Raw genomic sequence first — 72,089 nt, forward strand, 5'->3', positions numbered from 1 at the left:
TTCCAACCTTTGACCTGAAGAACAAAGGGATTTGAAAACACCTCGTGGCTCTCAGAGGGGAGTTTAAATAATGGCGGGGTGTAATCTTGTCAAGAAAATTGAACACAAAACAACACTGCAGTTTAAAATAACATTTCTATCTAGTTTACTATGAAAAAAATGGGCTTTATCTTATTGATATCATCACTTAAAGTTAGGAACCCTTACGCATAAGCTATAAACCTATCTACGTATTATTTGACTTTATAGTCCACTATTGGTCAACTGCTGCCATTTCGACACGCTAGGTGGGAGTATTATGGTAACTTATCAGCGACTATTAAATGACCGTCGTCAATTTAACGTAATGCTGTTGTAACTCCACATCTCGTATTCCACCCGCAATATCTTGGTTGAAACTAGAACAGTTATGACCACTGATAAAGCTTACACCTTAATCAAGCCTTTCCTCAAAAGGACTTTTTTAAAACAGTTCTCAACTGTTTTCGACTAGCACTGTCTTCAGTTACTCAACCCTAAGTTGATTCGCTATGCCTTGTTTGTTTTCAATTACTTGATCCTTAATCAATTCGCTATGTCCCATAGATCTTAACAATAATCGTTAAATGGACTTATATATCCTTACGTCATAGGCTAATTTAACTACTGACGTAACAAGAGACACCTACATGAAAACACAACAAGACACCTACCCAAAGTACAATGGCCACACACATTTATATTTTAAAATACTACACACACAAATTAATAGCATGCAGGGTTAGATATAAGAAAAAAAGAAATTGGAACTCACCCTGATTGTGAAAATGCAACGCCATGTGTTATGGAATTCTTATTGTTATAAATTTGGTTGTTTTAACATTAAATACACAGCTATTTTCAGGATCCGCTGGCCTCCGTCCAACACAAACCTATTTTGTACTGCATAAACTATGAAGAATTTGATTTAACAGGTTTCCTCTTACCAAGTATTCGAGCTCGTTGTGTCGAACGGAAGCCGCGTCTCCGGAAAACAGCTGGTTGTGTAGTCTCTTCTGTCCAACGAGAATCACGTCGCGGAGCACCAATTGTTAACTGTGATGGTTATTCTCGCGTCCAGGAAAGAGAAGCTTAAAAAGGAGACTAAATGGAGTCTCTGAGATGTTTTCAAATTGGTACTTTAATTCATAAAAGGCGCGGTACAGTCACAAACAGGATATTGTCCGACAGAAAAGCAGCTGTCTCTGGCCCTCGCTAGCAGAGAAAAGGGGCCGAACCGCTCAGGTGCTGCTCTTATATAGCTTCTGTAGGCTCCTCCCTGCGGGCCGGCCCTCCACATCTTAATGTCCGTTGTTACGTTTAAACAGAGGATTCAGGCATTGTACATTCAATACATACTTAAACACGCCTCTTCTCCTCATATTGTCTTTCATCACTTTCTCCTTTAACACATTCTAAACGTTGTAGTTAATATTCTAAAAAATACAGAAAATACTTCACGGCTGGTTTGGTTTCTGGTCATTCCGGATGTTGTCACATCTTACCCACGTCTGTAAACAATAACTTTATTCAAATAAACTATACCTTCATTTAATATTCAGCAATAATAATACGTCTATAGTTGCAGTGTTAAAATCAGTAGGTTTCGGTGTGCATCACTCCATGTCATTTCGCTACTAAATTAACCTCTATAAGAAATGGTAAACTAGCCACATGCTAACCGGAGATGAAGGATTTTCAGAATAAAAGCTTAACTGGTTGTGCACAATAATTTTCTGGTTTTTCAGTATAAAACAGCATTTAAACTGAAGGTACATTTAAGGTACATTATGCCATCAAAACATTGATTTTAATTTCTAACAGTTGAGATACTTACTGTAGTCCGCTGTCAGATGAAATGAATGAAAGTGCGGTGATTGTGGGTAAGAAGCGTGCGTGACGTAACATTGCCCTGGTAATGACGGAATCTTCTTCTGGTTTATTGTTGTTATAATAAAAATGATTATTATTACTATTAAACAAAAAGCATTTGAAATACAATCAGTAGCCATCGTCATTCCGATGTGGGGGGAGTGGTTTTCACCATCATTATATATTTTTTAAATGACTAGTATTAGCCTACAATAAGGGGGGACATGATCAAATAGAAATATAATTATCTTTTAAATAACGTAAACTAAAGGGAACAATCTATTTGACACAGCTGAAGCTCTGGCCTTCCTTAAAAACTAAATTTAATAAAAATCACAGTTGTATTACACAAAATGCACTGTTTTTAGAGAACAACAATTCGTAACTAATGCACCATAATACATTCTGACGAAAAATAAAAAGTATTATGAATACAAATAAAAGAAGCCTCCCGTGAGTTAGTATAAAGTAGATTTTTAAAACATTTCATAGAATAAAAGCTCACTGCGGGACGTTGTAGAAATGTGTGGGTCCACCACGACAAAGGAGCCTCATTCACTTTACATTGGGGTTGTTTCCGTGGTGCAGACACGTAAATGCAGGGCCGTCCCTGGCCAACTTGAGGCCCCACGCAAAGTTAGATGATGAGGCCCTCTGTTTCGCAAGCGTCGACGGGGGGGTGCTAGTGGAGCCTCGTAGCGGCAACACCGTGCCGCGCCACACTAATTGCGCCGCATAAACGCATAGGTGCGCCGCATTTGCGGCTCAGTTGAGGCACCCTCCGCAAGATGAGGCCCCCTTTGCGAGGTGAGGCCCCACGCAGTCTGCATGATCTTCCTGTAGGGAGGGACGGCCCTGCGTAAATGTAGCAGATTCCGTGACTCCACCACGTACTGCTGTGTGGAGTCATGGTCATTGAACTTATTCTGGTGAGACCAGGTTGCATAAAGCATGACCAGACACAGGAAAAGAGCGCCACCTTCAGGAAGTCAAACTATAACGATATATTATCACAGCATTACAGAACTGATTATGGAGGTGAAATAAAACTGAACCAAAGGAATTACAGCTATAAGAGAACTGTTGACATGGACAAACATATGATGGATTGCCACTTAATTCAGCCATATCATTGCACATCGATCTGCTTTACAAATCAGAGTGATATCTTTCCAGAGAAACTGCTGGCAGGACAGAGCTGTGCGGATAGTTGGCGACAGCACATTAAAGGTCTCTGGGGTTCAATGGTCAGCATTAATGGGTTGTCCAGATCTTTCCTTCCATCAGTTGCTCCACACCAGGCTCTATCGTAATGATGTATCATTACGATAGAGCTACCGAGGGCCGGGGTCACACTTTTAAAGGAAATGGAATTGGTTCCAGACAAAGATATTACGGTTACTCACAACATCAAAGATGGACTGTTGTCCATGTCGTTCCATGTTGTACTTACAGGCCTCTGATTTCTCCAAAGGGAAGATATCGTGTGTATATATCCTTCATTTAGAATAATGAATATCTGCTTTGTCAATTTCAGCTGTTTGATGAATAAACAAAAAAAACTCACAAAATGCCATGGAAATATTCATAAACAGACAATTCAAATTCCTCTCTGAAAGAAGAAAAGCCACCTCCTTCCTTACTTCCTTCAAACATGACCAAAACAAAAATAAAACTCACCTGTCTGTTAACTATTCCAACAAATAGCAACTCTGATTATGTTAAAAATAAAAGCCTTTAACTTAGTTAGATGGAAACATATATAAGCTCACACTATAGGCCTAGCTAGATATAGATACATTTTCTTACTTCTTTTTCCACCAATGACTAGAAACCATAACATAACCTCATTCAGGACGACCCCACACAAGAGTTCAGGAAAGCATTTTTTTTTTCATAATCTGACCGATTGCTTCAAGATTCAGAATGAATTGTAACTATACAGATATCTTGCATTTACTCATATGTTGAACTGAAAACAAAGCTTCTAATGAATCTAATAAATAAGCAATGGACAATAATAACCATCATTGTTAGTACTACGTGTAGCACTTGTAACCTGACTGCTGACATTTCACTGTCTTCTAAAGAAACATTAGAACCTAAACAGGGTCACTGAGTCAGGGATTTCATTGTCTCCTGGAAGTGTATTCCCTTTATTATGAGACATCCTGCCCTTGAAAGTATGTGTGGAGTACACATACTTTCACAGTGTATAATCATATTGTGGCAGCTGTATATTGTCACATCTTGTGGAGTAGAGCAGGGGTAGGGCTGTGCAATTAATCGTATTTTAATCTCGATTTTGGCTTGCAACGATAACGAAAACAACGTAATCGAAATAAAACGATTATTTTGCTGCGTGCGCTTTCGCCCCTCCCTAAAAGCCCTCTCGGCAAGGTTGTGAGTGACAATAGTTGTGAGTTCATTGCGAGCGAAGATGGCAGAACAAGAGCAACTCATGACCAAGAAAGGTAAAACCAATTCTGCTGTTTGGAAATACTTTGGGTTTAAAAGTACCGTGCAGCAGGGGCGGACTGGCCATCTGTGTGTTCTGGAGAATCACAGACGCCCGGCCCGCTTTTTTTAAACGTCATCATTTCAGTTGTGCTGCCAGGCGACAGAGAGAGGTGTGTGTGTGTGTGTGTGTGTGTGTGTGTGTGTGTGTGTGTGTGTGTGTGTGTGTGTGTGTGTGTGTGTGTGTGTGTGTGTGTGTGTGTGTGTGTGTGTGTGTGTGTGTGTGTGTGTGTGTGTGTGTGTGTGTGTGTGTGTGTGTGTGTGTGTGTGTGTGTGTGTGTGTGTGTGTGTGTGTGTGTGTGTGTGTGTGTGTGTGTTGACTCAGGAGCAACAGTATAAATGGGAAAAGTATTTTTTGGCCCAAAAACAACACAGAAGTGGAAGTATCACTGTTTAAACCAGGGGTGGGGAACCTCCGGCCCACGGGCCATATACGGCCCGCAAGACCATTTGGTACGGCCCTTGAGGTAATTTTTATAAATTACTCACGCAAAAAAGAAAAAAATGTAAGAAATCTAGACCACAAAAAAATTAAACAAGCGAGTGCCTGTTTTTCCTGGCCAAGGTCAGGGTTCCTGAACACAACACGAGCCTAATGTGTCATCACGTGGTATATGTCTCGTCTCACATGGGTGCAGTTCTGACGGAGAGCACCAGAACGCGGCTCCGGCACTTCCAAAAATTGCAGTACCCATAAGGAGCCGTACACATGCCGCAGTTTGTGCGTGGCTGTGTCTTTAGTTGAAAGCCCAGTGGCGATCTGTTCATCTGTCATACAGTCAATAACGTTGTTGTTATTAGCATCTGGTTAGCTTTTTCTCCAACCAGTAAGGTAAAGGCACATCTTTATATGATCATTATAGTTAAAAATAAGATAAAGTAAACAGCTATAAAATACTATGACAGTAAAAAAAAGTTGTTATTAATAAACAAGAATACAGTTTGAAAGGGGAGTGATTTGTAAAATATCCATAAAGAAAAATAAATCTGTTTACAGTTCTGTTTCATCTGGGTGTTGTTAGAAATTAAAATCAATGTTGGTATGGCGTAATTTGAATTAAATACACTATTTAATTTAAATCAGTTTTATTCTGAAAAACCGGAAGTTCACTAACTATTAACTTAATACTTTTATTCTGAAAATTATTCACTTCCGGTTAGCATTAGCATGTGGCGAAATGCTGCATTTTCAAACCGTGAATTAAAGGTGAAATTACATGTGATGTTGCACACTGGGTTTAGCACTCATTTATTACCGCTGAATAACGTTTATTAGGGAATGTTCAAATAACCACAGACACCAGAATGATATAATTTAACAACAGAAAAAGGCAGGAATTACATTGGACCCGCCGCCGGCCAATAGGAGAAGACCTCAGATGACAACAAGAAGAGCAAGCCAAGAATTGACCTCTTCCACCTGCTGACCTGGACTGACCGGTCGGATGAGGAGAGCGCCTCCACTCGCACATTTCATTTGTACACCACCGCATCTTTTGTGTAATTAAATGCTGTTAACTTTTATAAGCTTCCCTTGACTCTTTTCAGTCTCTCCTGCCTTCGGGGTTCTAGAATACACTAACAGTGTTGATAGATGTATCCATAGATCTCTTAATGTTGCTCTCAAAGTGCACCAGATTGATGCTTTTAACTTCAACATTTCCCCCCCCCCCCCACTTAAATAATGTCCACATGAATAGGAAACTAAATATATTTACACACATCTTGTGTCCATATCTTTCTGTTTTGGTGGTCATGCCACACCGTGCACGTGCATGCATGCGCGAGTCATGGTAAGATATCTGGATTAAGAGGTTGCTTTTTCTTTGCACAGCATGAAAGAAAGGCGAAATGAATGGGCTGTGATTTTAGTATTTCTAAGCAGAGGTCAATCATTTGTACGGCCCTCGGAGGATATTGAAAAAATTGAAATGGCCCTTGAGAGGAAAAAGGTTCCCCACCCATGGTAAGCTAACTGGTAACAGTGTATGAGACGTCTGTGTGAGTCAATGGGAAATGATCCTTTCCGTGGCATCAGGGGCTAACACTTATAATACACAATAGGTGTATTACCACCGTTTGGCCACTACAAACATTTGCTTCAACCCCTGCTGCACATCCTGGGGGCTTGGAAGCCACCATATCTGTTTCGTTTCAGAAGGCCATTGGATCAGGTTTATTTTCATTGTTTATCCTTTCATCATCCCGCCTTAAAACACCATACACCAACACCATACACTTATGTTACTAAACATTTAAATTAGTGCTGTCAAAATTATCGCGTTAACGGCGGTAATTAATTTTTTGAATTAATTAAATATTTAACGCATTTAATGCATGTGCAGAATGGCCCGCCCCATACGTGCCACCAGTGTCAGCGCCAGGGTATGGCTGGGGTAGGCTACACCCATACCAAGAAATGGCTTAGCCCCACCATGAAAAATGATGTTAAAGGAAGCAAAATAAAGTCTGCCAACTCGCGCAGAGTAAATTGCACAGACAGCAGTTAGTAAGATTGATTTCAGTAGCCACGGTTTTGAAAACTTTTGTCACGTAGTGATCGTCTTCTCAATAGAACATCTTTGATAATGTCTTCTGGCCAATCAGAATCAAGATAACGGCGTGGTGTTGTTGCAGGAAGTCCCGACGGAGAATACTTTTGCTGTAGTACAGGGGTGCACATAACTGGTATGCAGGTTATGTGCGTAATCTGAAATGCGTACCGTCACTTGTGTCACAAAGCGCATTTGCGTACCAACGTACTTGTGAAGCTTTTCCAGAAGGCGGTTAGATCACCGGACGACAGAGTCGGTCTCCGTGTGCACAGACAGGGCTGCTGTTAACGTCGGTCTGTTCAACGGCATTGTGCCAAAACTACGCCAACCGGCTGCGGAGGGAGACTCCCCCCCCCCCCTTCACTGGAGAACTGCGCTAAAACAGCTGATCACAACGTTCACACTCTGTGGTCACGAAGTACTCCACTAGCCCCCCCCCCCCCCCCGTCGTCGACTTTCCTGAAGTAATCCCCCGTTGATAGAAATCAATACGTAATGAATTAAGACCCTATGGTTTGATGATTGATAGCCAGGTGTGTGGGCTGTCTTTCATTTTGACACACAGAAAAATGTTATAATAAACATAGATACTGTATGTTAAATGGATATATCCGCCTTCTTTCATTTATCTTTCCATTCCCACAACAATATACATAAATAAATGGCATATTTTGGACATAGTTCGAATGGTGATTAATCATGATTAATTAATTTTTAAGCTGTGATTAATCTGATTAAAAATTGTAATCGTTTGACAGCCCTAATATATATATATATATAACCTTCTCACTTACACTCAATGACCCAGATACCCTGCTACACACACATACACCTCCTTCCACCAGCACACACACATATTCTTGCCCGCTACTGTATGCTGAATCCCAGTGATGATATTTCATTATCTGAAATACTTAAACGTGTATTAACATGTGTGCACTAATGACAGATGCCACCTGCACAGGTCTTGGTTATTGTTGTGTAATGCCTATGATCATATTGTATCATAGAGCAGAGCACTCATCACTAACAGGGAGCCTTCCATTGGCTGCTCTGCGTCTGACGGAGCAGTCTGGCTAATTAAACACCTGACACTCCAAATCTCATCTGAACACAGCACCCTCTTATTGATGGCCCTCGAACCGCATTGATCATCTGTGTGAAGTGTTTCCATACTGTTGACAGAGCTGTGTGTGTGTGTGTGTGTGTGTGTGTGTGTGTGTGTGTGTGTGTGTGTGTGTGTGTGTGTGTGTGTGTGTGTGTGTGTGTGTGTGTGTGTGTGTGTGTGTGTGGTGTGTGTGTGTGTGTGTGTGTGTGTGTGTGTGTGTGTGTGTGTGTGTGTGTGTGTATACAGAACATCTGAGTTACACTGACAAGAGGCCTTTTGTAGTCGACATCTTTATAAATGCCTCCCAGGGCGTCTTCTTCTCAGGGTGCATTCCCCTGCTCCTCTCAGCCCCCCCCCCCCGCCGCCTCCTAAAGATCATCAAAATGTCACCTTTCCAAATCCACAAACACTGATATATGGACTCAACAGAGGTAGCTGATATGGCTGTAAAGCCCAATGAACATGTTCAACGGAGCATTGGAGAGCGGGCGTCTCATATTGAGATTGGAATCAGCTGATGTTGATCTATTTTAAAACTTAAATCAGCTGTCTCAGAAAATGCTTATCAGCTTTTTCAATATAGCTTTATAGCTGCTGTAGTTGTATAAGGTTTTATTTCTGATATTCCATGTGCCAGGATTTGTAAATAAATAAAATATCCATCATTTTGGTATTGGCTAGATGTAATGTAGAACTTAAGCAATTCAGAAATGTTTTAACAGTGCTGGGCAACGATTGTTATAACGATTGATCGCATTATTTGCTGCAATTAAATCACATTAAGAGTGAAGGGAAAGCCGCATCTCCCCCTCCCTATCAGCTGCCCTTGTTGGCGTATTCCTCTGAGGGGGGGGGGCTGATGATTCACCACACAAGGAGACTGCTTACTAGCACTCAGATTGCCCCTCTAATGGTTCCTTCACTGCCATGGAAAGTTGTGTTCTGTTCCCAAAGGTTTCAAGTACTTTGGGTCTCAGTTTCTGATAGATTTATACAATGTTGGGAGACGGACACAGTAAAAAAGAATGACAGGGGATATTGTTAGAAATTAAAATCAATGTTTTGATAGCATAATGTACCTTAAACATACCGTCAGTTTAAATGCTGTTTTATACTGAAAAACCAGAAGTTCTTGTGCACAACCAGTTAAGCTTTTATTCTGAAAATCCTTCATGACGACATCCGGGACTACCGCCCATTAGTATCATTAAAGTGGCAATTGACGCCGTTAACATGTATTACATATAAAGTTATGAAAGAGATAAGGAGGAGAAAAGGCATGTGGAAGTAAGCAATGAATGTAAAATGTCGAAATCCTCTGTTTAACGCGATATCGGACACAGACGAACGAGAGGGGGAAGTCCCTTACGTCACTACAGCTCACGGAGAGGAGGAGCGAACAGCGAGCAAGCGGGAAGGACGAATGCTTGTAAGGTCTCTTCTGCACGGCCACCCCCTGGGAGAGAAAGCTGCAGACTTTCTCTCCTGAATGAACAATCCTGTTTGTGACTTTACCGCGCCTTTTTTATTAATTAAAGTACCAATTTTGAACCTCCAGAGACTCCATTTAGTCTCCTTTTTAAGCTTCTCTTTCCTTGACGCTGAGAATAAGAACACAGTTAACAATTGGAATGACCCCTGACGTGATTCTCGTTGCACCGGGAGAGAGTATACACGCGGCTGTTGTCCGGAGCCGCTGGCAAACCCGTTCGACACACAGAGAGCTCAAACTACGGTAAAGAAGAAGCCTGTTACGTCAAAATTCTTCAATAGTTTATGCAGAACAATCTTAGGACTGTGTGTTGGACGGCTGCTTCCGGTTCCTGAAAATAGCTGGGAAATTAATGTTAAAACAACCAAATTTATAACAATAAGAATTCCATAACACGTGGCGTTGCATTTTCACAAGCAGGGTGAATTCAAATTTCTTCTTTTTCTTACATTTAACCCTGCATGCTATTCGTTTGTCTGTTATTACATGTCGGCAGAAGGCTAATTGCTCCAAGAAGTGTTTTTTGTTACGTTTTAAGTTAACGTGAATGGTTTGAGGCAATTTAGCAGTCGGGATTGCTTGAGACAAAGAACACAATCACAGTGGAAGCTGAGAACATTACGGAGTGAGTGTTTGTGTTGAGGACAGTGTGTGGCTGTTTTTCTTTTTAAAAGTCCTTTGTGTGATGGGGAAAATCATTTCAAAGTGTTTCTTGTTATGTTTTAATTTAACGTGAATGGTTTTAGGCCATTAAACAGTGGGGACTGTTTGAGACAAGAACACAGTTAAGTGAGTGTTTTAATTACAGCAAGTGGCTTTCTTATTAAAAAAAGTCCTATTTGAGGAAAAGGCCTGAAAAGTTTAAAGCTTTCAGTGGTTGTTTTTTCTGTTTTCAAACAGACATTGCGTCTGGTTTACGACGAGAAATGCGACATTTGTGCGTTAGATAGACGATATTCTTCTGATTGTGTTTGATTAGCGTCTTGCTTTGTCCCATGATAGCGTGTTTAAACAGAGGAGATAACCATACTGGCTCTTAAAGTCAAAACATTACGTACACAGGTTGAGGGCTGTGACGTAAGGGTATGAGGCCCATTTATAATTGTAAATTACATAGAAATGTTATTTTAAACTGCAGTGTTGTTTTGTGTTGAATTTTCTAGAATTAAAAGATCACCCTCATTATTTCAACTCCGCTCTGAGAGCCACGAGGTGTTTTCAAATCCCTTTGTTCTTCAGGTCAAAGGTTGGAAAATCAGTTGCCATCTTGGCACTCAACATCCGGTTTCACTATGAGTGGTCGCATTTTCGAGAGCTCCCGCTTTGGCGGTTATTCCTCACGATTTTTTACATATTTCATCCTCCTGACAATATGGATTATGGACTCCTACCTCAACTCATCAATGAGGCAACATCACTTAGAGAAGGAGAGTAATGAAAGCGGGGATAAAATGAACCACAATGACTTTTACCTTCTCAACGGCTGGGAAAGGAAACACCTCGCTTTTGGAAGTGCAAGCATTCATGCATTATTAACTGCAAACCCGACGCGAAAGTACTTACCCCCGTCAGGCAAACTAGACCGAAGAAGTATGATCGTCTTGGTCTTATTGTTAGCGGGAGACATCCATCTGAATCCGGGCCAGGTGCAGACAAGAAGCCAGTCCTGCAGGCTCGATGAGCTAGCATCTCAATTAGCATCAGAACTAGCATCTCTTCCGCTGCAACAACAACTACGCGACGACAACAGAGACCGTGGAGACAGCGGAGACCAAGGAATAAACGGAGACTTCGAGATTCCCCCGGGGACGCCTCGGCAGACAGACACGCATGAGGCAGTGACGAGAGGAAGAGAACCGAGATCCGAGGGAACAAATATCCGCCATGTTGTTAGCCATGTTGTTAGCCACCCTGCTAGCATATCAACGGCTAAAGCTACAAAGGAGCCTCCCTCCCCCCCCCCCACCACCACCCACCCCACACCACCCCACCACGACAAGCCGGTTGCTGTAACGGACAAAGACAAATATCTGCAAGCTGACGACATTGTGCATTTAAGCAACAAAAATGGACTACATATTTTTCATCTGAACACTAACAGCCTGAGACACAAACTGGCTGAACTCAGGCAGCTATTCATGAACGGTAAGGCAAGCATATTATGCTTTTCTGAGACCAAATTGGACAATTCCATTACAGATTCAGAGATTGAAATTGAAGATTATCTTGTAGTGAGAAGGGACAGGAACGTGAATGGAGGTGGTGTCTGCATGTACATACATAAAGACACCAATTTCAAAAACCGTACTGACCTGCATCATGAAAATATTGAATCTGTGTGGGTTGAAATTATTTTTGACAATGCTAAATCTGTAATAGTCGGGACAATCTATAGACCACCGGAACAGAGTGACTTTTATGATACATTAGATGGGTGGATGGCTGATGTGGGGGATGTAGAGACAATTATTATTGGAGACTGGAACACGGATATGCAACGTAAAGACACGTCCGTCTTCAAGTCCTTCAGTAGGATTTGTGATCTGCACGGCTTCAGCCAGCTAATCACCCAACCCACCCGGGTATGTGAAACAACACAAACTACCATTGATCTCATTCTGACCTCTGACAAGTCCAGGATCTCCAGTAAAGGGGTTATAGCATGCGGGTTAAGTGATCATTATATGATATTCTGTACCCGCAAAAAGCTAAAACAAAGGGCCGGCTGTCACAAAACAGTCATATCTAGAGACCTCAAAAACTACTCTAGCGAGGCCTTTAACCTAGAACTGGAGAGCCTGGACTGGTCAGATGAGCTCAGTGGTACACAAGTTGAAGAAACATGGCTTGGTTTCAAAAACAAATTCTCTGTAATACTCAATGATTTGGCCCCCCTAAGAACAACCAGGGTAAAAAATCGCGCTGAGCCGTGGATGCACTCCGGCATACTGACCGCCATGAAAACCAGAGACAAAAAATGCTCTGAGTTTCATAAAAGTCAGTCAATGCTTTCCAAAAGCACGAGCAGTGAACTCCAGGCCCACGTGACTGAACTCAATATTGAAAGAAACAGACTAAGAAATGACGTAAGCTCCATGATCAAAACTGCCAAAAAGAATTTCATCAATGTCAAAACTGAGGAAAACAAAAATAAACCCTGTGAACTTTGGAAATTACTCAATAACCAGCTTGGCTGCAGTAAAAAACTCAAAACGAGATTTTCTAACTTAAACATAAAGACCGATAACAGGCTCATCACAGACAAACTGGATGTCGCCAAGTACGGTAATGGTACAAATCTCAACCTGTTGTTCAATGGACAGCTTCCCCCCCCCCTCCCCCCCCCCCCCATCTATGTATATACTCGCATTTTAGACTCTGTTACTAACTGTATATCTGTAGACTTGGTATGTCTTAAATGTCCGGTTAGGATGTATTAGAACGAAATCTAAAATGAAAATTGTAAATAAGCAATCTGTATGTAAAAAATCCACCTGTATGTAAATTGTAAATAAGCCATCTGTATGTCTTATATGTCTTAAATGACATGATGAATTGGAGGACCCTGATGTAAACAAGACGAAAGTCTTTCTCTGGTCTGCATCCCCTTAACAATTGTATGTTTTGAGCTGTACTGTACTGTACCCAATATACAAGCTGTTAATAAACTTTTCAATCAATCAATCAATCAATCTTGTCCCCGTGTTTACAATGAGCAATGGCAGTCGCCATTTCGTGAAATGCTAATTTGAAAGTACTCAGTCCTACTCACATGAGGCTAGGCACTCCATCTTGAGAAGGACAAATCATATTTCTTTGCAGAGTTGGAACTATAAAATAGACAGGTTATTTTACTGTGGGAAGTTTGGTATTTGTAGGGATCTGATTTTAGAAGTTTATTTTCTGCTTGCAAGTGTAAATTGAAGTTTTTTTTTAAATATTCCAGTTTGCAGATGTGTTTTGGCGTTTATGTGCTGTGTTCTTTTACCATAGAGTAGTGTTCTTACCTAGTGTAATTCTCTTTCCATTTTTAAGAAGAAAAATAAGCTTTTCTTGTTAAATAGAGGTTAGTTTTGCAACAGTAATCCCTAGTGGATTAAGCTGGAAATTACAATAGCGCATCTGCTGGAAGTACAGAATTATTACATAGAGGTAACACTCAATAGAAGTTTAATTTGTAATGTTATAAATAAACACATGCTTGATCGCCAGGATATAATTGCAAGTGGTTTCTAATTATAAGATAGGAAACTTTAAACAATACTTTTTCAAATAAGCAAACAAATGTATTGAAGCTAACACAAGTTAGGACATTTACATAATTTCATACACTTTGGTATGCACTGTACACAGTAGATTTAGATTTTCACCAGATTTCTAATTTTCATATTTTAAAGTCAAAACCATACACTGTACAATTTTTATTTGAGCATTTCAGATTTTAAAATGTGCATAATTGTTATCTTTTAATTAACTTTATTATTTAAAAAAAAAAAAATCATTAAAAAAAAAAAAAAAAATCTATAAATTGAAAAAAAAACTTAAAAAAGCCCAGATTTAAAGTTAGGTTCGGATGACATAGGATATTACTTATCAGGAACGACGGTGCTAGTCAGAGTATTGGTGCTTAATCTTTGATAATTTAATAATATTCATTCGAATAGGAAGAGTATGGAAGCCCATTTCCGCCACTTGAAAAAAATAAAATCTCCATGAAAAGTCATAATGAGATAAAAAAAGTCGAAATTATGAGATAAAAAGTCATGAGATAAAAAAAGTCGAAATTATGAGATAAAAAGTCATAATGAGATAAAAAGTCATAATTATGAGATAAAAAAGTCGAAATTATGAGATAAAAAGTCATAATGAGATAAAAAGTCATAATTATGAGATAAGAAAGTCGAAATAATTAGATAAAAAGTCATAATTATGAGATAAATGCGCATGCGCTGCAGTGGCGCTGTCTTCAAAGGTCCCTTCATCACCTTGCTGCTCTCCACCATGCAAACGGCATCTAGTCCTAAATAAGGTGACTTTTGTAAATATTAGATGTTATATAGCCTATATTGCAGCTAAACTACAACAATGCAGTTCATAGCTTTGACATTACCTGTTATGAACTATAATATATAGGCCTATGCCTATAGTTTTGTGGTAACGTTCACGCCACTAATGACAATACTGTAGGCATACTGCTGCTGCTAGCCTAACTAACCCGTAAATGTTATCTCAGCTACGGTACATACACCACTAATTATAGTAGCCTACAGTACATGTAACGCAGTGGTTAAAAAGTCATGCGTTAATTGTACATTGCACTGTCGTTCTTTATCGCTTTTCAGTTTGCTATTCTGGGGGAAATGCTAATGCCATAGCGATTATTCAGTAACATCACCAAACCGAAGTGGTACAGTCAGATAGCATGGATAGCATTCATTATGCATGTGTTGAACTTTCCTGTCGGCTCCCAGACCGTAGTCGAGGAAACAGGGGATTACTCTGTGGTCTCCCAGATATCCATTAAAAAAATGTATCTGTGGAAGCCGTGGCGCTGTAAAAAGCACGACCAATCATTTTAGCCGGCCCGGCTAAAATAACTGGATGGCCGACCTGCCTGTCAGCCTTCCATCTGTGCACAAACTTATCTCGTGTCCTCATTGGTCATGTGCGCGTTCGTGTGTGTTGGAGGAGGGGATCTATAAGGAAGTGGCAGATTTTCTCCGGTTGTGTATTTTCAAATTCTAGCGATCTCGAGCAGGTTTCTCAAACTTACACAACCTACCTTTAATGAGAAGATGCTTGAATACGAAAACGACAAACAAAAACGATTTTGTAAAAATCAACTTTAAAAATCAAATGTATTTAAGGTTACATTTAAGCTTTCATTTCATTCAACAGAGGTGGAGAGGTTTTTTCAACTGTCACAAGATGGACGAGCTATCTGACTATTTAAGGTCACGACATGTACCTGAGGAAGACATACAGCGAATGGAACAGGAGAAGGTAGTTTATATATATTTTGTTTTTATATTTCTGAACATTTCTTGTTATTGTAGTAAAGTGTCTTTATTACATGTACAGTACTTTGGCTCGACCAAAAATCGTTTTTAAATTTGCTCTATAAATGACACTTGATTTGATACAGGAAATGCTTAATTTGGACAATTCACAAATAAACATTAAAAAACCCAAAGTTTGGAAGAGCTTTGAAAATAATACCTGGTGCTGTGTATGCAGGTTTTTCATTGTTGTAATTTAATTCACTTGACCTAAGAATTCTTGATATATTTCTTCATTTTAGATGGATTCCAGTGTCATAACTCTCATGACAGATGACCAGCTGAGAGAGTATCTGCCATCCTATGGTGATCGACTGGCTGTTTTTGGATACTGTAGACGGAAGGAAAAAGAACCCACGAGTCGCAAGTCAAAGCTCTTTGAGCGACTTAGAGGAAAGCTCTCAAGAAACAAAGGTGATCATGTGTCTGAGACAGACCATCAAACCGCTCCAAAGAATGCTCAGAAGAATCAAAGAAAGATTGAAATTGGATGGGTGCATTTCAGAGAAGGGGAATTTGTGCAGGTACGCACCAAAAAGGGTGGGGGGACCAGAAAAGAGAGTGTCATGAAGGACAGTACAAAATAGAACCTAATTGAAAAGGCTGTGCAGTTGTTTTTTCCAGATGGAAAAAATGCAGAGGGGAGCCTTACTGATTTTGACATTGATTTAACGGACTTTCAGCGTCATTCATTAGAGGATAGTATCACAGTCAAGGAACTGTATGAAAAGACAAAATTACCTCTCTTACGTTTCTATTTAACAACCAAGAAGAGAGACATTGCCAGTGACATCAATCTGGTGGAAAACAATAGTGATGCAACTGCTCAAGAAGGTGAAAACACACATGCCAGACCTGATATCTATCACCTCTCTACAGACACATCTGTAAGAGATCCGGTGGAGATAAGGACTTCAGATGTCATTTTTGTTGGAAGCAGCACAGTTTTTGCAAATGAAAACAGTGATAGTGTTTCCCTTCTTTACACCACAGTCAACCCAACTGATGCATCCAGTTTGCAAGAACATGAAACACTGTTTCATGTTGGTGCTTTAGATGATAGTGGCATTGTAACTTTCCGCACAGACAGCATCTCTCTGATGGAGTACTCCAGTCTTGATGATACATTGCCTCTCTCTACGGAACTGTCTATTGAATCATCCATGCCTCCTTCAATGGATATGTTTCAGGAACAAGCCAATCAGAGAGAAAGAGTGAAGAAAATTATTGTTCTTCATCGTGGACAGATTCTCAGAGAACTTATTCTAGTGTTTTCTGAGGAAAATATCATGGAGAATGACTTTCACTTCCAAGTTATTCTTCCCGATGGAAAGCTTGAAAATGCTGTGGATGATGGAGGTGTTATGAGGGATATACTGTCCGAATTTTGGAATGACTTTTATGAGCAGTGCACTATGGGAAATGGCTTCAAAGTGCCATACCTGCGTCATGATTTTGGTAAACAAGAATGGGAAAGTGTAGGCCGAATAATCACATTTGGCTGGCAAAAAGAGAAGTACCTTCCTGTTAAACTTTCACCTGTACTTCTGGAGCAAGCTGTTTTGGGCTTTGTTGTGAGTGATCTTGTGGACAGCTTTCTCAAGTATGTGTCAGAGTCTGAGCGGGTGATCTTTGAATCTTGTCGTTCAGATTTTGAAGGTGTGGACCAAGAAGAATTGTTGGAAATCATGGATATCCACAACTGCCGGCGGCTTCCAACAGCAGATAACTTTGAGCAAATCTTGAAGGAGATTGCTCACCAAAAACTGATTCAAGAGCCTGCTTTTGTGATTGAACAGTGGAACAACACACTTGCACCTCTTAGATCAGAGCTGAAAGGGATTGCAGCAGTCTATGAAGAGCTACAACCAACATCAAGAAAGATCATGAGATCAATGACTTACCCCAGTACACAGAATGCCCAGGAGAAACAAATGGTCAAGTATGTTAGTGCATATCTTAGAGAGTCAGACACCCAGCACCTCTCCCTTTTCCTCAGATTTTGCACAGGATCAGATTTGTTCACAGGAAAGAGCATCACTGTCAGCTTCACACAACTTCAGGGATTTCAAAGAAGACCTGTTGCTCATACATGTGGCTGTTACTTGGAGTTGCCAGTCAGTTACGACCACTACCCAGATTTTCGAAATGAAATGAACAAAGTCTTAGATAGCAACGTGTGGGTAATGGATATTGTCTAAGATACAAAGATTTCAGCTTACAGCAACTAGACTGCAATCAGAGGTTCACGTTTAGGATTTGTAGGTTATCCAGATTATTGTGAAGGAAGTAATCCAGCTTGTTTAACCTTCCTGAGTGTCACCGCATCAACATCTTGTCAATATTTCTTTACTGCTTTTAGCCACTTTTGTTGAACATTGTTTTCAGTTTAAGAACATGTTTACGTTTCAATGCAGATAACTTTCTGTGAATACCTCAGTTAAGGAAGTAGTTTAAGATTGATGGTTTATATTGCTAGACTTCACTAATAACCTGAGTCTAAATCAGTTATTTCAGACAACAATGTATATATTCCTTTGTTAAGCACTATTCTATTCAGATGCTGTTCTTGTTATTTACCAAAAGACAGTTTGGCATTTAAACCACTCATAAACGTATCGATGGATTACGATTAAAGGCTGCTGATACTGTAGCAAGTTAAATTAAAATGCAGTCAAAATGAAAACAGCAATTTTGATTTCAGAGGTTTATTGAAGTCTGCCAGCTGATTGGTTGGATTCAGATAAATGGAGCATGAATGAAAACAGCAATTTTGTATGCTATCTGTTTAAATAATTGAATAAATAATTATTAAATGTGTGTAAAATTGTTTTTACACATAGTCAATCTAAGGGCAACACATGACTTTGTTTGTGTGTACATACAAATATATGTACTGAGAATATTTGGTACATATTTGACGTGTCTCAAACAGCTACAATTATATTTTCATTCATCACAGGTTAAAGTATATCATAATTCTGACAATTGCAATCAGTATATATATTTCAATTTGTTCTGGAATGAAACAGGAAACAAATACACATTTCTGAAATATAAATTGTGACACTGCCCCAGGAAAGTTAATGATCCAGTTCATTGTTCATCAGTTGTCTGAGTGTGATATACAGGTTAACAGTTTCAAACACATCATTTGTTAATTTCAGATTATACTCTGACATTAGATCCACACAGATATGGAACACATCTTCATCACATGGGAAGTCCTTGAACACACACTCATCAAGGCAGACTTGAACTTTCTCCAGGTCCACATGGTGCAAACAATCTGCCTCCATACAGATGAGGGACTGCATGCAATATGGAGGGACGTCCATGGGGTGATCGTGAGTTATGGACTTGACGGACTCTGTGATTGTTCCAAGTCAATACAACCTCATTAAGTTCTTCCTAGGAGGCAAATAATATTCAGTCAAATAGAATGTATAAAAATACTGGGCAGTGGTGATTACTGCCTTAGTCAAGTATACTCCTGACCCATGGTTTGTTATATTTGTGAGATGTGTCTTCTAGTTGTACTATGGTAGGTTGGCACAATCATATTAATAACTGTCAAATGTAAATTGCAGCAGTGCAACTAATGTTATATCTTAACAGCTATAAAAATGTGGTGGATAAACCCGAAAATAAACCCTACTTATTTGACACAGCTACTCTGAATACCCACATATTTTTGTTAGCCAGAAACAATAACTTATTATTCACTCTCTCCACGGAAAACAGGCAATTTCTATTTTACACATGGTCATTTGTGGCTCTTTAAAAATATTCACCACATTCAACATTTATTTATTTCATAATGTGACAAGTACCTGTATTATTTGTAGAAAGCAGAACTGGATCAAGGACTTGTCCAAGAAGTTGTCTGAGAAGTAGCCATCTACACTCAGTTTGTCAAAAAGGTCCATCCAAAACTGGACACACTCACTTCGCAAGGTCAGCCACCATCGTTCAATACGTTGGTTTCCAGTGCTTGGACCAAAGGTTACATTGTCTGTTTCAGCTTGGTTCTCAGAAAAATGCAAAAACTGCTGCATTTCAGCCATATGGCCATTTTCTGTTCCTAAATCAAGTCTGAGTCTGGCAGGGCACCCACCAGCATTGATAACAGCATCAATAAAGTAGCCAGCGATGATCTTCGGGTCTTTGTTTGTTTTGTAAGCTTCAAGCCATATCATCTTTCTGGAAAACCCGTCAATGCATCCACTGATTGCAATTCCAAATGGCTTAAGCTTGTCGTAACCATCAATGTGCCATACATAGTTTGGACCACAGCTGTGGTAGATGCGCCTTCGCAGTCTGTTTCTTGACCTCAGATCAACACCTTCACCATCCAATAACTGTAGCAGTATTCGCACTGTTTCTCTGTCAGTCACAATTCCATGTAACCAACATTTTTGGTGCATCCATCTGTAACCATGACACTGACCAGATGTTTCCAGTTGCTGTTCAATGAAGGTTGCCACCTCAGCCACATCGGTTTTATTCTTTCGACGCCAGAGCTGCTTCTTGCTTAAAATCCTTTCAAGGGTGCGTTTGCTTAGTACAACTCCATGTGAATCAGCAAGCAAATTAAGTATTTCATCTGTTGTAAATCCACGTTTAAAGTAGTCCTCAATGTACTCACAATCCATTTCCGTATCAAGATAAATAGGATAATTCGAGCCAAAGAGCTGCTAGTTTGTCTGTTGTGACAAAGTGTCTCTTTTTATCTCATAATTATGACTTTTTATCTCATAATGACTTTTTATCTCATAATTTCGACCTTTTTATCTCATAATTATGACTTTTCATGGGGATTTTATTTTTTTCAAGTGGCGGAAATGGGCTTCCATAATTGTTCCATAATGTTATAAATAAACACATGCTTGATCGCCAGGATAGAATTGCAAGTGGTTTCTAATTATAAGATAGGAAACTTTAAACAATACTTTTTCAAATAAGCAAACAAATGTATTGAAGCTAACACAAGTTAGGACATTTACATAATTTCATACACTTTGGTATGCACTGTACACAGTAGATTTAGATTTTCACCAGATTTCTAATTTTCATATTTTAAAGTCAAAACCATACACTGTACAATTTTTATTTTAGCATTTCAGATTTTAAAATGTGCATAATTCTTATCTTTTAATTAACTTTATTATTTAAAAAAAAAAAAAATCATTAAAAAAAAAAAAAAAAAAATCTATAAATTGAAAAAAAAACTTAAAAAAGCCCAGATTTAAAGTTAGGTTCGGATGACATAGGATATTACTTATCAGGAACGACGGTGCTAGTCAGAGTATTGGTGCTTAATCTTTGATAATTTAATAATATTCATTCGAATAGGAAGAGAGCATGTCACCAAAACAAACTAAACTGGGACTAGACGCAGATATCAAGGAAAGGGTAATAATCTGATCAGATGCTTTAACCTTTCCAATTAAAATAACTATATGGAGGGAAGATGAAGAAAGATTTATAAGAGTTACAAGTCTGATACTCCATCTGGAATATGCCAGCCTATTGGCACACAGCATAAATGTGGTCCGAGTAGCAGACCTGCCAGTGAGGGAAGACATAGCAGAAAAAACAAAAGACACCGTAGCTTGTAGGAACAAGACAAGGAGAAGGGAGGGGAAACTTCCAGAGAAGGCAGGGCAGACACCTCCAACAATTCAAGCTCAGGAAGAACCAGAGAATGCAGGGCAGACACCTCAAACTGGTAAATCTCAGATAGTGCCAGAAAATCAGAAGCAGAACCAACAACCAGGAGGTTTCCATGATGACAACGGAGGCAGGGGGTCCCAGAGATGTCAAAGACGAACAGGGGTGCCAAACATGACCCAAATGTAACTGACACCCTGGTATCAATCACAGCAATGAGGAAGCTCAGAGGGCCAGACTAACAGATGATGCATCCTCAGCCCAAGGGTATTTTGAAACCCAGCTACATTGAGCCATATCTGTCACCACAGGAGGGAGAGGTTTAATGTTATTTAAAGAGATAGTGAGTAGCATATTGCATTTACACATAAAGCATCCACAGATTAGTAGAAGATTAAAACATAGTAGAACATTTCGCAGACTATTTTTGTAATTATGAGAAGGATAGAGATTACGAGTGATGTTGTTCCCCCACACAGAAAACTATTGTGTCCACACAGCTAGTGAGGTCAAGACGATGGGGTTTCCACCCAAAAATATGAAGATGGAAACCTAGTACTCGCCCAAGACGGAGGATCCATACCGAATCCTCCTGTTTACACCGACTGCAGTTCAAGGGGCGGCGATACACCTGATGTGGAGCTGTTGAGACCTAAAAACAGAAACTCGATTCTGCTGTGGTGAGGTCTGGCTACAAAGGGAGGTGTCCGATAGGGTCGCTTGTCTCAAACCAGTGAAGAAGTCAACAAGAACCCAGCAGAACTAGAGAGTGACTGTTAGCGGGAGAACAGTGACAGAGCGACAGAGACTGGCACAACATTTTCCAGCCAGTACATAGATAGACCCCGTCAGAAGACCGGGGCTGTGTTTAAAGGGGAACTTCATTTATTGTTAGTGGAAGTGTAGTTTTTTAGTCAAACAATTATGTGATTTATCGAGTCAGATTACATTTTTCTCATAAACACCATTTTATAATCGGTCTGAAGTATCTGTTTTAAGGCAATGAGCTGCAGATTAAATAACATAACACTGATTGAGAGCTTGGATGAAGAAGTAGGGTTTTTACAACAGTTTCAAGAATCAGTTTTTATTTATTTATTCTTGAGTAATTTTACTGATTTATAATGTAGTGCGTAAGGCAATATCTCATTTTGAGTAAGGGGCACCAGCCCTTCATGCATGTCACCCTCTGTGAGAATAGTTCGTATTTTCTCTCTAGTTTAGAGAAATATTATTTTATCATATCTTTGTTCAGCAGTATCAAACAATCCTCTAATCCTAGAATTATTGAGACGCATTAGCGACACCAGGGGTATTGTTTTTCGCAGCAACAATGATACCAGGACAAAAGCCATTATTGCAACAAGTAAACCATTTTTTGTGCTAAATGGCAGATTTTAGTGAATATGTTTTTATTAGGGCCGGGACTCGATTAAAAAAATTAATCTAATTAATTAGAGGCTTTGTAATTAATTAATCGAAATTAATCGCATATTTAATCACATATATATATTTGACCTGAGAACAGTGAGTAGCAATTTTTTTCACATGGATTTTAGTATACCATTAGGCGCATTCACACCGCAGTACTTTTCCCACAAAGGTTCATGAGAATTTAGTTCATGAGAACTCTTTGAACCTGGGGGTGGATTAGGCAAATGAAGCCGCTGACGTCACTTCTTCTTCTTCTGCTTTGGGTTTACTGGCAGGCCGCAAACCACTTCACGGCGTATACTGCCGCCCAAAGTCCCCGGCCGGAAGTCCCCGGAGTTGGGGAGTGGCTTCAGTAGAAGCTGCTGGGACTCCCAGCAGCCTTCCGAGTAAATCGCCAGAACGCCGACACTTCCTCATCTCCACCGCTCCCATGTTTTATTTTGTGTTGCCATAAGTTAGTCTCTCTGCGTTTCTGCGCTGGGCTAATGCTAATAATGCTAATGCGAGGATAATAAAATGGCGGCTTCACAAAACGTTTTGGGAGTTTTACGGGGCGTGGTTTGCAATCCACCCAGCCAATCAGAAATATAGCTCTTTTCTCACAAGAGAGCCGTACGAAAGTCCCTGCTCTCTAGCAGGGACTTTCGTGGGGGTAAAAAGGTTCTCATGAACTAATTTTAGTACAGGCTCTTTTTGGTGTGACCGCGATAAAAGAGGCTAACGTCCACGCTAGCTTCCACGCTAGCTGCTATATGTTTTGCATTGAGGTGATACTTGAGGCTTGATGTGCTGAGGTGATATGCGAATTCCTGTTTGCATAATTTGCACACAACCGTGCTCTGATCGACGCTTCCATCCGTCCGTTCTTTAAAACAACATTTCCCACTGTTGTTCACTGTGGTTTGTTGTTGTCTGAAGTCATGAACGTTAGTTGGTGCTCCAGTATAATCGGTACGCCTGAAACTCATCCAGTAAGAAACGTTCCGCGGTGCAAAAATAAGTGCGATTAAAATGCGTTAATTTTTTTAACGCGTTAATTTTTGTGTGATTAATTAATCTTAATTAACGCGTTAAAGTCCCGGCCCTAGTTTTTATACCATCAGAAAGCCATACATCATACGATATTTTGTACTTCTTATGGGTACACGGAGAAGTTATATTTATTTAATGCAACGTTATGGTTTTTACATGTCCTGTTCAGAATAGGGTAATCATTGCAATATTAATTGAGCATGTTCTGCTCAAAGGAGGGAGTGTCATGATTATACAGATATATTGATTTCAGTGACGTTGTAGTTAATAAATAATAACATGTAGTTAACAATAGGTCTCATAACGACAAAAGGTATGCCAAAGCTTGGGCCTCCTCCAAGGAGGGAGTGGTCCAGTTTTAGATATTAGACGAATAAAAGTAATGAATATGTCAGAACTCTGAGTAATATTATCCAAGTTTTGTCTACACAGGCTAAGAAAGCTACAGAGATACCAGACGAGACACCAGAAGAGACTCCTGTTCGGCCAGGTGATTGGGTGAGGGTGAAAGTTCACAAAACACAGTGAGCTGATCCCGGTGGACGGAACAGTGAGAAGTTGTAATGAACTTCACACGCGCTCCGGTTTAAAGGTAAAGAAAAAGGAGCAAATTGACACCACCTCACACATTGTCACCCTTCACTGGCAACTTCCAGAAAATTATTGGGAGTTAGGACTGATTTGGCAGAGCTGGAACAAAACAATAAATAGAAATAAGATAAAGATAGAAACAGCTCAAAAGACGAATTGTCTATAGATTTTTATAGATTGTACACTAAAGTGAAAACCTATTTTTGTTTTACATCTGAAAAAGAGTCACATTTTTGTATACGTTATTATAGTACTCATTATTTAAATTCTGTAACTGACACCAAGGGAGAAAATAGAGATGATGTCAAGAACAAAGCCAAAGCAATTGTGGGGTCCCCTAGGGATAAGAGTCAGAATAGCATTGTTGATTGTGCTCATTACACGTGGCGCCTTTCTGGTTAGATGGGGAGTACAATATCAAGTAAGACATGGATCCATTAGTCCACTCATAGAGAATGCTCACATCACTAACAAAACTCCAGCTGTGTTTCAGAGAGTTTCACTTATCCCTAGAGCCAAAAGATCAGCTGAGCAACAAGAGGAGGAGTTATAAATACTCGGTCCCAAAGGTGAGGCGGTTACAATCAAGATGATTCAACCCCTATATATGCAGTTATTGTATCAAATGATGAGATGGGTTTAAGTGATTGGGATATTTACAGATTAGGGGAATCTCCAAATACACTGGATCCATGTTTTAGTCTGTGCCAGAAACACCCCTATTAAGTTTATGGACAACCGACCGGTGACCTGAGCACAATTATTGAAAATTATTACAGTAGAAACAGGCTACTAACCCACAAGTACAGCTTTGTACGTACAAACTCTATGAACAAAATTCCCCAGCAGATTGTGGCGACATTGCAGATATGTTCAGTCACAAAAGTTACTTATGTTCTAAATAACAGTGAGATTTAAAGTAATGGAGAAAATATGGGGACGTTCTTTTATACTGTGGTGCTTGAAACATGTAGGTATTTTTAATTTATAGAAGAAAATGGTTTCCTGAAAGAGTTATTTGGAGTAGCCATGTTACAGTGGGTGGAAACAATGTTTAGGGATATGGCACAACCATTAGTAGACATTAATTGGGTTTAGATGACATTTAACATCTAAGACAGATAGTAAGATTAGGAAAATAGAGTGGAAAGGATTGGATATGTTTTACCTCAGTGTGTTAGAATTAACTATAGGTAATGCGGCCCGAGATCTCTCTCTCTCTCTCTCTCTCTCTCTGCCTGTCAGACTGCTACGACCCCATCTTTAGACAAATGACCTCACCACAGGAGACTCCTCCATCAAACAGACAGACAACCCGAACCAACAACGACCTGAGGCATCCAGAACCATCTCCACCTGAGGCATCCAGAACCATCTCCACCTGAGGCATCCAGAACCAAACCAGCATGCTGACAAAGAGGCAAACTCTCATCGGTCCCTCAAACAGGACATGAAGTTCCAAACTGTGCTGCGAGATTTGGCACAAGAGCAGAGTGTGGGACATGAGAGCAGAATACACCACTCCATGCAACAGCGTAGAGACTGAAAAGGAGGAGATGAAATGCAAAGCAGTTGGGCCACTGAAAATAATTACAGCGGGAAGATCCAAGTGCGGATGGACTGAGGAGAAGACAGGACGGAGGAGAGGACAGAACCAGAGGAGTTGGCATGGGCCAGCAGAACGTGAGGGGGTCGTGGCTTGACGACCAGAGGGGGAGAGAAGGAACACAGGAGTGAGTGAGTTTACACATAAACACACTTATTAGAAAATAATCCTAAAAACACACTGAGGGTAGAACATATTATTCAATCTTTTCATAATATAAACAAATTATTCTTATAGAGATTCTTATTCATGTGAGAATTTGGGGAAGATTTAATTTGTTACAATATAGATAGGCAAATCTTTACTTGAATGGAAAATGTTAAAGGTAGAGCTGGAACCAAGCCAAAGAAAGTATTCCAATCTAGAGTATTGGTTTCACCATTGTAGCATGGTTGTTACCATAGGAGAACTGTTAAGGTGGAAACAACATTTGTTTGTCGTCCAAGATGTAGAGTTTTAAAAAGACATAGAAAAAGAGCGATTGAAGATTTTAATTTTGAAAAAACTAGTATAATTGGGAGTAATACATGCGGGGCTTTGGATCACTCATTTTAATGGTGATCGTTCAGGGAGAAGGGGTTGCTCAACCCACCCTGCAGATGTTTTCAATCTTACTTGCAGCTTCAGAGGGAGCGCACGGCACCAGAGTATGAGTTTTAAAAGACAAGTGCCACCACCTCCTAATGCTCATCCATTTAATCAGTGATGACCTGACATTTAGAGATGTTATTTAAAAGGAGAAACATATCTGCCATGAGTGAAAATTCCTGAATTGAACTACAAACCATTAATGAAATGACTTCTGTTTTTAAAGTCCTTGTTAAAGCACCCAAGGTTCCACACACTGTTAAGGAGGTTAGCATAGTTATTTAAGTAGACCAGAAATGAAAATAAATTAGTATAATGAGTTATTGATATTCCACCGGTTTTCACACCATTTCAGGGACTTTATCACTGCATTAGAACAGACCACCCCAAAGCCAGTAGGGCTAAGAGACCAGTCCCAGGGGGAGTTTAGGCTCCAGGGTACAAGGATAGCATAGGGGTGCCCAGGGGAGGCCTAGATGTTGCACTAATTCCATGTCCTAAAATACCGATTGATTACAACGGCCTCTTCTAGAGAACATATTACTTTCATACCTTAAATGATATGAAAGGAGGGAGGGTAAATTTCTCATGGGGGACAGTTACAAATGCTAGTAGAACAGGACGATCCACCCCTGTATACAGATGAATGAAAATGATGAGTTAGTTTGAATGATGTTACATGATATGGATGTTCAGAGACCAGGTTGTTAAATGAATGTCCAGCCAATGTGATTCTTTAAATGATGAAATCATGTGAAGAAGTGAGCAAAATAAAATGCTAAAATGGAGTGAATCCATTTCAATTTATAATATACTATTCCAAGATGGTATATTTTTATTATTACATTACACTGGACCAAGATAGTTTATTTCATTTTTATTATTTTTCACTGTTCTAATATGATGGATCCCATGTTTTATAAATCATTGCTATTCTGAAATGGGTCATTTCTTTTCACTTTGTAAAAACAAGTGCCTTAACACTGAGCGTGGTATGGGAACGGTTTCTGTGAAAGGAGGGAGGAAGAAAAGTTCTGATACCAAGCCATTGCTGCTATTTTGAAGAACCATATTGAATGTTAACACTAGAAGTTATGCACAAGGTAAAACTTGTATGTTTGAATACAGTCAAGGTATTTTTGTATTTTTGTAAAGTTGAGGCTATTCGAACCATTCCATTTTGATTGTATGTTTTTGATATGAGTTATGTACTATGCAGAGTTCAGATTTTAGTTTTAGGTGTGTAAGGAGGACTGTTAGAAATTAAAATCAATGTTTTGATAGCATAATGTACCTTAAACATACCGTCAGTTTAAATGCTGTTTTATACTGAAAAACCAGAAGTTCTTGTGCACAACCAGTTAAGCTTTTATTCTGAAAATCCTTCATGACGACATCCGGGACTACCGCCCATTAGTATCATTAAAGTGGCAATTGACGCCGTTAACATGTATTACATATAAAGTTATGAAAGAGATAAGGAGGAGAAAAGGCATGTGGAAGTAAGCAATAAATGTAAAATGTCGAAATCCTCTGTTTAACGCGATATCGGACACAGACGAACGAGAGGGGGAAGTCCCTTACGTCACTACAGCTCACGGAGAGGAGGAGCGAACAGCGAGCAAGCGGGAAGGACGAATGCTTGTAAGGTCTCCTCTGCACGGCCACCCCCTGGGAGAGAAAGCTGCAGACTTTCTCTCCTGAATGAACAATCCTGTTTGTGACTTTACCGCGCCTTTTTTATTAATTAAAGTACCAATTTTGAACCTCCAGAGACTCCATTTAGTCTCCTTTTTAAGCTTCTCTTTCCTGGACGCTGAGAATAAGAACACAGTTAACAATATGTTTCAAAATGCCTTGTGTAAGTTTATCTCTTGAGAATGAGATAAAAAGGGGGAATTGTGCGAAAATTGAAGTAACTTGAAAGTTTGAAGTGAAAGTTTGATACAGCGTATTTTTGGTATATTCATCTTAATGTCCCCTGATATATAAGAAGTGTGTTTTTATATATTCATGTGTGTACTTAATTACTTTGTATCATTTTACCATGATGTCATCGTTGTTATGTGGATGCTGTTGCCTTATTGATCTCTGGTGTTGTTGCCTCATGGAAATGAGCATGGATAAATGTTTTTGTTGTGGATTGTTTCCAAATGAGCAGATTAAATCCTGCAGTTGAGCTACAAACAAGCTAACATTTCTGCCTCGTGTGTTTTTCATATACAGAGGTAGAGTCTGCTGCTGGCCCAGGTACCACTAGGCCTGAGGCCAGTAACATATCAATAATAATAGTCTCTGTAACAAGGAAGTTGGAAATATGAGGAGTAAAACCATTGTATTTGGAGTAAGATGAGAGCAAGGGAATATTCTTTAGACACAACTCAAGTCTCTGGAATGTGCAGAAAGGGTGTGTGTGAATGTCTATGCAAGAATGTGTGATATCGGACACCAGATGTGTTTTGCTCCACAATAACAGACTCTTGTTTCCGGGTCCTCTGCTGGCTCGCGCTGATACGCTACTAAAGCCCATCATTTGTATATGGGCCAATAGATTACCTGTATGGGAGTACCATCCACACAGCTCCTCCCGTTGGTCTTACAATATATCCTGTTGAGTCCTTGTGTCCGGTCTCTTTTCCTCCTGCCGTCAAGACTGATGATGTTCTCCCGGCATTAGGACCAGGGCAGGGGTGGGCCTACCCCTTTGAGAAGTGTATTGTATTCTTACCTTTTATCATTAAAACAGATTATTGTTTAACCCCTATCCTGGTTGTTTTGAGTTTTCCTTCTTTTAAAAAAAACTCATATAGGATCGGCGCGGAGCAGATATATCTGCCCCAACAGAATGGTGACCCCGACGTGATGACCAGGGGCGTCGCCTGGGGTAGGCATCCAGGGCTTTAATTCTCCCTCAATAATATAATACATTAACCTACTTTACCTATAGGACGGACGGCAGAATTGTAATTTCCCATGTTCAGTGAATGCAACACAGAGGCACGACGCCACCAGACCAATCAGAGAGTTGCATGGAAATAAACGTGTTTTATTGGCTGACAGGTACGTACCTCTCCTCTGTGACAATGTTTAAACTTTAAACTGTCAGCCCCGGACGCGGAGATTCTGAAGATGGACATTAGACATTTTGTTAATAAAAAAGACGGCAATTCTCAAGTGGTGGCTCACACAACAACCCCAGAGCCACCACCTGAGCCAGGTGAACAAGGTATGTATCTGTCAGTGTGAGGGATTCATTTTGTCTTTACTTAAGATATCTGACCTGTCGGCCTGTTGACGTTTACGACGAAGCCGAAGTCTGTTATCTGTCTTAAGGAATGGGAAGTTTCACCTATTACTGACATTATGAGTTTTATGACCGGTCAACTCTCGGTCACAAGAGCCATAAAGTCAAGTAAGTAATTCAGTACCTCCAGGTGATCACTACACCTTCCCCCAATATGTGAGTTGACTCTGAGTGAAGCGAATTAAAGGTCTGCCAAGATGAGAAGGGATTCAGAATTGACATGGCAACCCACCAGTGCAGTCAGAACTTTCTGCTGCTGTGATTTGTGATATGAATTCTCCGGCCGATGCTTGTAATAAATTGCCAGTGTTTGACATCAGAACTCCTGCTCGTCCCGTGTCTCTCTGAGTCCTGACTATCCATTGCTACAGAAGTTTCCCTTACAGTCAGTAAACTTACAAGTTATGCGAACATGTAAGCAAAGCATAAATTACAGCTACGTTGACATTACTTTGAATCGCGCGGGTAAGCTAAACAGTTAGCAAGTAGCTATAGTTAGCCAGATATATTAAATAAACACTTTGTCATACAATATAAATGTTGTGTTTTTTAGCGTTACTTGGTGATTTCAAAGAAAGCTCTCTGGGAAATGTTGACTTACTGTCAGTGTTTGACATGAAGCTAGAAGCTACCTTACAGTAGTACACAGTTGATTCTGATTCATGAGTCCTAGGGAAGGGACACTATGCTCCCAAATATTAAGCCTTGACCCGCATCTTAAAATTGATATGATCAAAAAATGATCTGCATTGTCGGAGGCCTTTTTTCCTCATTATCATGTCAAATTGTACAGCTTTCCTTAGTTTTGAATGCAGAAAGATGACTATATTAGAGTATTAAGTGAAAATGACTATATTAAAGTGTTATGTGAATATATTAAGTGAATTACTCAAACTGCATTTGTATAGGAATGATTCTGTCCTATTGGCAGATAACTATTCTTAACAGTGATATCTACAAGAGGATTCCAATGTAAATTTAACTATTTTCAATTGGTTAGTATTACATTTTGTGACAGTGTGGTGACACTCATTTTAATGAAGACACATTTGTGTATCTTGAAATTCATTTATTTGACAGAGCTGGAAACTGATTGACTTAAAATACTTGTTTGTCTTTACCTACACAGTCATCACAGATGAGCCAAACAGAGTAGAGGATGAAGAAAGGAGAACAGGAGAAAGGGACACACAAGAAGGAGATACAACAGATAAGAACAACAATGAACAGGAACACCAGAACAGACAAGAGTCAATGGGTAACTGGGGAACTGATTTAGGGACTGCAGATACAAGGCCAAGGCAAGTGAGACATCACTGCTTTCCATCCGGCATGTTTGGCCAGCAAAATAGATCATTTCAACCAAGTTGATTTGATACTTTTAAATGGCTCGAATATTCTACAACTGCCAATGCAGCATTCTGCTTTAGTTGTAGATTATATGGCAAACCAAAGCAATCAAGGGATCAAAGGGACACCCTCACCACCTCAGGATACAGAAACTGGAAGCGTTCATTGGATTATTTTCGAGAACATGAAAAGTCAAACATACACAAGGCCTCAATTATTCTCTGGAAGAGCTTTAAAGCCACTCAGGTCCACGGGGACATCACACAGCAGCTACATGCTGCAAATGTCAGTGAGATTCAGGAACGTAGGGAGTATCTGAAACGCATAGCAGCAGTGACAGCCTTACTTGGGAAGCAAGGTATTACTGTTTTTGTAGTTCTAGACATTGACTATTAGCAGTTTATAAATAAAGTTTATAAATAAAGCTGTATTGTATATATATATATATTAGTGCTGTAATTAATTTTTGGAATTAATTGCGTTAAAATATTTAACGCATTTAACGCATGTGCAGAATGGCCCGCCCCATACCAGTGGCAGCGCCAGGGTATGGCTGGGGTAGGCTACACCCATACCAAGAAATGGCTTAGCCCCACCATGAAAAATGATGTTAAGTAAGCAAAATAAAGTCTGCCAACTCGCGCGGAGTAAATTGCACAGACAGCAGTTAGTAAGATTGATTTCAGTAGCCACGGTTTTGAAAACTTTTGTCACGTAGTGATCGTCTTCTCAATAGAACATCTTTGATAACGGCGTGGTGTTGTTGCAGGAAGTCCCGACGGAGAGTACTTTTGCTGTAGTACAGGGGTGCACATAACTGGTACGCAGGTTATGTGCGTAATCTGAAATGCGTACCGTCACTTGTGTCTCAAAGCGCATTTGCGTACCGACGTACTTGTGAAGCTTTTCCAGAAGGCGGTTAGATCATCGGACGACAGAGTCGGTCTCCGTGGGCACAGACAGGGCTGCTGTTAACGTCGGTCTGTACAACGGAATTGTGCCAAAACTACGCCAACCGGCTGCGGAGGGAGACTCCCCCCCTTCACTGGAGAACTGCGCTAAAACAGCTGATCACAACGTTCACACTCTGTGGTCACGAAGTACTCCACTAGCCGCCGCCGCCGCCGCCCCCCCCTCTGTCGACTTTCCTGAAGTACTCCCCCGTTGATAGAAATCAACACATAATGAATTAAGACCCCACGGTTTGATGATTGATAGGTGTGTGGGTTGTCTTTCATTTTGACACGCAGAAAAATGTTATAATAAACATAGATACTGTATGTTAAATGGATATATCCGCCTTCTTTCATTTATCTTTCCATTCCCACAACAATATACATAAATAAATGGCATATTTTGGACATAGTTCGAATGGTGATTAATCATGATTAATTAATTTTTAAGCTGTGATTAATCTGATTAACATTTTTAATCGTTTGACAGCCCTAATATATATATACTGTTATTTCACACACGCTAAATGGAGGAATTATTTCTGATTTGAGTTGCATTTTTGAAAGAATAAGCCAGTGAAGTAATCAAAGTAATTGTTTTTTCCACATTTGTTTTCACAGTGATGAAGACGAGTATCAAATGGCTTCTGGATCACAGCCATCAACATCTGCCTCATCCGAGCTACGACGTGCATCAGATCAGCATACAGTTGCCCCAGAGCCATCAACATCTGCCTCATCCGATCTACGACGTGCATCAGATCAGCATACAGTTGCCCCAGAGCCATCAACATCCAAGCTACGCCGCCGGACGTCTGCACCAGTACTAACGCAGCCTCCCTCTGCATCTTCTGATTCAGTGGACAGACTGTCAGGAGGAAAGTGAAACGGGCTGGTGTGTGGCAGACTAAGATTGTTACCGTTCCTGACGCTGTGGTGGACTACAACAGAAGCATGGGCTGCGTGGATGTGTCCGATGCTTTGATTGGGTACTACAGCGTTCACCACAAAACCATGAAATGGTACAAGACCTTTTTTTTTTTACCATTTTCTGGACATTGCAGTGGTGAACAACTTCCTTCTCCACAAGGAGCTGCACAAGATGAGGGGTGACCCCGGCAGGACGAAGCCACACACCCAGAAGTCCTTCAGGGAGCAGCTTGCTGCAGATATGAGGGGTGAAGTCCCTGCAGCAGCACCACCACCACTCCCCCCCCATCATCACTCGTATGCATTCCCAAGTATTATGGGGAAGATGCCACCGCGCTCAGGAGGTGCTCTGATGCTGGCAACACAATGGTGAAGACCTATCTACTGCACTAAGTGCCTGGTGCCTCAATTCAAAAACACTAAACACATTCAGGTGTGTACATTTTTTCTTTTTTGCCAGTGTTTACAAAAAAAATGCTTGTGGTGTTATTACGGTTTTAGTCTAGTTTTTTAGTGTGTTATTTTTGAAATAAATCTGCTCCTGTTGGAGACAAATTTATCCTATGTTTCCTTATTGTTATTGTGTAACTAAACCTTCCTAGAAGTGTTAGTCAGGTGATAAACATGTAAGGACTGTGGCAAAGTCCACACACAGACACACACCATTTACATTAAAAAAAAAGTCATTTAAATTTTTTTATTTTTTTTAGAAAAACACTTGTATTTGGATGGAATGATTACATATAGTGATAATACAATTATTTGTACAGTATGGTCAAATGGCACTGATGGTATCCAAATGTGCCCAAAGGTCAGTCCGCCTGGACTACTTTTTGCTAAACCTCTCTAAAAAGGTCAAATGTAACTTGTTTTGCCTCAATCTTGATACAGGGTACTTATTATATGATATAATTTGGATTCCTAAAGCTTTTAGTCTACCATACCATCATTCAAGGGTGGTTTTCACTATAAGTAATGGGTTTTTTTTAGGCGGAGGTAAGAATTGACCTTTTTTTACTATGTTCCATCTGAATTTACTCTGACACAGAAACATCTATATTGATTCTGACACTTCTACATCCAACTCACAGATGTAACCTTGCTTTGATAAAAGAAATTCATATAACCCTTTTAGAAGTTAAGTTATAGTCATTTGTTTTGGGCATAGCATTTTCGAGCCTGAAACCTGAAAAACAGGCTCAGGGCTTAAGAGATCCTCACATGCTATCTCTTTAAAAAAAGAAGTGTCCAGTCAACAACAAAATATCAGTGATCGTATAGTGATAGTATATTTTTCATAAGCGATGTGAAACATTAAACTTAAAAAAACTCTGTGAGGGCCTAAGATATTCTACAAAATAATATTTTAAAACATTTTAGTTATGTTTTTCATTAGTTTTACCAAAATAACTTGATTTAATTGTATTTAAAATAACATTTATTTTCAATTTCAAAGAACACAAATAGGGTTATTTACAGGTGTTGTTTTGTGTGGTAGAGGGTCGCTTTCATTTATGCGTTTTGCACCCCGGGCCGTTGTTTTGATATTCCGCTGAAGTATACGCTGCTGTGACATAATAACTCAAGGGAAGGGGTGGGGGTCAGAGGGCCTAGGTATACAAGTCACGGCTCGCCACTGCAAATAGCCAATCACACAAAAAACATGTTGCTGTGACTGTGAGCATTAAACAATTAACATTATACTAAATAAAAACATACATTTTGTCCACCGACATAATACAGGCACCTTACCCTCAAGAGATCCTCACGTGCTATGAGAATCTCCCACAATCCATTGCCGTAACAAAGCTAATGCAGGCATACGTTTGTGACACTAGATGGCGCAATTGTGTATGTGCGTGTGGGGAGTCTTGCAGTAGAAAATTCGACTGTAGCGCCGCCACTGTGGGCTAAGCCCCGAATGTTTCCAGGTCCAGGCAACGCCCCTATGACGACGTTATGACGTGGTGACGTCATGAGTAGGGTTTTTTAGAGGAAACACTAGCAGCCAGCGGACGGAGGGAGATGCCGGGAATAATCTCTGACAACTAAAACCAGGATCCTATATCTGAAAGGTAAAATGGACGCCTGTTTCTATCGAAGGTCTGTAATTGGCTAAGCTACATTTTAGAGTTGTCAAAGATATTTCCAAGTGTCATTTACGGTAAAGAATGCAATGCATAGTTTAGTATAGGTAGGTAAGTTATATAAATATAAAAGTGAAGCAGCAAAGTATTTTCAGCGTCAGGTATTGAGTCTCTAACGGCTGGAAAGGCATAGCGTCTCTAGCTTAGTGTAGATATTGAGTTCTCACCAGCTATACTTCCTGGGGGGGTCAAATGGTAGTATTGAGTCTCCATCCGTGACCAATCTGAATAACAAATCCAAGGCTCATATGGGCTGGAGGTGCGTTATATGTAAAAATCCAAGAGCAGAAACGCGAACTTCAAAAGCCATTGAAATGAACGGATTTCTCACTGTCTTGTTCTGTTGGGTTTAACTCCCATTCTGTTGAAATAAATATCGCATCTTAAAAGCTGGACAGACAGCGAGGAGGATATATTTATGTGCTTGTGAATGAATAGAATATATTATTGAACATAGAATAGCCTTAGTCAGATAAAGAAATACGAAGTCATAATGGAAGGATACCATCGTTTCAAGAAAGCCCCCCTTTCTCCCCATTTCTGCTCTAATTGCTGTGCAGCAGCCCGGAGCCAGACTGCTTGTTCTTTTTCTCTAATGCCTGGAAAATGGCTGCTGAGCGTTGAATTTAAAACAAGGAGTGAAAGATCAACGAGTGATCTGAAGTTGGAGTGAATAACATTGACAATTAATAGATCAATGTGTGATTTGAGGTGGTAGATATTGAAATAAATAAGAAACTATAATTTGTTGTTTTTAGCATAGTTTGTGAGGGATACAGTTACATCACATTGTGGTTTTTATGAGAAGTTGTGAGAACTGCTTGTTACTTTTGCATTGCATTGTGAATTTTGTGGTATTTGTCATTAACTGAGAATTGTACTTAATTATATTTCAGAGGAATTTAATTACATACAGTAACGTTGAGGGAAAGTAAAAAGAGGTTTACTGAGTACAGATGAAGCACTCCAGATCAGACTCAGGTGGGTGTGTCCCAGTCAAAAGCCCAGCGGATGCCAGTGGCTGGGGGTGTTGCCAAATTGCTAGGGGGCGTTGCCCAATTTCCCCATTTGTTCAATTACAGGATTTAACCATGAGATGGCGCTTCATTCACAAAATACACAAAGACAACTGTTTGCAATGTTTACAGCTCTGCAGTTGTGTTTGCTGAATACTGTAGCATTTAATCACTTATTTGTTACTGTATGGTTTTCACAAGCTACTATATTGAAAAAACATCAATATTTTAGATTAAATAAAGTATATAGTTTGCTTTATGCAGTATATTTCTTGTAATATTGTTGGGGTGTTTTTACACAGTACAGTAGATTGAAGTAAATCAATTTATACATTAAGATAAGATAAGATGGACCTTTATTAATCCCGTGGGGAAATTCAGTAGTTCAAACAGCAACAGGGTGAGAGTGAAAAACAGGACAGCACAGATTCACACAGATTAATACAATCAAAAATAAGATGAGCTATACAAATAATAATAATGAGAAACTATGAAATAAGAAATGAATAAAACTAAAATATAATTATCATATCATGTATTATAATGTATTGTATTATTAACTAATATCATACATTAACCCCATTATAGCAGATGCCACATTGAATGGATGAACACATTTATGCATCAATAATTACAACAGAGTATTTCTAAATACAAGTTGTAAAAATACTTCAAACCGTCACATCGGCGTGATCAGATCACATGACCTGTGCCGCATAATAACAACAGTCCGGACAACATTGCCGTGTGTTTCTGTCGAAAGTACTGGCTTGGAACTATATCCCAGTCTTTGTTTCATGCAAAAAGACCCAGTAAACACGGAGAGACGATTATATAAAGTTAATACATTTCAAAAGTATGAAAAATGGAAGCACATATTTGAATATATTCGCCGCATTTGATCATTTTACGAAACGGAAAATACTGGAAACTGTAGATCCTGCTCAACAGGATGTATATGTATTTCTGTCGAAAGTACTGGCTTGAAACTATATGCCAGTCTTTGTTTCATGCAAAAAGACCCAATAAACAGACAAAAATAAACACGGACATACGATGATATAAAGTTAATACAGATATATTTCAGAAGTATGAATAATGGAAGCACATATTTTAATATCTTCGCCGTATTTTATAATTTTACGAAACGGAAAATACTGGAAACTGTAGACTTTGCTCAACAGGATGTATTTACCAGGGAGGGGGTGAGGTAATCAGGTAAACGGAGTGATACGAAACGAGACGAAAAGAGACGAAGAGGGACGGCGGGAACCGAAGAGAGACGGCGGGAAATGAGAGAGACGAAGATATACGAAGACAGGCGGTGGGAGACAAAGAGAGACGGCGGGAGACTGGATTGAAGTAAAGTGACAGACAAACATTGAGAATTTAGATATAGTTAGATAGATTTAGAGTTTTGAAGATTCAACTATGATGAAGAGAACTCTGAACGTGAGTCAAGCTTTAAGCTTGTTTTTTTACATGGAGGAGGAGGAACCTGTGATGTTGCCCTCTGTGTCGTATTGACAGAAACCGCTTTGAAGCGTGGCACAGATAAAGACAGAAAAAACTGATTTTTGTACATAATGTGTATATATATATATATATTTGTATTATATTTATAATAACACTTTTGCCTTATCAGAATGAAATCCCATGCTACCTCAATCAAACTTTCACATTATCATAGTGACATCCCATGTATATATTTCCAGCTTTTAAATGGTTTCGTTGTGTATGTTTGTGTTACATATATGAAAAATAATATCATTTTCAAAATCTGTTTTTACGTTTTTTTTTTTTGTGATTTTGGGTCCAAAATGTTCATATAGTAGAAGATCACTGCTCTAAACAAAGTCAAAAATCCTACATCCAAACAAAATAAATATAATTAATTATGATGAATACGTTAAGTCTTGTTCATTGTTTTTCACTTTTATTAAATGTTTGATATTTCCGGTGGAAATGGTGGACTATCGGACATTCAAAATGCAGCATATTTTCACTCTTACACACATATATTCTCCTTTTACATACATTTTCACTCTTACACACATATATTCTCCTTTTACATACATACATTTTCACTCTCACACTCACACATTCATGCATTTTGTTCTCATATTCATATAATTTAATGCTCATATTTTGCTCTCATGCGAAATGTACTAAAACAAAGTATGTCATGGTAGTGGTCAGCTGTTAAACACAAAAGTGTATCTTAAGGGCTGTAAATATAATAAGCCTGTTGTCAATTTTAGACACAGGCTTATTATATTTACAGCCCTTAATAACATTCATTTTCTGGACTCAATGTGTGTCTTGGCCGTTTTCTTTGTTCCAAGCAAACGAGTGCTTTTTGTTTTGAAATCACTTCCGCGAGTTTCGCGGGCCTACCCCCTCGCTCCACTGACCATTAGATCATTTAGTAAGGTAACAAGCAAAAGGGCAAAAACGCCTCTCAGACACTCTTCCGTTTACTTGTTTAATAAAGAAAAACAAATGGTCCGTAGATACACGGACTCATATAGCCTATGTATGTATACTGTAAGGAGAATGTATGTGCGTGAGAGGACCAGTATGAATTACGGCATAGAAATATGCAAACACAAACCTACAGACTGGGGGATGGGAGATCACAGGAGTGGGGGGGGGGGGGGGGAGAGCTGTGGAATGTGACCCTTGGGAGAATTCCTCCACACATTCCGATGGCCAATTCGTTTTAAACAAAAAGTTCGAAACACAGGACAGCATGGGCAACATGGGGGGTGGGGGCTGGTGAACGGTCTGGTCAATGTTTGTAAACACAATCCCCAGGATGTGTCCTAATCAGGAGCCGGGTAAATGAGAGACTGAGGAGCCCCCGAAAAACAGATCCCGAAATAGCTCGGCCTGGTTTCCACAGCAGATAGGCCTACCGTATGGTGTCTGTTATGTCAGTTATTTTAAATAAAACGTTGAAAACTGAACTTGAAAATGGTTTCCTCTTTTTATTTTATTTATCATTTTCGGGACGGGGAGACGTGTGTGATTAAAAATTAATTTGCAGAAATGTAAAGTGATCTAACTAAGTTCTATTCATATTCTTGACGGGAAGAGCAGTGTAAATGGGTGGCCATATGCATTTGAAAAGCAATATAAATCACACAGTTATTATACAATAGGCTATAAAAGCACCATCGATAACCATTACCTTTCTCCAATTCAAACTTTGGACGGGAAAAAAGGAAGGTGTACATGGTTGGGCTATACTGTAGGCCCAGGGGCGGCGGGTGCTGCAGGCTAGGGAAGGCTAAGCCTTCCCAAATATTTGTGTAACTGCATCCTGGTAAAATAAAAATATAATGTCTTTGACATTAGCGCTGCTATGCAGCCACCTGTGCCCTGTACCACGAAGCCAGTTCAACAGACCCTGGATATGCTTGAGTTATCTTAACTAACCCTAACAAACGAGATCTCGCTAAACGGTCCTACGGCGCTGGTTATCAACTCGGTAAATCAAGCCAGGGTTTCTCTCTCCAGCTGAGAGCGCGTTCACGTGAAAGGGGCGGGGTTAGCTACATTTGACCAATCACAAACAGGGACAAGTGTACTGACAGCGCAACATCATACTTCATTAATGAAAAGTAAACTAATATTAGACAAATATGAACTTTAAACATCCATGATGACTTAAACATATAATCCAGGATACAAGCCACATAGTTGCACCTGCAAGGAGAATACAGAACAACTCGTTAAAAAATAAACTACCGAGTGTTTGAAAGTGTACAACAGTTTTATGATACTGCCCCATCTAAAACACGAGGGGATCTGACTTTATTACATTTGAGTTGAGTGTTTCGTCAACTTAATGTGTTGCTTAAAATAATACGTCTGCATACAGTATATGTGACAATGTAACTAAGTGTTGCACGGCCAGATACGGCTCGAGAAGCTGACTCAGATAAGGACATATTGTGATATCGATGTAGATCGATGATCTGATTGATGATGTGATGTCAGTGTGATATGAATGATAAGTGCGACACGTCGGCGTCTTCTCTGCATACGGCAGTTTAAACTGCATTTCCTTTTTCCTGTAATATGACTTGATAGATTTAAACTCCGCACACTGAGCTCTGATCGGTCAGCAGACGGTGCTTTCACTGAGTTGATCTCTTTTCTATAGACGCCGGAGGCGGGCAGCGTAAGATGAAAAGTTATTTAGCCTTCCCAAACATGAGCCTCACGCGCCGCCTATGTTAGGCCTACTGTATACATACAAAGGCCATTCAAGCTAGAGTTCTTCTGGAAATGTTCACATCAGGCACCTTCAAGTTAAACAATACTAGGGACATTCTACCAGAAACGTATATTATCTGTCCTGGGATTGTTACAGTGAATACAAATTATAATCTATAAAATATCTTAAAACTGATGTGATAGTTGTGTTTTGTGAGTTGTTTGTACATAGGTCTGTGATTCATTAGGGTTTCAGATGTTTTTTAATTTATTGAAAAACACTTTTGAAAAATAGAAGTTCTTAAAAATGGCCTGTCCCCAGCCAAATTGGAGCGAGGGGTTTACATTTCTTAATGAACTTAAAACTTTTATTTTAAAAACAAACGTCATTAATAACACATTTAACTTGTTATCTTTTACCACAGTTCATTGAAAACATTGAATAATGCTTACATTTGACCAAAAAATTGTGTTTTACAACAGTCCCCATGTTTTCGGTCAGTCCTGTCACGCTTCATAAAATACTCCTTACAAAATTGTGTAATACACCTTTAAGAACATGATTGTGAAGGAGTTACATCATCTGACTGAGGAGGAGCTGTCCTTGAGGTGGGTAAATTCTGTCCTTGAATTTTAATATTTTAATCTTGTTTTTACACCTTTTTTTTTTACGTGGACAAGCTAAAGGGTCAGGTGCTGTCACGTTCAAATATCCCTGAAAAGGATTATATTGTTTTTGTTTTTAAAAAATGTATTAAAGTTCACTAAAATCCCTTGCTAGCAAGCTAACTATTTTTAAGCTAACATGTTGAAATGCTGAGTAATGGCAGTTAAAATGGCCGACGGTCAGGCCCTGTCACGTCAGGCCCTGTCACTGTCACAAAACAGCCAAACACTTCAGAGACATATTTTGTATATCTGAGACCTCTAATATATATTAATGAAAAACAGTATAATAGGGGACCTTTAAATACCTGTTAATATTGTAATGGGGGTTATTATCTGTAAGTAACAATGGCAGTAATTTGTTTTAATTCATGGAAATTGCAGTTGAATGGCTCCAGTCAGTGCAGCTGAGAGACAGAGGCAGTGTCGGGCACGCAGCAATGCAGAACCTGATAGAAAGGAAAGACATCTTCAGAGAGAGAAGGAGAGATGGAGGCAGAAAAAAGAAAGTAGGAAAACTATTGACGACTTGAGTAAGAGAGAGCAAAGACACAGGCGTAAGTTATGGCGAAAGCAACAACAACGAAAAGGAGTGCAGACCGTTTGGTGAGCCATGGCTGTGACATTAACAATGCAATGGGTCTGTTTGAAGCCTTGGTAAACACAGGCACCACTATTAAACTGTTCTATGTAACTGAAGAGTCCATTGACATGGCAATAAAGAACATGCCAGAAAGCATCCCCCAAGTCCCCTCAACAATGAGAATACACCAGATTCTCACAACCTCTCCTGGACAGATGTTGTACCGGGATGTGAGCTGTATGTGCACTGTAGACAAGATTTACCATTGCACATGCTATAACACAAAGGCATTCAGCTTCAACAAACCAACGACCACACCAGCAATAGAAGAGATAACATGGGGTCCAGATGTTATACAAAAGTGGTGTGTAATAAAATATGACAGTGACTTCTATCCTGGCATCATTACTGCCATTGATGAGGTTCAAGTGCAAGTGAAATGCATGCACAGCACAGCGCTGGAGTAAACAGGTTATTTTGGCCTGCAAGAGAAGACATGATCTGGTACCTATTTGAGGATGTGCTTTGTTTCATTCAACCGCCTCAGCCTGTGACCAGCCGTCATCATGAGATAAAAAAATAAGTTTGGGCCAAATTGGCAAAATAGAAGATGAAAAAATGTTTCCTCGTACGTGTCATTAGCTCCAATTGAAATAATGACATGCATGCAGTGTGTTTTGGTTTTGTTCGCTTTCAAAAACACCTGAAACCCTTGTGAATCACAGACCTATGTACAAACAACTCACAAAACACTACTATCTCATCAGTTTTAAGATCTGTTATGTATTATAATTTGTATTCGCTGTAACAATCCCAGGACAGATTCTGGTAGAATGTCCCTTCTACGAGAAGTGCTTTTCTATTTCATGTTAATGTTCATTGTGTCTGGTCATTTGACTGTTAAATGCAATTGTATTGAACTGTTAAATTACTTGTTTTTAAGCTGACAAATAATCAATTATTAGATGAAATGAATTGTAAATTACCAATGTTAAGTTGTAATATGTATTTATTAAAACAATGCTTCGAGCAGTTATCAATACATTTCTATCAAATCTTATCGTGTGTCCTTAAATGATTATTACCACATCAGTCTAATATTGAATCATGATAATAATTTTAAAAAGGAAAACTTACCAAAACAAGATTTAAAAAATACAAACATACATGTTCTGAATCAATTCAATCTATTAAGTCAGCCCTGTCACAAGCTGTCAACCCTGTCACGACAGGGTCAGTCCTGTCACACAGGAAATTATAATACAGAAATTGACTATTTATTTATTTTTTAAGTGAAATAACCTCTACAATTGTGAGCTTGGAGGTGGGGGGTCATATCCACATTAGCTGTTTAGAAAAATAATTGGTGTAAAAGTATTTTCTTTACAACAATATGACTACCTGGTGATTATTCTTTCCTGACCGTCCACTACAGTTAACTGATAGGTTGCTAAGAATTCTTAAAAGGATTAAAAAAACATTTTAGATACAATCAGGGACATGTGATCAATGGGAAAATGTTATTTGTATTAAAAAAATATATTAGGAAGCCATACTCACATTTGTCTGTGACAGGGCCTGACATCTTAAGGGTGAAACTCATTTAAAAATGGATTTTATTCAATAATAAAAACATGCTGAGATGGGACAATATGTGTTCCTAACAGTTTAACATGTTCTCCATATGACCTGTTATTGAAATTGAAAGAAATAAATAATTTTTCTTCAGTATATTTAGATGTGGAAATATACGTTTCTGGTAGAATGACTCACTAAACAATTAACACAGTAGGCCTAAATTATGTGGATTAAACCACATTTATTTCGTTAAAAATAAACGAAATATGATTTAGTTTGAATGATTAAATGTCATCAGGCACCTTCAAGTTAAACAATCAGGTGCACACTTTAATGTGCCGCCACCTCCGGACTCGGCTTGACTCGGTTTAAAGAATGCACAAATGTGTTTAATCGTTTATGTCAGATATGTACTAAGTAGCCTAAATACATTTGTTCCTGCTCAAGATTAGATTCAATTTTATTGTTATTGCACATATTGCAGGTACTGAGACAACGAAATGCAGTTTAGCTTCTAACCAGGTGCAACAAGCAGCGAAAAGTAATGTGCACAATACTACAGTAAACAATTAACACAGTAAATTATGTGGATTAAACCACATTTATTTCGTTAAAAAGAAACGAAATATGATTTTGTATGAATGATTAAATGTAGGGTGAATTGCCCTAATGTGGGACATTTTTGCATTTCAGACTTCGGGAATATATTGCGATATGAAGCCGATACAATAAATCAAAATCCAGTAGGCTACCATTCCGAAATCCCCAGTAATATTAGACACTAATAATACTAATAAAACAGTAAACTATTAACACTGTACATATTATTGTTTGCCCGTGGGATTAGGATGATCAGTAGTGAGACCCGTGCTGCATTTTCCTCCGGTCGGATGTGATATAAAAACAAAGCGATTATTTTTGTTGTTGTAAACTCACGTGGATTAAACTACATGTATTAGTGCATTCATTTCAACTCGCGAACATATGATAGCATACATTAAATGATCGTGAGGATGATGATTGAAAATCGTTTGTTTGAGCCTGGATGCATTTCCTGATCTAAAAACATAGCGATGGTTTTGTACTTACGCCAACGTGAATTAAACATTATTTTGTTAAATAAAAACATGGGGATGTTTAGTAAATGATTACATGTCTCTTATTTAGCACAGAATATGATCCTATCCGTGACATATGGATCTTAACAAATATCCGCTATATCAGATACCTGTAGATCAGCTGTTTATTTCACATGAGTTCCAGTGTGGCAGCTTTTTAATCACGGCTCCCCCTGGTGGATCCATGATCCATTGCAGCTGGTTTCATTATAATTAAATGTATTTATCAAGGGGGCGTTTCAAGTCCTGCGGGGGGGTTTTCCTTTTCAGCAGGGGCCCACCCCGTGCCGATCACGGACCCGCACGGGTAGGCGTCTGAAATGAAGCGCTTCATCTGTAGTTCTCTCGCTCGAAGTGGAGTATATTATGTATATGAAGTACATTGAGGTTAAGGTTCGATTCAAATTAAATAGAATAGTGGATTATTCCACCTAGATTAGACATAGAAAGAGGAGAATTTGTTAAACATTAGATAACAAACTCACTGTAAGAAATATATATTGTAATGTTATTTAGGAGTTGTATTGATCATACAACAGTGAGATAGGAAACTGAAAATGTAAACCATTCACCACAATTAGGTTTTGTAAGTTTGTCACTCAGAAGGAATCTGTTCATGTTTAAACATTACAGAGGTGTTGCATGAGGCTGAAAGCCATCTCACACGGTTGGATAAACACAGAGGTGATTGATGAGAGAAGCTTGTGGACGGGAGCAGGCAGCTGCAGGGCCCAGAGAGACAGAGACAGAGAGACAGACAAGGAACTATGATCAAATGATAGGACATGAGATGTTGGGAAATGTAGGCTCAGCTCTAAGTGTAATGAACTGGCCTTGGCTGGTTACATTTTTTATTGAAGCCAGACTACAAGTCGTATGGTTTAATTTGTATTGAACTCAGTCTCCAAGCAGTGTGGTTTTTATTTGCACATGTTTGAGTGTTCCCCTCCCCTTCCCCCAGTCACATGGGGCCAGTGCTATACTGCTAAGCTAGTTAGCCAGCCAGTTGGCATTACCAGATGGTGAAATAGTTGGAATAAAGATACAACCGGTAACTATTGATTAAATACACAGTGATGGTGTCCACAAACAATGAGAGTAGATTAAGTTGTTTTGTTTTTCATGCTTTTCACCAAAGTTCATTTGAATTGTTATTGTTTTATGTTATATTACTAAACTATAATGTACCCACACGCATGTGGTTTATTTGTCACAGTTAATTTTAAAGTCAGCCACCTCATGGCTAGATCTCATCTCTGAGAGTCCATTGGGTTAATGAGTAAGAGGTCCTTTTGTTCTTCAGGCCACATGTTAAGGATGATCAGCATCCAATTTATTTGACCCCATGAGGTCAAGAGTCATTCTGTTAGACCAAAATCTTGTGTAAGACAAATCATTGTTCTTTTGTCACATTTTGAATTACATAAGATTTCATTTTGCTAAATCAATTTATCTATAAATGTTGTAGTTGGAGTTTGTTGTTTGCTAACATTTTCAGGAACAACATAGGCCTACACTTGGGTCAAATTACATTACTGTGATCTGATTAGTGTGCTCTGCAGGTTTACTATTGTTCTAGGTAGCAGTGGGATTTTTAAGTACAGAGAGGTTCTTTCACAGTGTGTGAAATATGCGATGCTGGAAACATGTAGGTGTTCAAATTCCTGAAAAACTTAGTTTGGGTAATATGTCACAATGGATGAAACGATTATTAGAGGGAGTTTTTGTAATATCATTAGTAGACATTAATTGTGTTGTTTAGATGACAGTTAACTACTAAGACAAATAGTATGATTAGAAAGAGAGAGTGGAAAGGGTTGGATTTATTTAACCTCAGTGTGCTAGAATTTCTATAGGTAATGCGTCCCGAGACCTGGACTCTCTCTCTGCATGTCAGACGGCTAAGACTCCGATCCGCCGGAGCAAACAAAGACCTATCCCAACCAGGAGACTGCTCCTTCTCAATAGACCAGACAGAGAACCAGAGCTGAACCAACAACAACAATAAGAACTGCAGCCAGAACAATCTCCACCTGTGGCATCCAGAACCAAACAGCTTGCTGACAGGCAGAGATCTACTCTCATCAGTCCCTCAGGCAGGGCATGAAGTTCCAAGCTGAGCCACGAGATTTGGCACAAGAGCAAAGTGTGGGACATGAGAGCAGAATCCGCCCTCCATAAAGCAGCAGAGAGACTGTAAAGGAGGAGATGAAATGCAAAGCAGTACAAGAACAGTGGCATGATGGGGGCTGCAGAGGGGACTGGGCCAAAGGCTGCCTCAAAGAGTTTGAATGGATTCAACAACTGAGGGACAAAGGGGGAGGAGTCGGTCGAGCAGAATGTGAGGTGGTCGCGGCTTGAGATAAACCAGAGGAGAGGGGAAGGGAATCAACGGGAATGAGTGAGTTTACACATAAACACACTTATTATAAGCGCACATTTAAAGAACTTGAATTGACTTGATAAATAAGTGAAGATAACAAGTTGTATTACCCATGAATTAATCAATTGGTAAATTAAAAATAGCAGTAAAGAGGAAACTATTAAAGTAAAATGAGAATCATCCTAAAACACACTGAGGGATAAAGGGGGAGACATGACAGAGTAGAACCATATGCTTCAATCTTTTCATCATGTTAACAAATTATTATTCAAGAGATTTTTATTCACCTGTGAATAAAGTACTGATCTCATTTGTTACAATGATCACCATTAAAAGGATAATTTTAGGAACCACTCTATAAGACAAATCTTTATTTGTATGGATAAGGTTAAAGGGAGAGCTGGTGCCAAGCCAAATATAGTATTCCAATCTATAAAGTATTGATTTCACCATTGTGCCATAGTTATTACCATAGGAGGGATTTCAGATGGACATGCGAAATGACTTCTGTTTTTAAATCCTTGATAAAGTAGGGAATAATTGTTGCATGTTCGGACACCCAGGGTTCCACACACTGCTAAATAATTTAACATTGTTTTTTTAGGTAGACCAGAATTGAAGATAAATGAGTATAATGACCTATGAAATGCAGAGCTACACAGGTCCTAGTAATGGTTTGACTCAAGATAATAATTATATGCACAAGTTTCTGAAATAGATCTATTAGACATTTTAATATAGATTAGGTGTTAATAAACTGCAGTAGTAGTACTATAAGGAAGTGACATTTTTTTGGCTAACACTTTTCAGGGAATGTGGGGAACAGCTGTTCCGATGAAAAGTTAGAGATATCTTGAACATTATTGTTGTAATCGTGAATTAATTAATGATGGCGCTCCATATATGACAGATTTTTGTAGACAAAGGAAACTGGCCTACGCTAAAATATCAAAGTCTCTGCAGAGCACGACACGTGGCCAAAAAGACTGAGACCAAATGACCTTTGACCCTGACCGACAGTGTGACTTGAGAAGGCACGGTTAATGACTGACTCTGGGGTGAACCTGACCAAACTTGACTTTACAACCTGACAGTGTGAGTGTATGTCGGCATGTGATCAGTGTAACTGCATGATTTTAAACAATGACTAATCAAGCATGCTTTTGGACTAACACATTATTCTGGGGCTCTGTGGGAAATGAGGTTTCCTAACATTCCACAGAATTGGAAAACTGCACTTGTGACCCGTTTCTAATCTACTTGATGATATTTCACTCCCACAGGAGTTTGCAAAATGTGAAGCTCAGACTAAAACATGAAGATTCTGTTTCTTTTAGGACTGAATGATGGAGAGAAACACTTCATTTCACTGAAGTGTTTACTGTGGAAAATGATGGATGTACATTTGTGAATAATGTTTGGTATTTTCTTATAATCCATTATTACCTGAAGGTTTTCTTCCCATACACGATTTTGGTTACACATGAGTTCATGTGTAAAAAGGGGGAGTGTAAACTTCACAATGTACATTTTTCATTTAGGGACTGAAAGGAACCTGCTGCCCCAACTCGATTGTTCAATCTGACCATTGATTGACAGTTTTAGAATTGACCTGCTCCATATCTGGGGATAAGATACTGTTTGATGAATGTTGACATGTTTCTAATATTGATTGAGTTATAACAGGTAACACAGATACAGAATCAGTGGCCAAGGGGCTACTGTGAGAGATGTAATTCCAGAATGGAATACTGAAGAAGTTGACCTGTGATGATGAAGCAATTTTGTAATATTTCAACAGGTATTAAAGTAATTGAGGTTTGAAATGTAGAAAGAACATATTACAGTTAAAGCTAAAACATAGTAATGTAATGAGACAGAATTTAATTTCGACAACATCATGTAACTAGCCTGGTAAAGAAGTAAAATCCAATTCATAATAGAAAGACATTTGATGACAGTTTGTTGGAATTCTGTATTCATACGCAGTGGTGGGTCAAACAGCTGAGGGCCCTGGAGCCCTGAGCGTAGGCTTGAGGGATTTGTATCAGATTTCTCCACACAGGTTGGTGACGCAAAAAGGGGGACCCGAGACGCAGGAGGCCGACACAGCGGAGTTCGTCTGGCTGAAGGTCATCAGGCCAAAGTGGCTCAACCTCTGGCTCTCCGGCCCCGACCGAGTGACCCAGCGGATCTCTCATGCCGTCCGCCTAGGAGGAAAGGGGGACAGCTGGTGCCAGTGTGCGGCAGGGAAACCACCTGCTAGGACCGGGGACGACATCAGGACGGACGTGGCCCTCGCAGAGGAGGTCGACTCGGAAGCAGCCATCAGTGGACTGGAGGAGCAGGATTCTGAGGACATCCCTACAGCAGACTACTCAGAAGCGGCTGTCAGCGGGCTGGGGGACTTGTCGAGGCAGCAGAGGAGTCTACTTCTCTCTGATCAGTTCCACCAGTGAAGGGAAAGCCGCATCTCCCCCTCCCTATCAGCTGCCCTTGTTGGCGTATTCCTCTGAGGGGGGGGCTGATGATTCACCACACAAGGAGACTGCTTTCTAGCACTCAGATTGCCCCTCTAATGGTTCCCTCACTGCCATGGAAAGTTGTGTTCTGTTCCCAAAGGTTTCAAGTACTTTGGGTCTCAGTTTCTGATATATTTATACAATATTGGGGGACAGACACAGTAGAAAAGAATGACAGGGGATATGTTTCAAAATGCCTTGTGTAAGTTTATCTCTTGAGAATGAGATAAAAAGGGGGAATTGTGCGAAAATTGAAGTAACTTGAAAGTTTGAAGTCAAAGTTTGATACAGCGTATTTTTGGTATATTCATCTTAATGTCCCCTGATATACAAGAAGCGTGTTTTTATATATTCATGTGTGTACTTAATCACTTTGTATCAATAATAATAGTCTCTGTAACAAGGAAGTTGGAAATATGAGGAGTAAAACCATTGTATTTGGAGTAAGATGTGAGCAAGGGAATATTCTTTAGACACAACTCAAGTCTCTGGAATGTGCAGAAAGGGTGTGTGTGAAAGTCTATGCAAGAATGTGTGATAACGGACACCAGATGTGTTTTGCTCCACAATAACAGACTCTTGTTTCCGGGTCCTCTGCTGGCACGCGCTGATATGCTATGAAAGCCCATCGTTTGTATATGGGCCAATAGATTACCTGTATGGGAGGACCATCCACACAGCTCCTCCCGTTGGTCTTACAATATCTCCTGTTGAGTCCTTGTGTCCGGTCTCTTTTCCTCCTGCCGTCAAGATGATGAGGTTCTCCCGGCATTTGGACCAGAGCAGGGGTGGGCCTACCCCTTTGAGAAGTGTATTGTATTCTTACCTTTTGTCATTAAAACAGATTATTGTTTAACCCCTATCCTGGTTGTTTTGAGTTTTCCTTCTTTTAAAACAAACTCATATAGGATCGGCGCGGAGCAGAGATATCTGCCCCAACAGCAACGATTGTTATAACGATTGATCGCATTATTTGCTGCAATTAATCACATTGTTCTGCGCAAATTTCAATAATGAATTAAAAAGTTGTGTATTTGGCACTTTTATTTGAAAATCAGTACTGTTATATGAACAAAAGTGCAACAATTATTTGGTTTGCAAACACTTTAAACTCAGAGTTCTTACGGTCATTAAAAACCTGGAAAAGTCATGGAAATTCAAAATTCAAATTTCAGGCCCTGGAAGAGTATCTAAAGTTGCATCAAATATAATTTGTTAATGTTTTATCTAATCGCTGAAATAGTAATACTATAATGATAATACATACTGTATCGTATAGTAATGAAATGTAAAATGGCATATAACTATCGAGGTATTTTGCTGGTGAGATATTTTAGTTTTCTTTTTTTTATTGAACATGTCAGAAACAAAACATACAACAATAATAATATATATAAATATTTTTCTTTTTCTTTTTCTCACTAATAATAATAATTATAACTAAGTACCAAAAAATAATAAAAATACATTCTCAAATAGTCTCCGTCATGTTCAACAGGGGCAAGAAGAAACTTAAAAAAACGTTTCTGGTCCTACCCCCTCTAGCATACATTTTGATTATAAATAAAATATTAGGTCATCGTCATCAGCAACATGTTTGTCTTGTTAATTAGTTTGTTTATTTTTTGCAAAACAATCAGAAAGAAATTACTTTTACACTTACAAGAAATGGGGCGAAGCCTGCTAGCTAGTTCAGGCAGTCAACTCGAGCACTTATGCTGCATTCATACATAACGCCCCCTTGCCACTCTACAACCAACCAAACAGAGTCTCCTTAATATGCCGCTATTTAACCTGCCAGATCTCTCTCCATGCATGCTTGCTGCAGCTACCTCTACGTCGCTGCTGCTTGCCTGCTGCGTTCACTTGCTATTGCTGCGTTCACTTGCTATTGCTGCGTTCACTTGCTATTGCTGCGTTCATGTTCCTGCTGCTGTGTTTCATGTTGCTGCTTGCCTGCCGGTGCTGTCCTTGCAACTGTCTATTGCAATCTCCGACTCTGGAACCGAATCATCATACGCAAGAAGCCGTAAGAAATGCCTCATTCCCGAAACACAGGCTAGCTCAGAGCATGGTTCAGACGCCGCTGTAATGAGCCACAGCTCCCGCACGACACACATTCAGGTGTCTCTTCCGTCCTCATCTGGAGTAGCTTTTAATATCCTTTGGGCCAGAGGAAGTCCCGAGTTCTAAGCCAGCTCCGGTAACAACCCCTCTCTTGTGTGTCAGCTAAGAGTCGCACTGTCTCTCGGTCGGTGGGTATTTAAACACCAAAAAAGGCAGGAGCAATCTGACTCCGGCATTCCCAAAGTACCTGCCATCATGTCCTACCTTCTCGAAGTAAAATCAGCGCTTGAAGCTTTAATTGCACGATATATTCCGGTGAACAAACTCGATTTCCTCTACCTGCAATGTAAACAAATGTTTCTACTTCCGCGTTCAACCACGTTGTGCGCTGACGTCACACTCCCGAGGATTCTGGGAATTGGAGTCCCAGATCCAGCCACGAGTTCTAGCTTCCTGCCCCCTGCAGCAGCAATTCCTTAGGAATCGCATCTTGGCAGGTATATAATACTATTCTGCAAAAGCAATGTTTTATCATGGAAATATTTGGCCTGCAGTAAGTCATATTTGAGGCAATTATACAGAAGTTGTATGTGTATAAGTATTTATACTAGGCCTACTATAAATCAATGAAATTAAAAACGGAAATACATTAATAATTTCCATCACGTGAATATGAAGGGAAACTCGATACATTTTTTACCATCATTTTAGACTTCAATCTCCTACAGTGTCTTTTCTATGAATACCATGAATCATTCTCTGCCAAGCGGCCATATACATTTAATCACCTACCAAAGAAGAGTTTTTCCTCACAGGAATTAAGCTCTACCTGCAATATCTGCCCCTCGCTGGGTGTGCCTTAGGAGGCTTCATGCTGCAAATCGTTTTCAAGCTCTTTCTAATCACAGATGTTCGTCAAATGACCTTATCACAGGCTTAAATCAAGGTTTCTTAGCAGGTTATGCTGGCTCCCAGGGACCCATGTCTGTTGAAACCTGCACTCAAGACTGAAGTTTGCACTGAAGGAGCCAGGAGTATTACACGTGCTGCTATTTAAACGTTTAAAAACACGACAGGCCCCTAGCCTAGTGCTAGGAGGAATTATTCTAGCAACGTTTCTTTATTGAGCCAAGAGTTCCCGTTAGCCGGTAATTATCGGACTACGACCGGTAAAATATGCTGAAGACCGGCAAATCTAAATCTCTCCGGTCAAAGTGTCCGTTCAAAATAATTTCCGTTTAGCGCAATACCGCATCAGTTGCGCAACTTACGCCATTTATGTGACAGACAAAAGAGTATGTGACAAGAATAGTCAATTCTAATGTCTAACACGTAATGTGGAGAAAGAGATGTCCTGTATGGCTTGATTGTGCGTTGATCTGTTGGTAATGCCTCGGGGTTCCGGTGGGCATGTAAACAAATGCATAATGCTGCGCTATACTTTGCGACCTCACCCGGTTGCATAGCGACGCTTATTGTTTAGGTGTCTTTTAATAAGCAGGTAGTCATATCATTAGCTAGAACTCTGGATCTGATCGATATGGACATAAACGCGAGTAAAGTCTAATCTTGCGGGAGAGAGATCAGCTGCTACTGACGAGTCGACAAGCAGCTCTGCATGATCACATGCAGCGGTGAGCGGACAAAACACACACTGCAGGTTAGAATATCACACGTAGCTATTTTAATTACCTCTCAAACTACCGTAACTAGTTATAGATATGTTTAGTTTTACTGTCGGGTCACTCATTACTGATCCGCGAGCTGCATGATACTGACGGGCTGTCAGGAGAGGGAGAGCACTCCGTTTATTATTCCCGTGTTATTGTAAATTACTGTTCACTTTTGAATAATGTAGTTAATCTACTATAATTAGTTTGTTTAATATCGAATCATATCAATTTGTTTTAAAGCACAATAAATAACAAAGAAGACCTTTGACCGGCACTTTTCTCATTTTGTCCGGAATATTTAAACTTTAACGGACATGTTGACCGGCGAAAAAATATTCTAACGGGAACTCTGATTGAGCCGTTAGTTCCTCACGATTATTCTGTTAAGAGTATTAATAACTACTCAAGATTTTTCCTGTTTCTTTGCTCTGTAGATGACATGGCAGGGAAAGCAGTGTTAACTGTGATGGTTATTCTCGCGTCCAGGAAAGAGAAGCTTAAAAAGGAGACTAAATGGAGTCTCTGAGATGTTTTCAAATTGGTACTTTAATTAATAAAAAAAGCGCGGTAAAGTCACAAACAGGATATTTGTCCGTTGGAGAGAAAGTCTGCAGCTTCCTCTCCAGTTGCCGGCCGTGCAGAAGAGAGCGTACAAGCATTCGTCCTTCCCGCTTCCTCGCTGTTCGCTCCTCCTCTCTGTGAGCTGTAGTGACGTAAGGGACTTCCCCCTCTCGTTCGTCTGTGTCCGATATCGCGTTAAACAGAGGATTTCGACATTTTACATTCATTGCTTACTTCCACATGCCTTTTCTCCTCCTTATCTCTTTCATAACTTTATATGTAATACATGTTAACGGCGTCAATAGCCACTTTAATGATACTAATGGGCGGTAGTCCCGGATGTCGTCATGAAGGATTTTCAGAATAAAAGCTTGGTATTGAGAACTTCCGGTTTTTTCCAGAATAAAATAGCATTTAAACTGTCGGTATGTTTAAGGTACATTATGCCATAAAACATTGATTTTAATTTCTAACAGCAGACATCCCATATGCCTTCTGTGGCATATATATTGTAAGGTTTTACAATCAAATGTGCATTTGGTTGCCATAGTAGCCCACGTTTCTTTGACACCTCATCAGAAGCATTATGCTGGATTCTCTGCAACACCTGTAAGCACCCCTTGGTGTCCATCTTTTAACCATTTCCTAGTTGTTAACTTTCCCAGATAAAACTTCAACATCTAGGCCTACCTCTTTCAGAACAGGAACTGGAAGCCCTTCCACACATCTATAATTATTATATTATATATTATAATTTATACTAATAAAGGACTGGATTACCTAAAGCCAGTTGAGTAGCACTTGAAATGTTTGGCTCTATGAAACCTGATATACTTATATGATTCTGTTTTCTTCAAGGTTGTGTCTTCCTGGTCGAATGTACTTATTGTAAGTCGCTTTGGATAAAAGCGTCAGCTAAATGCAATGTAATGTAATGTAATGTAATTATCGGTATTATTCTCGATAGTGTGCTGATGCAAGTTTCACTGCCACCAGACAAGCTGTCCCGCATCAGAACAGCCATAATTACAATTCATGTAATTTATTTAGCGCCTTTCCAAATGTTCAAAGTGCTCTACGTTATACTACATATTAGACTTGTAATACATTCAATACTGATTACTGCCTTCAATTATGGTCTCCCACTGGTAAACTCTCTAAAAGAGATGTTTTATATTTATAAGGAACAAGCTCTAGCCTTTCTGTTCAAACCTTAAGGCACCATAGTCTTAGGTCACGTTCACACCTGCTTGGTTAGTACTATTGAATCGGTCCCTGTAGCGTTAACCCCTTGATGCGGTTCGTTGGATTGGTGTGGAAGCAGTCCGATACCTCTGCTCCGCCTAAAAGAGGTGGTCTCGGGTCGCTCGCTAGTAAACTCCAGAGAGGTTCATTGCTGGTGTGACGTAGTCCGCATCAAAACATGGGAAACAACTATTTGCGCGTCATCGCTTGTTTTGCTATCTATGCTGTATGCAACATCCAGTAACCTATAGGGTCATGCATTCATTCTGGTGACTGCTTACCTCACTGGTCCCCTGTGTACAGAGAAAGGCAGTGGTACAATCTCATCAGAGCCACCTGTCATCGGTGAAACCTCCTCACTGCATAACGTCTATGTGTTATAATGTTTTTAATGCACGTTGTCTGATTTATAATCCTATGCGCTGGCCGCAGAGTTTGCTGATGCACTCTCCAGATTAACAGCAGCATGAAAATAACCTGCCAATGCTCCATGATGCAGGCTACTGTAGAAATTGCTGGGATCTGCATTTTATCCGCTTAATGTCCCGCCAATTGTTGAAAAGCATCTCCGTACAATGACTTTAGTTTACAGTTCATAGTCTGTTTGAGGTTGCCTGGGTGAACGCAAACCCAACCTTCTGCAAATGAAACGATGTAATACACTTGCGTCTGGTGTAAAGACGCGGACTATTTGGCATGAATGCAACCTTAGAGATGGCTATTGCTCAGATCTTTGGTCCTTAGCCCCTCTGCGACGAGTGGAATGTTATGTTCATTCTTTTATAATGACCTTGCGGTGTCTTCAGATCCTCTCTAGTTACTTACAGATGCTGCGCCTTCTGCTGGTTCGGGGGATTTCACAATGAGTGGTTTGCCCCACCAGCTTGCCATGCCCTTCGTTCAACCAAATGACTTGATCTACACGTCAAGCCCTCAAGGATTTCCCATATTCTGCCTCCAACCAAGAGCATGATTCAAAGCATACAATTCAGCTTGGTACTTTATCTTCTTCTGTCCCAACCTCCTCTGTGTACTTATGCAATAGATATAATAGTTGTTCATGCATTAATTGTAGGGCTGTGCGATTATGGCAAAAATCATAATCACGATTATTTGGTCAATAATTGATATCACGATTATTTTGACGATTATTCATTGACCATTTATTGAACTTTAAAACAAATAATATTTTACCAATAAACAAGATCAATAAATGTGTTGGAGCGCACTTCCAAAACCATACTAAACATATATTATTTATATGATAAATAAAAATAAATTAGACCAAAATAAATGAAATCAAATATGATGCAGTGCACTGTCACAACCTACTGAAAACTCCTTAACATATAGCCAACATTTTGGTAAAACATATTCACCATATTCCACTCAGTTAAACGTTGAAGGCTGGCCAACCGTCATGGTCCAGAAGTAACAGGAAATAAATGTTGAACTACAATTTAAGACCAAATAAAAATGTTTAGGCCACCATGGCAAATGCTGGTAGGGCTGCTCATGTCATCTCTTAAAGATGTTTTACAAGAAATACCAGGCTGTTGACATGGTCTGGTTTCAGAGATGAGCGCAGGCAGGTGACAATATTGCCACCTGTACTGAAGACCCTCTCTGAAGAGGAACTTGTGGCAGTGCTGCCACATATGACACAGGAAAAAAAGAAAAGACTCTGAAGAACCCTTTCTTTGCCATTATATAAAAATAGTGTTGCTACAAAAGTATAAATTAGGCTTCCTAATAAGACAACTCAGATCTGAAGCTACACAGTAATCTGCTGCAGCAACAGTGCAATAAAAAAGACAACATTAATAGAATCAAACCCATTGTTTGTTGCATTTTATTAGAGTATACAAATAAATGCCTTTAAAATAGGATGCAAGCAACACTAGTTTCTGAACTGATAGACTATAATCAATTTAAACAGAACAGATCTTAATGTTTTCATTCTTATACCATTTTGTACAATAATTATCATGAATAAATTCAAACAAACTAAAACTTACAGCAGATTAATAACGGTATCTAAATTGAGTTTTTATTATATCAAAAACCTGTTGAAATGCTGCTATTATTTTTACTGTCCCACAAAAGCGCGTCGCAGCCTCCATTAATGCTTCTTTCACAACTTCGCCGTCTTCGAAAGACTTCATGTGTTTCGCAAGAACGTGACTGACCCGATAAGATGCTCTGGTAGCAGCCTTGCTCTTGTTGTTGGGCCTGGTGAAAATGGACTGCTGTGCATTTAGCTGTGCTCTCAGGCCCCTCCCCTTTTGGAGCGTAGGGCAGAATTAGGAGGGAATTCCGTCTCGTAGCGTTTGTGCACTGTTTTGAAATGCCGCTCCTAAATTACCCTTCTTCGATAAAGCCACGCTCGCATTGCAGATGAGACAGATGGACTTTGAATTAGAATAGATACAAAAATAATGATCCTCCCACTTGGAGTGAAAATTATATATTTTGGGCTTTTTTGCTTCTGCCATAATTGCGGTCTTGTGTGTGTGCGGACTATCACTCCTGTTGACCATCCATGCTGTTGACACGGACAACGTCAGCGAACTAGTGCACTGCTCACCAGCCACGCCCGGACACATGGAGTGAGGCCGGCCAATCACAAAGCTTTGATGCGTTCAAGTGCATTATTCTGGCACGGGAACATTATGTTACAGGACATTAACGATAAAACAGAATATTGTTGTTCTATTTTTAGACACATCTCGCGATCGACTGGGAATCTCCCCGCGACCCTTCTTTTTAACTAGTTGCTGCTCTTGTTCTGACATCTTCGCTTGCGCTGAACACTCACAACACATGTCACTCCCACGTGGCCGAGTGGGCTTTTAGGGAGGGGCGAAAGCGCACCCAGCAAAATAATCGTATTTTGTCAATTATGCTGTTTTCCTAATCGTCGCAAACCATAATCGTAATCGCGATTAAAATACGATTAATTGCACAGCCCTAATTAATTGTATTTTCATTCGAATCCTGCAATCTTCAAGTGCTAAGTATTAAGCCACGCTAGAGTTCATTAATTTGCTCCTCAAGGGCCTTAAGAAGGCACTGCCTCTTAACTTTGCACCCGTGCAAAGGTTAATGTATAAGTTCAGGCAAAGGGGTTTCACTATACATTGATAAACGTCAGATGCAGTTGTTACAGCTTTCTATTGGTTTCTCAGGTGGCGAATATACACAGACCTCTCACCTTTTAATCCTCAGCATAATCTCTCCCTTACTGAATTAACTTTGGAGATCAAATATACACACTTTTTTGAAACATTCAATGTCTGACAGTTCTGTTTGGGGAGTCAAGGAACCCCGAATAATCATTGCTAAAACTAACACTGTTTTCTTTGTCCTTTATCTTCCATGCTGAACTTCTCGCATCATTGCCCTCTGACACATGGGTCGGCACCCATGTTTATTCGATGGCTGCAAACCCAACGACGAGGGTTCTCCTCCAAGCTTCGTGATCTCTGCCTAAACTGCGACCTGCCCCCAGATCGCTATTCCCACTGTTTAAGAATCTGCACAGCCACAACCACAGCTCTATATCCGCCTACCTCAACCCTGAGTATCCTGGGCCGTCGGTCATCTTCTGCCCACCAGCGCTATATCATGCCTCACATGAATGAGATCCTTTCAGCACAAACAACCATGAACTCTTGCACTACTCGATGATGAGTAACGTTCAAAGATGTATATCTGTAGAATTCTGTTATTGCATACCAGGTGGCTGCTGGGTTAGATTATATTTATTTCATTATAGTATATTCCCCTCATAGCTGCATGCTTGGGGGTGAAAGCTCATTGTCGCTGCCTCAAAGACCGAGACACAGCAGTCTTGATAGGTAGTATATTCCCCTCAAAGCCGCGGTGCTGGGGGAGGGGGGGGGGGGGGGGGGGGGGGGGGGGTCGGCACTGGTCGCTTCCAGGCCTACACATAGCAGTCTCTCTAGGTAGTATATTCCCCTCAAAGCCGCGGTGCTGGGGGGGGGGGTCGGCACTGGTCGCTTCCAGGCCTACACATAGCAGTCTCTCTAGGTAGTATATTCCCCTCAAAGCCGCGGTGCTGGGGGGGGGGGGGGTCGGCACTGGTCGCTTCCAGGCCTACACATAGCAGTCTCTCTAGGTAGTATATTCCCCTCAAAGCCGTGGTGCTTAAGGGGAATGGCTTTTCGGGCTGTTCCCGGGCCTTCACATAGCAGTCACTAGGTAGTATATTCCCCTCAAAGCCGCGGTGCTTAAGGGGGATGGCTTTTCGGGCTGTTCCCGGGCCTTCACATAGCAGTCACTAGGTAGTATATTCCCCTCAAAGCCGTGGTGCTTAAGGGGGATGGCTTTTCAGGCTGTTCCCGGGCCTTCGCATAGCAGTCACTAGGTAGTATATTCCCCATAAAGCCGCGTTACTTAAGGGGGATGGCTTTTCGGGCTGTTCCCGGGCCTTCACATAGCAGTTTCATTAGGTAGCATATATAGGTAGTATATTCCTCTCAAAGCCGCTGTGCTCGGGGAAGAATCAGCTCTGGGCTATTCCTCAGGCCTACACATAGCAGTCTCACTTAGTAGTATATTCCCCTTAAAGCCGTTGTGCTTAGGGGGAATGGCCACATGGCAGCTCGCAAGGCCCTCTACTTATCAGTCTTACATCACCAGCGTCAGGCTCGGGCTACGCAGTTTTGGGGGATAGTATCTAATCTCCACGCAGTTTTGGGGGTTAGTTATTTAATCATCACTCATCGTGCTATGTATATCTATGGAGTGATGATGCCCGAGCCTAGTCGCCAAACTCAACTATATGCTGCTTCTAATAAACATGTTAAAGGAACACGTGAGTTGTCTGACTGAAATGGGGCGAAGCCTGCGAGCTAGTTCAGGCAGTCAACTCGAGCACTTATGCTGCATTCATACACGCCCCCTTGCCACTCTACAACCAACCAAACAGAGTCTCCTTAATATGCCGCTCTATTTAACCTGCCAGATCTCTCTCCATGCATTGCTTGCTGCTGCTATTGCTGCAGCTACCTCGCTGCTGCTTGCCTGCCCCACCACCACCACCACCACCCCAGCTTCCACCCCAGCTTCCACCTGTAGGCTCGGGGGTTAGTTATTTAATCATCACTCATCGTGCTATGTATATCTATGGAGTGATGATGCCCGAGCCTAGTCGCCAAACTCAACTATATGCTGCTTCTAATAAACATGTTAAAGGAACACGTGAGTTGTCTGACTGAAATAACAAATGGGATTTTACAGATCCTGTTCATTCATGATTTTTCTCCTAAATAATACTTTCAGTTTAGATAGACTTGTACAATATTTGCTTTGGCCTAGAAGCCTACTATTGGATTTGTTTTAGATAGGCACAACATGTTTCAGATGCAGACCTTATTTTCCTGTTCCATGTTAAAATAAACTATTTTCAGTGGTACCGCTGAGAAAGAGTAATGTTTTTGGTCATGGAAAATTAGGTAAAAGTCATGGAGAAGTCATGGAAAATCATTGGTGAAAAAGTGTATGAACCCTGAAAACAAATAATGTGCTTCTTAACAGTGTTCCCTTTACACAGTAGCAGTTAAAATACGTCTTGTAAATCTCAACTTAAACATTAATTAATGTAGTCAATTCAAATATAAAACCAAAGCTATTTGCCACTGCAGGGCATTCAAGTTGTATCTAGTTTGTTATAGAAGTTGCTCTCAGAGTCCAGGGATTCAAAAGAAAATTCAACTTTGCAGTGGTTCCAAAAAACTCTGGTTCTATCAACTTCGCCGTACTTACTTACTTATATGAACCTGAAATTGATCAAAGTATGTCCTCTTAAATGGTTTGGTCAACGTGTTTAGAGTTTTGAAAATGTCATCACAGATTGGTTATAAGTATGTTAGTTAGTGGGGGGGAAAAATATCGAACAATGAACATATTGAAGCATCATAAAAATAAATAATGTATTCTACATAAAGGCAACTTTTATGATTACTTCTTTTTCATATCATACTATAATCTCAAAATACTACATTTTCATGTCTCCTACCTAATTTCAGTTTTGTATTTCGTCAGATTTACACTACTATAGAATTTGCAAGTCTGTTTTATTATTCAATTATACATCTAATTTAAGAATAAATAAAAACTTTAATTTGTTTACACAGTTGTGTGTCAATTGAGTATAAATCATTTTACAATCAGCAGTGTCTGCCAGATGCTCCTTATCATTTCACATTGGGATCACCCTGTGTTGAACTGCAAGACACATACAGCATGGAGCTCTAAATGGGGCACCCTGTTGTGTTTGCGTGTTACTATGTATGTTTTACAGTTTTCGCTTTTTTCACGGCATTATCTTTGTACAGTTATGTGCTATGCAATCACATTAGAAAGCAATGGGAGGTATAAGAGACGTGTAATGAAACTCTAATTACAGTTATGGGGAGTCATCACAATCCCTCCTCCCCCTCATTCAAAGACATAAAAACATAGAGAACCGCAGTGTCCTAAAACCCGGAAGTAAGTTAGCATTTTTACCACGTCCGGTTCCTTCGATAAAAAGCAATGCAATTTCTCCATAGGATTTTGGAAAATAGCAGGAAATAAGGTCTGTGTTTGACACAAATGGAAGAGACAGATCACGTGTTGTTCTACGACATTAAATAAATCAGCAGTGACCCCGCTGGTGATTTTTGAAGAGTTTACGTGTCTGAAAAACGATGGTTGTTACCAAGTGGCTGAATAGGACTATAGAAGTTGTCCAGGCCGTTGTACGTCATTACACCGAACACGTAAACACTCTCGTCACATTCCTCATCTCAGCTTCGGTGCCTCCCCCCTGCTAGCAACTCTGCAGAAACCCCCATCACACAACTTAATGATGTGGAAGATTCATCTCGACGCCCAAAATAACCCATTATCTATCCGGCAATAGACACATTTTGGAGCGCTGACACTCTGTCATGGTGTCACCCTCTCCATTCATGCCCCGGCTTCTCCCAGGATGCAGGGTGCTGCTGGGTAGTCTCCCCCTTGCTGCTAAATAGGGGTATTTGTGGAAATGAGAAGTTGTTAAGTAACAGCAGGAGGGTGATGTGAAGAATGAGAGGGCATTGCACTTAATTCGCTTTGAATTGCCGTCTTAGAGAGCCCCAGAAACAAGAAGCTGTGCGAAGCCTAATTGCTGGAAAAGGTTGCTGGTCACCAGAACTATTCATATATATATGCTTGCTTCCAGCAGCCAGTGGCACCCTAGCAGTGAAGCCTGTTGTCTCATCTCTTCAAACCACTTGGCTGCTCAGTGGGAGCAACAACTAAACATATATCAGTAAAAGCCCAAAGCTCAGCTGGGTTCCCCAATGCTAGATATGCATGTGCACTAAAGTAGTCATGGGAATAAAGCAAAGAGAATTATAAATGAGGTTTTAAGACAGATCCGTGGCATAGGTCGAGTCATTAGACACTTCTGAGTTAAGTGTTCAGTCATTAGAAACAAGTCTGAGTCAAGTCCTGAGTCATTAATCACAAACTTCAATAGAGACAACTTCAAGATAGGTATCAAGTCATTAGAAACAAGTATGAGTCAGCTTTAAGTGATTAGATTCAGGAAGCTTCAAGCTCTTAAAGATCAGTCAAAGTCACGCCTGGAGTCTTATGCCCCGGCCACACGAGGACGACAATGCAAATCAATCAAACGCAATCGCAAAAAAGCTTCCGTCCACACGCAATAGTCATCCGGATAGTGTCTGTCCACACGAGACAGCTCCGTTTAGCTCCAACCGCTGGAGAAGCTGCAGTACATATGCAGGAGCCTGTACGTGGCGCTGTAACTTCCTCCACAAAAGCAGCGAGTATAAGATCCCCCCCGGATGTGTAAGGCACAAACAAACAAGATGGCTGATGCAAGAAAGGATGTATTTTCGTGGACTGATGATGAGGTAGAACTTCTACTTAGGATCACGTTAGACTACAAAAATACAGGAGAATGTTGACTAGGAGTCCTGCAAGTTGAAGTATAGCGATATAGTCGATTTATTTCAGGCGCAGTATCCGACGACCGACACAGGGAAGGATTTCCCTCACGGCGTGGGCGCCATTACAAAGGCCCAGCTTGCCGCCAAGCTAAAACAAATCCGCATGAAGTACAGGCATGCGGTGGACACTAAGCGTCGGAGTGGCCAAGGACGTGTTGTGCTCATGTTTTTTGAGCTGTGTGAAGAGGTCTGGGGTGGCTCGCCTGCTACGCGCAGCCTTACGTCGGGCATCGAGACGGGGGACCTGGAAGAGTCGTCTTCCGGACCTAGTTCACCCCGGAGTTTGGAGCGTTCTAACGATTCGCCAGAGTCGAGCGAATTCAGCGGAAGTCTGCCAGCTGCTGCGGTTGTACAGCATCGCAGGGATCTGCTCCAGGTATGTTCATTATGTCAAGCTTAACGGACTACATACTACGATACAGTACCTTTCACAGAAAAACTGAACATGTTTAAGCTTTATAAAATTAGAAGGTATTGAGAGCTGTTGTATTTGTAAAAGTAGAAGGTATTGAGGGCTGTTGTATTTGTAAAAGTAGACGGTATTGAAAGCTGTTGTATTTGTAAAAGTAGACGGTATTGAAAGCTGTTGTATTTGTAAAAGTAGAAGGTATTGAAAGCTATTTCACAACATGCCTTTGGTCTTATGTTATCTGGTGGCTATGGTCCTATTGTGTAATACTAAAAAAATGCTCTGGTTTATTCAAGGTGCAGCTGAACGGCCACAGAAGGGACCGCCTGAAAAGAAAACTTCCAGCTGACCATGCCGTGCAGGAAGACCTCAAACTAAAAAGGAGGATGGTGGAGCTAATGGAGCAAAATCAGCAAACATCCATCCGCAACACAGAAAGCTTTCAGCAGATGAATGATAACATTCGGGAGGGCTTTTCCCTGATGAGGGAATTCATGCATGCGCAACCCCACAGTAGCAGCGGTGGACAATTCCCGGGACAGTCACCGTACCTGCATAGAAGGCCACAGCCTGCCTACACACCAAACCCCTCTACACCACACCTGCACACGATGACCTCTGACCCCCCACGGCAACCATCTCAGTTTTCATACAGGCAGTCACTCTTTCAAGAAGACTGTTAATGCACAGAGCTTCAGTTTTGTTGCACTTTATGTATAAAGAAAGTCTGGAAGTGGGTGCAGCCAATTTAACTTGTTATTCCAGTGAATATGTTTATCCCTATTTTTGTTGCCAGTCAAGGTGTTCTATTCCTTGTTGCACTGTGAACATGTGGACTGAAAGCATTTAACTTTTTATTCCAGTGAATATATGTATCATTATAGCTCTTGCAAATGTTCTTAATAAAAAAACCTTGCAAAATAACAGTCTTGTCTTTCATGTCAATGTACTCCGCAAGCACTCTTCAGCACTCTTTACTGTATTTCCCTCATTACAGTCAGTGAGATATCTATTACTGGCCAAGTTGACTGATAAAGCAGTGAGCTTCAGTTTTTTGCGTTGTAAGCCAGTTGTTTAATCCATAAGAACCCAGACCCGTTTCTACTTTTGGGAACATTAAGGAGAACATATACTGTATAGACCACATTTCTGATAAATAACCCCCCCCTAGTGTCAAATATCTGAAATGTCACATTGGGCTTTAATGGTAAAATAACTCATAACTTCATTAATGAAGATGCTTTTTTGGTTTCAATTGGTTTGAACATTGTTTGAACTGAAGAATAAAGGATATATTAACTTAATATAATTGAATCAGCTAAATTAACTGAGCAGATCATAATCATATTTTTAATCGTGCATATATGTCACTCCAAGTCAGGATGGAACATCAGTGTCACAGCGATGTTTGTCTCATTGGTTGTTTCATATCAATTTGACCAAGACATTTTATTATATTGTTATGGGAACACAATATCACATGTCCTGGACCATGACCCACCAGACTGTTCAGTGTTAGGGACTTCATGAGATTGTGGGAGGGAGGCGTGAGAGTGCTTATCATGAACAATTAATTGTGATTTTATCAGAATCTTAATAAGGGGTTGTGCGATATTAATATTGCATGAGGCTCTGCTTAGATGTAAAACTGTATTATATTGTATAAAAAAATCATGATAGTTAAAAAAGAATGTCTCCCTCCAATATCATTAATAATATCTCAACAGCAATATCAGTCTAAATAGAATGAACTACTTATGTTTTACAAATAATTTAGACCTACTTAGAGTACTAAAATGTGACAAAGAAACTATATCAAAGCCCCCCTTCTAACCCTCAGTAACACTTAATATGTTTCTCCTTTAAAAACTTCAGCAAACAGCCAGCCAGCCTGTTGTTGCGTGTGGCAGAAAACCCCACTGCACATGTCGTTGTGTCCCTGAGACACTTCACCCCAAATTGCTCCTGTGGGGATTGTCCACAGTATTGAGTATGTAAGTCGCTTTGGATAAAAGCGTCTAACAAGTGACATGTAATGTAATGAGATAAAATAAAGGCTAAAGCTTTATAAGGAGCTTTCCAGACCATTAAAGTTCATGTGACACCGTGCCACGTTGGGTCCTTATGGGAAAGTATAAATATATATGATACTGCGTTTGCACATTTGTTATTTGTTGCACTTTATGTTCAAAGAAAGTCTGGAAGTAGTTCCAGCCAATTTTATTTTTAATTTCACACTTTGAACATTGGAGAATCACATATTTTGTAGCGTAATGTTACATACATTAAGAAGTACTAAGTACAACAACAAAAAACCTGTCACTGAAGGAGCTGCACAGTGAATGTAACAAAGAATGTTTATTAGATCTTAACACTGTAACCTTCCCAAAAAAAAATACAGTCTGTCTTTTATGTAGTCCTAAGGGTCAATGTAAGCCGTAAGCACTCTCCTCACTCTCTTTCCCTCCCCCTCATTACAGTCAGTGAGATACCTATTGCTCTGTGTGGGAGGCTGTACATCCCTTTCACCTTGAATTGTTCCCAACACAGATTGATCATCCACAGCCTCCTTACTGGCCTCACAAAAATTGTGGAGGACAAAGCAGGAGTAAATGACATGGGGCAGTTCATCCATGTTTATGTCCATAGGCCTTCTGAGTGCAGCAAATCTGGCCTTGTGGCGACCAAAAGCACACTCAATGACCATACGTGCCCTACACAAAGTTAGCCCAAAGTACTGTTCCTGAACTGTGGAGCCACCTGTTGCATATTCCTTCATCAGGTACGGCAGCAGCGGGTAGGCAGGATCCCCAAGAAGATAAATTTGTATGGCCTCCTCCTCATCCACAATCTGTTTTCTCAGAGCAGGGATCTTTACAGTTTTCAAGTACATGTTTAGCTTTGAGTTAGCAAAGACCCGTGCATCATGCACACTCCCAGGCCACTTTACCACGACATCCATGAATCGGTACTTATAATCACAGACGGCCTGTACATTAAGGGAATATTTGCCTTTCCTGTTGATGTAGTCAGTGGAGTTGTTAGATGGCTGCTTGATTTCGATGTGGGTTCCGTCCACTGCTCCTAAACATTGTGGCATGTGATGGGCACAATGGAACCCCTCAACCAGATCCGCGGTCTCGGGCTCAGTAAAAGGCAGCTTGATATATTTTGGACCCAGGTGGATGGAGATCGCTCTGCATGTCTGCCTAATAATGAGGGACAAAGCCTGGCGCGAAACACCGAAGGTGTAAGCAGTCTTCCGCATCCTTCCCCCATCGCTCAGGTAATACAGTATTAACGCAACCATTTACAGTGGATCAATTGGTGCCCTCATGTTTGATGTTTTCTTTTCGATATATGGGCACAGTTCTTCGGTCAGGGCGACGACAGAGGCTCTGGACATGCGGAAGTTCTCTCTCCATTCATCATTCACGACAACGCTATTGACAAAATTGTCCCACCAAGTGCTGCTTCTGCCCGGTCTTACCCAAAACCTTCTCCTGGTTGCCCTTCTGGTTATTCCCCGCTGTAGTAGCAATATGTAAGTCATGTTCTCCATGTCCTGTTTTTGCTGATGGAGGGTCTGCTGTAGATGTTGCACAAAGAACTGTAGCATGGTCAGTAGCGTCCGGAGCACGATAGCAAATCTGCGATCCGCCATTGTTGTTGTTGTTGTTGTGGCGAAACACATCAGCAATGACGCGGGGTACGCGGAGGTGAGCAGCAGAGGTGGGGAGAGGCGGGGCTATTGCGCAATCATTATCAGAAAATGATTGTATAGGGCGTACACACGGAGCCGTTTGACCCCCCAGAGCGTTGCGTATGCTGTTCTATCCACCTTGGGACCCGTTATTGTTTCCGCAATCGTTTAGTGCCGTATTCGGTCGTCCTCGTGTGGCCGAATGGTCTATATCAGTCTTTCTCAAAGACCACTGGTGGTCCGCGAGCGACCCCAAGTGGTCCGCGAGTATATTAGTAAAATGCCACATTTGAAATTCATATATATTATAAGTTTAAAGTGTTTCTCAAACTGTTAAACAATTACTAGTATAGAGTGTATCATAGATGTAGCGTAGGTACGTACGTACGTTTGTTTTACGTCTTATGTCATAAATGATCTGCGCGGTCAATTTGAGTGGTCAACTAAAAAAAATAAACAAAAGAACGGTCAACTGACAAGATGGATCGATGGCTAAAGACAGGGTCAGTTAAAAGAAAATTAAATGAAAAATCGGATGCGACAGTCAAGGTGCATCGTCCTGATGCAGGTGATTCAGCAGCAACAAGTGCTTTTGTGTGTGTTACTGTGTCCCAGGAGAGTGGTTCACTGTCTAACAACCACCCGGCTGAAAGCTGTGAAACTCGGCTTGAATGCAGAAAGTCCAGCGCTAAAGTGAAGAGAAAATATCACAGCGACTACATCAAATTTGGCTTTTTGGACTGGAGATTAAGAGGATCCCAATCCACAATGTGTTTTGTGCTACGAGTCGTTGGCGAACGAGGCTATGAAACCTGCCACGCTCAAGCGACATTTTGAAAGTAAACAAGGATTACATTGGGAAACCTTTGGGAGTTTTTGAGAGAAAACTTGATGAATTTAAGAAACACATGACGAAGGCGCCCTCACAGTTTTTTGTACCGGGGGAAAATGCGAAGTCTACAGAAGTATCATACAGGGTATCCCTTCTAATTGCAAAAGCAGGAAAACCTCATTCGATAGGTGAGAATTTAGTCAAACCAGCTGCCAAAGTTATGACTAACATATTGTTTGGGGAGACCGCAAGTGACGAAATTAACAGGGTCCCACTCTCTAATGACACTGTCCAGCGGCGAATAACAGCCATGGCTGAAGATGTGAAAAATCAGCTGATCACACGTTTACGCCAAAGCCAGTTTTTCACACTGCAGCTGGACGAGTCAACTGATATCGGCAATGAGGCAAATCTGCTGTGTTTTGTAAGGTATATTTATGCTGGCGGTGTGCAGGATGAATTTCTTTTTTGTCGTTCCCTGCCGACCAACACCACAGGGGAAGCCATTTTTGACTCGGTCAACAATTTCATCGTGCAGAATCATATCGACTGGACACGATATACACAGATGGTGCGACTGCAATGACTGGAAAACATAAGGGACTGGCAGCGCGCATACGCGCAGTTGCACCTTGCGCCACAGCAACACACTGTTGCATTCACAGAGAACAGCTGGCTGTGAAGAAAATGCCACCATGCCTCAAATCAGTACTGGACCAGTCTGTGAAAATTGTGAATATAATAAAAAACAAAGCACTGAACACACGTCTTTTTAAAGCTCTGTGTGAAGAAATGGGAAGTGAACACACAAAACTGCTTTTTCAAACTGAAGTTCGCTGGCTGTCGCGTGGGAAAGTTCTCACCCGTCTATTTGAACTGCGCGATGAGGTGATGTTATTCTTGCATCATACTGATGAACTGTATGACCGACTGCATGACTTCCAGTGGCTCTCACAATTGGCATACCTGGCCGATATCTTTAGCGTTCTCAATGCTCTGAACTTAGCGCTGCAGGGGAAAGCTGTTACTGTTTTCAATGTGCAGGACAAAATTAAAGCTGCACGCCTCAAGATGGAATTGTGGTGTGTCCGTCTGGATCGCCAGGAGTTAGACTGTTTTCCGACGCTGGCGGATTTTCTCCTCGCTGCAGATGAAGAGCTGGACGGCGGCACAGTTGCAGCCTTCAAGGAACATCTGCAAGGCCTTCACTTTCAGCTGGGAAGATATTTCCCAGAACTAGATGCAGGCTTTGAGTGGATCAGGAATCCATTTGGGGACAAAACACACATTGAACACCTCAGTTCCAAGCTCCCACCGAGACAGGTTGACAGCCTTGTGGACATCGCATTTTATGGGACACTGAGGACGACTTTCAGAGAGAAAAGCTTGACAGACTTTTGGGTCCACGTCCAGCCTGAGCACCCAGAGCTGGCTGACGCTGCTCTGAAACAGTTGATGCCGTTTCCAACCACCTACAACTGTGAAGCTGGTTTTTCTGCACTTGTTGGTCTGAAAACAAAGCAGCGTAACAGGATCAATGTGGACTGTGATATGAGACTCAAACTCTCCAGTTTGGATCCCGACATTGTTTCACTGATGTCTCAGCACAAGCAGCACCATTCCTCCCATTAGTTGGCAACAGAGACATGCAGTGTATGAGTGAGTAAACAATGCTATTTGTAAATGTAACAGTGTAAATAATTATCTTGTGTTTATTGTTAAATTCATATTTAACTTGGGACTGCAACCATAGTTTTACTGTATATTATTTTGAAAATCCGCAGCGGAAGATGGTCGTACTAAATGCGGTGTATTTTGCATATCTCTCAGTAGCAAACGATCTTGCTGTCAGTAAATTGCGGCTCTGTTCGCACGGACATTAACTCCATAATAAATGTAGTCTACGTTTCATATGATGTGTCAAATCTCTCAGCATTTACCGTTTAAATCGCATATGAACTAAATGCTTGTAGAATCTGTAGTTGTTTTGTATTGTCGATTTAATGTGTGAACGAGCGATAGAGAAGTTCACACAAAGTTGTAATTATTAGGCTGTAATTTTTAATATATTGTTGGAGTGGTAAACAGGCTTATTATTTTATTTAGGATATTTGGGGAGTTAGGTGGTCCGCGAGTGTTTTATTATTGGCTAAGTGGTCTGCGGTCTGAAAAAGTTTGAGAAACACTGGTCAATATGACACTAAACAGTAACGCAAACGACCGTTTTCGTCCTCGTGTGGCCAGGGCATTAAAAGTCTGGTTTAACTCATTTAGACAAATCTGACTGATTGTTCAAGTTACAGTAACAACTACAAGCTAAGCCAAGTCTTGTTAAGTCTCAGCACTTTGTGAAACAAGCCTGGTTGGTCAGTGTATGTTTTGGTCATTGGATTTTCTTTTCACAAAAGGATATTAAAAAACTAGTGGAAATTTAATTTAATAAGGCCTTTTTCTTAATCATGGTCAAAAATGGATTTACTAAAATAAAAAAACGGGATGATTTTCATGTTCTACTTCTCAAAACTAAAACTAAAACCAATAGTAAACAGAAACTAAAAAAACCCAGTTTTTTCATATTCTGCTACCAGAAGTTGTCTTACAAAATAAGAGCGCAGATGAGGACGGTCCAGTCAACCCGGTCTCACTAAAAAACTTGTAATAGCTACGTTGGTCCACTGGGCAAGACGTAGTATATTCACAAATAACCCTCTCAAGACGTGACATGGATACAATACAATCCAGCAGCACCAACGCCTGGTCTGCCACATGTGGAAGCCCTTCTTTAGTTTTTCACCTGCTGAGCCCAGAGTAAAATGATTTTGTATGAACAGCATACCACACTGGACAAAGTTATAGTGGGGGTGCCAAATCAGGCAGCTGCACCACCTGTTCTGCTGAACATGGGGTGTAGAGAACCGTGCAGATCTTCCCTATTGACACCAGGATTAACCTTGTCTAAAAAAAAGAACATTAACAGTGTGAGAGAGGAGCAGATATAAGGCAAGGCAAGTTTATTTATACGGCACCTTTCAACAAGGCAATTCAAAGTGCTTTACAAAAATGAAAGACATTAAGAAAATGGCATTTAAAAACAGTGATTAAAAAGAAAAGATAATAAAATAAACATTAAAAGAAAAAATACCTGAATAAAAGTTACAGTGCAGTTTAAGATATGAATAGTTCAATTAAAAGCAGCGGCAAAAATAAAAGTCTTCAGCCTGGATTTAAAAGTAGTAAGAGTTGTCGTGGACCTGCAGGTTTCTGGGAGTTTGTTCCAGATATTTGGGGCATAATAACTGAACACAGCTTTACCATGTTTAGTTCTGACTCTGGGGACAGAAAGCTGACCAGTCCCTGAAGACCTGAGAGATCTGGATGGTTCATAATTTAGCAGGTCAGAAATGTATTTTGGGCCTAAACCATTCAGTGCTTTATAAACCAGCAGCAGTATTTTGAAATCTATTCTTTGACACACAGGAAGCCAGTGTAAAGACTTCAGAACAGGAGTGATGTGATCCACTTTCTTAGTGTTAGTGAGGACTCGAGCAGCGGCGTTCTGAATCAGCTGCAGCTTTCTAATAGATTTTTTAGTGAGACCTGTGAAGACACCATTGCAGTAGTCCAGTCTACTGAAGATAAAAGCATAGACAAGTTTTTCCAAATCCTGCTGTGACATTAGTCTTTTAATCCTAGATATGTTCTTTAGGTGATAGTAGGCTGATTTAGTAACAGTTTTAATGTGACTGTTGAAACTCAGGTCAGAGTCCATGACTACACCTAGATTTCTGGCTTTATCTGTTGTTTTGAACATTGCAGACTGAAGCTCAGCGCTAACTTTTATACGTTCGGCCTTGGCTCCAAAAAACATTGTTGTGTCCCGTCAAAAGTGTTGAGTTCAGTCATGTTTTTGTTTAGTCATTTTTTGTCTCGTCTCCCACTTTCTGTTTTATTTTGGTACTCACCTTTTGTGTTTCGTTCCAGGTCCGTTGACTCCCTATCCCTGGCTGCATCTCACTTCGGTTAAATGAAATCCGGGGCTGCTTCTCAGGTCGATTAAATGAAATCCTTGCTTCCCTCACTTGCGTCGTTTCCCTGCGTTTAGTCCCTCCCACCAGGGAAGCATGGAGGGACGCAAGGAAACCACGAGAAGCAGGGAAATTAGTTTTAAGAACAATGGGACGTCCTTTCCTCCGGAGCGTCACGTGAAGCGACGTCCGTTTGTGATGACGCTGCACAATTGATCGTCTGAC

General features: G+C 40.3%; 2 protein-coding genes across 5 annotated transcripts; one reads left to right on the forward strand and one right to left on the reverse strand.

Moving 5' to 3' along the window:
- Nucleotides 1–9,532: 9,532 nt before the first annotated feature.
- On the forward strand, nucleotides 9,533–18,437 carry LOC117552848. 4 transcript variants are annotated; one of them, XM_034226511.1, is made up of 3 exons: nucleotides 9,533–10,187; nucleotides 15,461–15,565; nucleotides 15,864–18,437. In XM_034226511.1, exon 3 carries the CDS (start codon nucleotides 16,722–16,724, stop codon nucleotides 17,820–17,822), a length of 1,101 nt encoding a protein of 366 aa, XP_034082402.1. In that variant the 5' UTR covers nucleotides 9,533–10,187; nucleotides 15,461–15,565; nucleotides 15,864–16,721; the 3' UTR covers nucleotides 17,823–18,437. The 4 variants fall into 4 exon arrangements, with proteins under 4 accessions (XP_034082402.1, XP_034082403.1, XP_034082404.1 ...); XM_034226512.1 differs by having other exon boundaries at nucleotides 9,533–9,983; XM_034226513.1 differs by lacking the exon at nucleotides 9,533–10,187 and adding an exon at nucleotides 14,471–14,800.
- Nucleotides 18,438–65,723: 47,286 nt separating this feature from the next.
- Nucleotides 65,724–66,572, reverse strand: LOC117552862 (putative nuclease HARBI1). Its single transcript, XM_034226539.1, has one exon. It carries the CDS (start codon nucleotides 66,570–66,572, stop codon nucleotides 65,724–65,726), a length of 849 nt encoding a protein of 282 aa, XP_034082430.1.
- Nucleotides 66,573–72,089: the final 5,517 nt, after the last annotated feature.

This window comes from Gymnodraco acuticeps, unplaced genomic scaffold (genome assembly GCF_902827175.1).
Source record: "Gymnodraco acuticeps unplaced genomic scaffold, fGymAcu1.1, whole genome shotgun sequence".
Taxonomy (NCBI): Eukaryota; Metazoa; Chordata; class Actinopteri; order Perciformes; family Bathydraconidae; genus Gymnodraco; species Gymnodraco acuticeps.

Coding starts and splice junctions, on each gene's coding strand:
- LOC117552848 (XM_034226511.1), top strand. CDS start 16,722: ATGGAGTACTCCAGTCTTGATGATACATTGCCTCTCTCTACGGAACTG.
- LOC117552862 (XM_034226539.1), bottom strand. CDS start 66,572: ATGCGGAAGACTGCTTACACCTTCGGTGTTTCGCGCCAGGCTTTGTCC.